Source organism: Saccopteryx leptura, chromosome 8 (assembly GCF_036850995.1).
Source record: "Saccopteryx leptura isolate mSacLep1 chromosome 8, mSacLep1_pri_phased_curated, whole genome shotgun sequence".
Taxonomy (NCBI): Eukaryota; Metazoa; Chordata; class Mammalia; order Chiroptera; family Emballonuridae; genus Saccopteryx; species Saccopteryx leptura.
Window position 1 is genome coordinate 65,545,971 of NC_089510.1, and position 71,722 is coordinate 65,617,692.

At 44.2% G+C, this 71,722-nt stretch overlaps 1 protein-coding gene across 6 annotated transcripts; it reads left to right on the forward strand.

Annotated features, from left to right (window-relative positions):
* The first annotated feature begins 27,379 nt into the window (after positions 1-27,379).
* Positions 27,380-50,149, forward strand: BCL6 (BCL6 transcription repressor). Of its 6 annotated transcripts, none has more exons than XM_066346816.1 (10): positions 27,380-27,441; positions 38,131-38,169; positions 38,964-39,135; positions 40,717-40,938; positions 42,614-43,585; positions 43,970-44,157; positions 45,572-45,739; positions 46,802-46,932; positions 47,030-47,167; positions 49,911-50,149. In XM_066346816.1, the coding sequence occupies exons 3-10, from the start codon at positions 38,975-38,977 to the stop codon at positions 50,052-50,054; spliced, it is 2,124 nt and encodes a 707-aa protein (XP_066202913.1). In that variant the 5' UTR covers positions 27,380-27,441; positions 38,131-38,169; positions 38,964-38,974; the 3' UTR covers positions 50,055-50,149. The 6 variants fall into 6 exon arrangements, with proteins under 6 accessions (XP_066202913.1, XP_066202916.1, XP_066202919.1 ...); XM_066346819.1 differs by lacking the exon at positions 27,380-27,441 and adding an exon at positions 27,498-29,004; XM_066346822.1 differs by lacking the exon at positions 27,380-27,441 and adding an exon at positions 27,498-28,974.
* The last annotated feature ends 21,573 nt before the right edge of the window (positions 50,150-71,722 follow it).

The window sequence follows — 71,722 nt, forward strand, 5'->3', positions numbered from 1 at the left end:
CTACCTGTCTACTTTTTTTTTGGATCCTCTGAGAATCCCTGGATGTGGCTTGGTTTGTGCCCAGTTTTGTAACCATGGCTCAAAGGATTGTTTTAAAGTTTTATCCACTTCCTTTTCTGGCATGCTGCCTGCTCCAACTAAGAAGTTAAAATTTTGCACTTCCTTAAAATGTAGTATTTCCCAACTGAACCCGCATCAGTCAACCGAATAGTGTAAGTACACATGCACTGCTCAAGGCTCGACTCTGGCTAAGGATCGCTGGCCTTGTCCAACACCAGGGTTGTTGTTCCTGACCCATCTGAGACTTGACCACTTGAAAGGAGCTGGATAGAAAGATCTAAAATGCATCAGAGAGAACACCGTATCAAACTGCCTTAGTCGTACAAGAGACAGCATCCATTTGCAGCATCTGCATCTGTTTGGATCTGGTAAGGTGTCGGAGTCTTGGTTTGAACTGTGGGGTGTGGAGAGTGACTCGGGAGTTAAAGAATGGCATGCCAAAGAAACTACTAAAGAGAACTCTTGTCCTAACTCTTTTCTTGGGTTCTTTAAAAGGCCCTATGCTCACCCTTCCCACCTCGGTTTTATGATCCCATTACTCACTTTGGAATTAATTGTTTTGATTTGATAATGGCATTTAAGGAGTACTGCTGTCCCATGCTGGTAGGTGTGACTGCTCGATCTGTGAATCAGGAAGGGGCTGGTAACTTTACAAGACTCACCTGGTTTCAGGTGGAACACAAGGCCGAGACAGAGGCCCATCCCTAGAAGGATTGTACCTGAAAGGCCAGGTCCATGCTTGTTGATGTAGAGTAAGGTGTCAAGGCTTGTCTCGCACTAGTGTCTCTTTTAGGAACCACAAATGGGCGGTAATACCACTACTTGGAGAGCAGGGCTCATGTCCCTGCTTCTGTCTGCTACTGCCTAAGGTTGTGGCGACCATCTCTGAGGAAAACTATTTGGCTCTAAACTAAAATGTCTCATTAACCATTCTCTGTCTGAAGATTCCAACTGTATCTTTCTTTTTCTGCTTTTCCTTCCCCTCTGTCTTTCTTGATTGTTTTGGTTATAGTGCACGTTCAAGCAGGGGATTTAAGGGTTTGAATGTGTTGGTGCAAAAAGGGAAGTGATACTAGCCATTGGGTGAACGGTGACATCAAAGAGAAGCCCATGTTCTGTTCCCTACAGTGTGACTGGGATTTTTTACTCCAAGAAGATAATTAACAACAGAGCTTTCCAGGAAAAGATTGACTTTTTCTCCCCCCCCCCCCCCAATCTTCTTTCCTAATCCATTCCAGAATATGAGCATTTGATACCTGGAGACAAATTTCATTTTGTGGAGAGGATTCAAATGCTTTTATACCCACAGCTGGGTTTATAAACTCAAGTATAAATATTATCCCAGTTTTTTCATGGAGTAAACCAGGGCAAGGAAGTGAAATGTTTTTCGCAGGGTCATATATGAGATAGAGATAGAAGCATCAGAACACAGCCCCATTTCTGACTTTAGGCTTAGTCCATGTTTTCCAATACCTTACTGCCTTCTTCCCATACAATAATCTGTGAAGATTATCTTTCAACTTCGAGTTGGGTTCCTGGAGTTACTCAGGGGACTAAGAAAAATGGAGCTTTACATGGTAATGCTCTCATCCTTCTTTCTCTGTGCAGTGTCTGAATATCAAAAGAAAAATAAGTTGTTTAAAAAATAATTTTAAAATATAATTGGTTTGAAAATTCAGTGGTTCATGATTACTTAAGTAGTGCCAGCCCTCCCCCCCCAAAAAATCCTGATATTAAAATTCCACTCTTTTTGGTCTTTCTTGGTTCATTACTTGTCTTAGCTGAGTGGCCAGCTATGTGCAAGGTTACTGGTAGGAAGGTTTTCTGGGAGCAGTGACCAGTTATGAGGTAGTTACTGTGATCGGGGACAGGGAGGAAATACACGTGCACATCAAACCGGTCGCGCTGCCCAGGGGCTTCGTCTGGCTGAGTCCTGTTTGCTCACCACCTGGATCACAGGGCTAGTGCAAAGAGACATGGTGATGGTTGATCAGAAGCGGGGTCTGCTACTGTGGGAAATTCAGGGTCTTGAACAAAAGCTGCTCAATTTAGTGTGCCTACTTGTGGGAAACGTTTTCCAGTTCTGATTAAACAAGGGTAAGATTAAAGGACCCATCCTCCCCCTCTCCTCTTCTCTCAATCATTACCAGCTTCCTAGGAGGGACCTTGGAGAGATAAGGTCTGGTGGCGAATGCACTCAGCCAGGAGGGCAAAATCCCTGCTTCTCTCTAGTCTGTGGTCTTAGACAAGTCATTTGACTTTGTGGGTTTTGATGTCCCCATTTATCAAATGGGGAGCTGGACTGCATGGCTTTTGAGACTTCTGGGCCTGACATTCTTTGATTCTATATAGAATATTGGACCCCAGTGTGAATGTGCTTAACCAAGAATGCCAAATGATTCGTAGGTTGTTTTTTGTTTTTTTTTGTCTTTGGTTTGCCTCTCTCTCCCCAAGGTTGCCAGGATGACAGTGGACAGGAACAGCCCATCTTTCCCCATGGGATTAGAGGTCTCCTAGCATACCCCCCACCCTGCCCACCCCAGTCCTTCCCTCTGCTGCGACCTGAGGCTCTGGCAAAGAAAATGCATTGACATAATAGGAAACCCCTTATGCAAAAGGCTCTCACTTCAAAGGGAAGAAAAGGGAGACAGTGGGAGTGTGAGACCCAGTTTTCAGGAAGGGCCTGGACTCCACCGTGGGCACCCTAGCACCCAAGTTGAGTGCCAGCTCTGCAGCACCATCAGACGGGGTATTTCTTTCTTTAAGTTCTCATGTGGATAAGATAGTATCTTCTACTCATGACTCTCAGAATCCAGAGCATTAAGTTTCCTAACTTAAATCACGTGATTATTTCACTATGCTATTCTAACCTCTTCTACCTTGTCTCTTCCCCATAATTAGCTTTATAATTATAAGTATTTCCAATACATTATGTTAAGTCAGTGGTTCTCAAAGAAGATTTCCAGGTGTGCCCTTTGGTATTCCAGAGAAATATGTGCCTGTTGGGGACCAAAAAACCAACAGAGATTTTGGAGTTTAGATTTTTGGGGGACAGAGGTGTGGGGAATTGGCTGTAAGCTGACAGTCTGCCCAACCCCCCACCTCACTTGCCTGATTAGGTTGCAAAAGGCTGTTAAGCTGTGGTGCTGGATTGTTTACACTACCCCCCATGTTCCCCAGAAAGACTGGAGGCAAGTTTCTTCTATCCTTTGTTTGGTGTAAAGTTACAATGATATGTATAGTGGAGGTTTTGGATTGATGATTAAACATAAGGAATTGTCTCTTGAAGCCTTTTGAATTTCTATAAAAGAAGAATATGTGGCAATATCTAAAAAAGCTTTGAACATTTACTACAATTTTCAACATCCTATTTATGTAAATTAAGATTTTCTACCCTCAACATAATTAAGAGTAAAAAGAGAGGAATTCCTCGATGTATTAATAAGGTTGAGAGTTTGCCTTTCAAATAGATGCCCAAACATTGAAGAAATGGCTAGGACATATCAGGCTCATGTTTCTCATAAACACAAGAATGAAAAAACACATTCATGCCAAGACTTGCTGAATTTACTAAATCTTACTAAGAATGTATCTATATACATAAAAAGATAAAGTTTTTGTCATTTTTTATTCTTTAACCCCTCTTTTTTATGAATTCTAAAAAGCATAACTAAAAAAATGTAACATAAAAAGGTTTTTTAATGTCAAAATAAATTTAATTTTTTTGTATTTATTTTTTTTAATTACCATAAAAGCATGCTTGGACTTTATATTTTAATTCTTTAATATTTGACTTAATTATTATAACATATTTCTCAGAAATTTGTATATAGTGCACCTACAATTATTTTTAGGATTTTAAATGCGCCCCAGCTTCAATAAGTTTGAGAACTACTGTCTTAAGTTGTTTTGTTTTATCTTTTAGAGAAAAAGGGTGTTAGGTAAGCTAAGAAATAAATGAACAATAAATACGAACAATGAAATAATTTCTAATTCAAATACCTTTTTAGTGAACAAAATTAAAAGCCAGTAAATGAAAGTAAAAATAAAATCTGTTGTTATCCCATCATTCAGAAGTATCCACTGTGAACATTTTGATGAGTTTATTTCCACTGTATTTTTTATATGTATACATGCATATTTACTGTTAGTCATTTTTTTTCATTGGTACTTCAAAGGGTTTTTTTAGGACTCATCTCTACACGTCTTTGGTCTTTTCTCAATTTTGTGTATATAATTCCTGTTATTCCATATAACTTATGGTGGTTTTCTTCCTAGTTGAATCCTGATTGATACAGAAAGCATGTTGTTGGAATTCCTAAAAACATGCCAGGTCTGGATTTTGGTATTGGGTTCCTCACCTGGTCATATTCCAGAAAAGACTTTTGAAGCATTGGACAGTATGTTCCAAAATAGCTTCCGGGTTTTTGAAAAGTCAGCCATTGACTACTACATTTTAACATGTATTGAACATTTGCTATACATGTCAAACATTGTGCTAAGTAAAATTACATGTATTTTACTACTTAATCCTAACTCCCTGGGGGTAATAAAGTACATCTTTGTTTCCACAATATAGATGAGCAAAACTTGGGCTTAAGGAAGTTACACAGCCCAATGTTGCACAGCTAATAAGTGGTAGAGCAATAAATCAAACCCAGGCAGTTTGGTTGCAGAGCACACATTCTGGACTTATAGTTGTTACCTGCTAACATACCAAGCAGGAGAGGCCTCATGTGTTGGCAGGAAGGCAGGATGCTTGGGCAGTCGCTGGTACTGCAGGAATAAATGACCCTGTGAGATGAGTCCTGCTGAAGAAGACAGCAGGTGTGCTGAAATGAGCACTGGACTGGGAGTCAGATAGATGTGGGCTCCAGTTCTCCTGCTCTGGTGTGCCAGCATTGACCCTGGATAGTCGCTTTCCTGTCTGAGCATTATGTTCTCACCTATAAAAGGGGAATTGTAGTATCATCCTTAGAGGTTGTGGTTAGGATTAAGAATGTTAACGTGTAAATGTACCTGACACGTTTCAAGGCAGACAGTCAATGCTAATAGAGGTTAGTTGAATCTGAACCTGATCAGAAAGTTTCAAATTGAAACCTGGTTTTAATTCTTGGGTCGAACACTTGGTATATGATTTTGAACAAAGATACTGTGACCTTTTTAAGCCCAAGTTTCTCACCTTTCTAGGAGGTGGTGGATTAGATATCTTTATAGTCCTTTGCCAGATTCTGAGCCTCCCATATGTCTTAAGAGGAAAGAATATGGCAGGTGATAATTTCTCCTCTCAAATCAGTCTGAAATGAGGTCAAAATTCCCAGAATCTAGTGTGTTTTCCCTGGTCCCTCTGTCCTATGCAGGTTCTTGACTAGACACACTGACTGGAATCTTCTGAAACATTTGAGGTGTGATGAAAATCACAAATATATCCTGGAAGGAAAGGGTGAGGCCTTTGGCTGATACGACATTGTTGCTTTTATTAGCTCTTCTCAGAAAGGAGGGGCCATAGCTTCATAGGTTTCCCAATGATGAAGGAAAATAAGTCCTAAACTAGCTCCAAAGGATCTAGTTGGGAATCCACAAAGCCAGATGACTCCTTCCGTCCCTTACACTTGCTCATGGTGTCATTCAGCTGTAAGTCAACCAGCTGAGTTTTCACTGAAGGGTTCCTACCTGCTAAGCCCTGTGGGCGGTGGAGAAGTGACTTGATTCTCACTCTAAAGATGCCTCTAGTCTGCCTCCATCAATAAATCATAAACCCAGAGCTGAGGGGGGTAAAGTTTTGTTAAGATTTTGCAGAAAGGATAATCAAGGTTTTCTCCTATGTCCTCAGCCACTCTTCATTCGTTGGCTGGGGCTTCCTCCTCTCCAAACCTCTGACTGGGAGAAGCCCAAGACTCAACTAGAGGACAATTTGTCCTTCCATGCTCACTTCCCTGGGGATGTGATGCAGTTTCACAGTTCTAATAAAGTGTTAACAACACAGTTCTAATAAAGTGACAACTCCTAAATTTCTAACTTCAGCTTAGATTTCTCTCTGCAGAGCCAGACACAGAAATCTAGCTGCCTGGTCAGCCATCGCCTTTTGATTGTCCATTGGCTTCTCTAGCTGAATACATCTATGTTAGAGTTCCCAATATGCCTTCAACTTCTTCAAATTGGCTCCACCTGCAGCCTTTTCCTTTTGGCAAATAATAATTCCAATTGTTATAGTTGCTTAGGCCTAAGAACTTGAAACCATGTTTGATTCCTGCTTCTCCACAAACCTCATCTAAACTACCAGGACCTGGCTTAAAACCATATACAGAATTCAAACACTTCTTCCCATTTCTGAGTCCGAGCTATCATCATCTCTCTCCAGAACTATTATAATAGCTTCCTATACAGTCTCTTTGCTCCCACTTTGAACCCACCTCAACAGAAAAGTCAGAGGGATTCTGTGAAAATAAATTTTAGAACCTGTCCAAACTCTCAGTGGCTTTCTCTTATCAGGGGAATAAAGAGTTCTCCCATTGACCAATGTATGGTACACAATACCCTCCCCTTTCCTCTCTGTTCTCTCCCACTGCTCTGCCCTCCCCCACTCTGTGCTAACTACACCAGCCTCCTCACTGTTCCTCAAACACATCAGGTGCACTCTGTCTCAGGCTTTGATGCTTAGAGTTCCCTCTGCCTGGTTGTCTGATCCAGGAAATCCAAATGTTTCTCTTCTTTACCTCCTCTCAGTCTATGGCATGACCTGCTCAGGGTTGCCTTCCCCGGCGCCCTATCTCACATTTCTTCCCTCCCTCTCACATATGCCCTGTCCCTCTTCCCTGCTTTTCCCCTTTTTTATCATTTATTATCATAAAAACTACTGTACACATTTATTTTCCCGAGTATTGTCTGCTTCTCTCTGCTAGAAGAAAACTCCAAAGGACAGTAAAGCACAATGCCTGGCATTCAGTCAATGTTAGTTGAAGGTCTGGGCGACCAGGTGGAGGGTGGGGTGGTCCAGGAGCCTGTTGGGGCTATACTGTGACCCAGAGGATCTGAGAGACAAGAGGCAGAGAAAGGAGTGCTCAGGAGATGGGGCCACCGGGCCAAGGCTGAGCGGGGCCCACTGGGGATTGGGGGGGCCTGAATAACTGACTCGTTCTCTACTAGCCTTTGCCTTCCTGTTTTATTGCTACCAGAATACGTATTGTCTGCTTTTTTTTTTTTTTTTTTTTTTTTCATTTTTCTGAAGCTGGAAATGGGGAGGCAGTCAGACAGACTCCCGCATGCGCCCGACTGGGATCCACCCAGCATGCCCACCAGGGGACGATGCTGTGCCCCTCTGGGGCGTCGCTCTTTTGCATCCAAAGCCATTCTTGTGCCTGAGGCAGAGGCCACAGAGCCATCCTCAGTGCCCGGGTCATCTTTGCTCCAATGGAGCCTTGGCTGCGGGAGGGGAAGAGAGAGACAGAGAGGAAGGAGAGGGGGAGGGGTGGAGAAGCAGATGGGCGCTTCTCTTGTGTGCCCTGGCCGGGAATCGAACCCGGGACTCCTGCACGCCCGGCCGACGCTCTACCGCTGAGCCAACCGGCCAGGGCTTGTCTGTCTTTTAGTAGGTAGCAAAACTCCCATGGCTGCTTGGATAATAGAAAGCTCATGAGTGGAATTCAGAGTAAAAGGCCTGAAACCAGCAGTGTGCCCCTGGACTAGCCACTTAACCTCTCTAACCCCCTGCTTGCTCATCTGTCAAAGAAGGAAAACAACACTGGCTTGTGTTCTCATGGGCTGTGCTGAAGATCAAATGAGTAACGGAAGGGAGAGTGCCTCACACTCTGAAAGCTGGACAATTGTGGTGGGGATTAGTGAAGTGCATGAGAGTGTTGCTGAAATAATTACTTAGACTCTCATACAGGTTATGTACTCAGTAGCAAGGAAGGGGAAAGAGAGTGTTCCAAATTGATGACTAATTCAGAAATCCTTTAGCTGGGCTTGTGAATATGGGAAGGACACAGGAGGAGGGGTTGGAAGTTGTACTTTCCTGAGGACGTGGCTAGTGTCCAAATAAGGTGCTGTGTATTCCCCACGCGCCAGGTTCTGGGGAGGACTGCTTCTCCTTTCATCTTTGCACACATCTGACAATTGGTTATTATGATCTCTTTCTTTAGAGATAAGAAAATGGAGGCTCAGAGACATTAAGTAACTTGCCCAGAATCACACAGGTATTTGGTGTCAGTCAGAAGAAACCAGCTTTGTTTTAAGAGGCTGAGCCCTTTCCGTAGGCTGCCTTTTCCGTGACTTATGCAACTAATTCAGCAGCTAAGTGTTACCTCAGTCACCTGAATTTGAGCAAGTGAATAATACACGAGTGTAACATCAGGGCCCAGATAACAGACTCTGAACTGTTCAATGTAATTCTAAAAGTGAAAAGGAAGGTTCATGTGCCACCTGTGAGTCCAAACCCTTCTCTTGGCCACTGACTTATGCTCTGAATGGTTTCTCCTGGCCGTACACAATAAACTTTAAAAGAAACCAGGATTTTGAGCTAAATGTTTTGTAAGAGCATAAGAATAATATAACTGGAAGCAATGCCCACTGGTCCTTTTAAGCTTCAAAAAAAAATTTTTTTTTAAGCAGTGATATAAAAAATGATATGCATTTTTCGATGGTTAGCAATCCCAGTCTAGATCTTAACAGGTGACATTTGTGTATCAACTCACCTGTTGTCTGCCACACAGTGGAGCTTAATCAGTGTTCACCAAATGTATACAGGTTTCTTAATGTGCATGTACAACATACAGGGTAATAGGTCCAGTGTTTGGTAATAATACATGTCAATTCATTTGGATAAAGGGTGGATGTATAGCTGGACGGATACTAGGCCCATAGTTCAGAGAAATGCCCCTCCCCCAAAAGGCTCCAACAGGAGGCTGACAGAAGACATGCTTTAAAAATTTATGCACAAGAAAGTTTATTGAGCACCTGCTAGGTGCTGGAAGAAAGAAATGGGAGGTATTATCTCTTTGCATTGGCCTCACATAACCATATGAAACATTTATAGAAAGTTTTAGTCAGTGAATTTTGTAGGTAAGAACCACTCAGATTTGGAGACAAAGGGGGACCACTTTCTCTTTGGTGCGAAGTATCAATTGCACAGTGGTAGGAGGAGAGGTCTGGGTGCACTGGGCCATTGTACACTGCACAGAGGAGGGTCACACAGATTCATAGATACAATTTTAAAAGATAAAAATTAAAACAGGCCCTGGCCGGTTGGCTCAATGGTAGAGCGTCGGCCTGGAGTGCAGAAGTCCTGGGTTCGGTTCCGGCCAGGGCACACAGGAGAAGTGCCCATCTGCTTCTCCACCCCTCCCCCTCTCCTTCCTCTCTGTCTCTCTCTTCCCCTCCCGCAGCCGAGGCTCCATTGGAGCAAAGATGGCCCGGGCGCTGGGGATGGCTCCTTGGCCTCTGCCCCAGGCGCTAGAGTGGCTCTGGTGGCGACAGAGCAACGCCCCAGATGGGCAGAGCATCGCCCCCTGGTGGGCGTGCCGGGTGGATCCCGGTCGGGCACATGCGGGTGTCTGTGTGACTGTCTCCCAGTTTCCAGCTTCAGAAAAGTACAAAAAAAAATAATAAAATAAAATAAAATAATTAAAACACCCTCGCCTAGCTACTACTGCCATGAAAAGTCTGAAAACAGAGTTCTTGCAAGGAAGCAGAAAACTTGATGAGACAGTGTTAGGTCAAGAGCATGGGCTTTGGGTTGACCTCAGCCAGGGTTTGACTCGCCCCATCTGTTTCTTAGTTCTTTGGTCTCAAGGAGACTGTTTCCATTCAGAACCTCTGGCTCTTGATGTAGGAAGTGAAGAGACCTACCGTCTCTTGTCGATAAATAGGACAAAGAGGGTCAAGAGGGTGAAATAGATGGTGAAAGGAAGAGATTAGATTTGAGTGCTGGGCACACAATAGAGTGTACAGATGTTATATTACGAAGTTGTATACCTGAAATTTATATAATGTTATTAACCAGTGCCCACTGGTCTTTTTGAGCATCAGAAAAAAATTTTTTAAAAGCAGTGGTATAAGAAATGACATTACTTTTTGGATGATTAGCAATCATTGTGACTGAATACGCACAATAAATATAACAAAAAATAAAATAAAAATAAGATTAGGTCCTAAGGGCCTCAGCCTGCAGCAGACTCACAGGAGTTCTGTCTCTCATTACTCCTCAAACTCCCAAATGCTCCCTCTGACCCCCTCTGCACTGGCCCCTGAGAAACGGACAGACTGCCCTCTCTTCTCACCTACCACATTCGGGGCTTGGTCCAGCCAGTCATTATGGTTTTGTAACATGACTTTAGCTGTCTAGACCCATTTCTTATCAGATGGCTGGGACAGTTGGAGAGTATATCCAATAGTCTACCTTCTATACTTTATATTATATAAATGAGCCATTTACTGTGCCTTACACCATTTAATCCTCAAAAGAATACCTGGGAGGTAACAGATGCTTTCCCCTGAGCAAATCAAGACAAGAGGCAGAGATAAGTCATCCTAGACCTCTGGTTGGCATTCAACTTGCAGGGGAGACTCCTTTAAAGGGCTTGGCTATAGCATTAAAAACAAACAAACAAACAAAACAAAACAAACAAACAAAAACAAGATCTTTCATTATACCCTTGGCCTTGAAAAGCAAGTGGAAAACCCCCACTTTCACTCCATCCATTCTCCCACCTCTTGCAGTAAAGGCTTTAGTCATCTTCTCTCTCTTTTTTGTAGTCTCACGACTGTTGCCATTCCAGGCTGAAGTCATGACTCTCCTAAGAGCCTTAATCAAATCTGAAAGGCAGCACAGCTGAATAGCCTTTCGTACAGGATTCCGGGACTGAACAGGCACAAACAAGGCTGATGCTCAAAAGAAGCTGCTGCCTCTGCTGCCTGAGGCCATGGTGCTGGCTATGAATTTTTATTGGCTTTAGCCTGATTGTCTTTCTTTGGCTTTTGACATACTAGTCACCGGATCCATGCCAGAGCCAGTGTCTTTCTTTAGCTACTGGTTTATTCCCCCTAGAGAGCCTAGCACTATGCCCTACACAGCAGGCAGTCGTTGAGCTGGAGGTGGTACCGCCAACTAGTGCAGTCCCAGATTGCATCAAATATTTCAGCAATTGCACCAGATTGCTGGGCACCCTTAAAGGTTAGGTCAGCCCTACTCCCAGCCTTTCGCTCTTAGACTCACAGAGCCCAGTTTCAGCAAACTCCTAATAATGCAATTAAATTTTTGGAAACTGAAGCCAGGTTTCATATTTAAATGTTGACATCGACCACACAGGAAAGGTTGGCCAAATGCAGGAATGACTGGAGAATTTTGGCAAAGAGATTAATTGGGATTTTCCATTCTCAGAGATGCTGTATGAGCTAATTCACAGGTAATACTCCATCTTCAGAGGTTCTCAGGGGCCAAAGAGTGGGCAAAGCATGAAACTGAAAACCAACATACCTCATAGGGAATCACTAGTGTTCTCAAAAAAAAGTTAAGTAGTGGCAGAGTTGAACTGTTTCTTCTTTTGAAAAGCAACACCACCTACCTCTCTGGGTATTGTAGGGTTGCAGTTAGAACATATATGAAAAGGCTTTGTTCAGAGTACATAGCAGTGAATGTATGTAGTTGCCAATACAACATGGAAAAGGCACTGTCTGAAATTAAACAACCAGGTTGTGAACTTCATTTCGCAGCTAAGTATCCCCGCTGATGCTTTCCCACTCTGGGTTCTAATTCCCTAGTCTTTCTAATTGGGATAATAATCATGGCATACATCACAGGGTCACCATGAGAAGTATATTAAAGAATGGCTGAGAAAGTTCTTTGGAAACTAGAATATTTTCTAGACCAAATAAAGACTTATTAGTTCTATTCTTATGTATATAACTTTTTGTCATTGTTTTAGCTCTTGTCTCTGTCTGAAATGCCTTTCTTCCCCAAACCCCACCTAAACCTTCCCATTGTAGTTTTTACCCTTCATTCATTGTGCAGTAGAGCATCATGGCTGTGCACAAAGATGTAAATCATTAGGGTTCAAATCCCAACTGCTTCTCTGTTAGTTGTTTCACCTTAGCTAAGTTACTTAACCTTTCTGTACTTCAGCTTCCTGTCTGTAAGATGAGGATAACAACATTACCCATTTTTTAAAATTATTTTTATTTATTTATTCATTTTAGAGAAGAGAAACACAGAGAAAGAGATAGAGAAGTGGGGGGGGGGGAGCAGGAAGCATCAACTCCCATACGTGCCTTGACCAGGCAAGCCCAGGGTTTCGAATCGACGACCTCAGCATTCCAGGTCGATGCCTGATCCACTGTGCCACCACAGGTCAGGCCATTATCCATTTTACAAGGTCATTGTCAGGGTTAAATAAGTTCACAGTGTATAGTACTTAGAACAGTACTTACTAGGTACCATATATATATGAGCTCTTATTATTTCAAGGCTATGCTATTATTTTGATGTTTGTTTCAAGGATATGTTCACTATTTTATATTACATCATTATTATGTTCAAAGTCCACCCCTCCAAGAAACTTTAGGAGATCTCTGAGTTTGCAGCAATCACTTTTCCATATGCAGCAATGTTGTTCGTAGACCAGTGATAGCCCTGGTCTTTGCTTTTGTATTTGTTGGTCTCCCCTGCACTGGCCTGAGAGGCCTGAGTCACAGAGGCTTCCTCTTTTACCTCTGTACACATGGTAGATGCATATTAAATATGCATTAAACTTGATAGAAAGTATGCAAATGTATTACACATCAATAAACCTAAATGTACTAGACAATAACTAATAACCACCTTTCCATGATAACTGTATATTAAAGACTGCACACAGTTGCAACTTTTAGCACCATACCTGACACATAGTGTGTACTCAGTAAATGCATTTACTTGAAAGGATAGAAAGATAACCAAAGGTACATAAAGTTCAATAAGAGTTTTTAGTGTATTGGGTCCCTCTCATTCAAAAAACTTCTATTAGACGGGTAATTTCCTTATTTTAGGTGCCATGGCTGAATTAAGATAATAAAAAAAAGAAAAGCAACTCCTGATCTGAGGTACTCACATTCAAGAGGAGAGACATTCCAGTTACTTAAAGCTATGAAGGGTCATAGGTGCCAAGCTGTGTAGGATGGAGCAGTACAGGAATGAGCTTTCAGTAGCTCAGTCTCCACTTTAAGACTTGGACCTCCTCGATATCAAATTGCCCAGGTAAATTTATTTGGGAGGACTATACCTTCTTTTTCAATAAGTATAAAACCAGGGGAGAAGGTTCCAAGTTGACTAAAGGAAGAGAGGTGCAAGATCATTATGAGGGTGTGGTGGTTTACATACAGCAGGTGAGAATATAAAAGAAGGGATGTGACACTCTGAGTCACGTCTATAGAATTATATCTTATACAGAAGACTTCTCAGCTTCAAAACATGGTAAAACAAAAACAAGCAAACAAACAAACAAAAACGGTGGTACAGAAAAGAGGTTGATCTCTACTACTACCAATGGCTTTAGCTCCCAATTTTGCCATCTATTGAGAAATTAGTTTGGACTGTAGTATTTCTAAGGACCATTGTACCTTTGCTATTTTTTAATTCTATCTGTTAACACCTGATCTGATAATGAAAACCAATCCTTTCTCCTAGCTTTCAATACTACCTGTAGTTTGAGGAATTTCAAATTTATGTCTCCAAACCAGAGATCTCCTGCGAGTTAAGGTCTCGAATATCCAACTATGTACATCTATCTCAGAGATGTCTCAAACACACCAAGTTCAAAATTGAGTTCTTGATTGCCAGCAATTGTCCCCTTGCAAGCTTTCCCCCACAGTATTTCTAACTCAGTAAATGGAAACACAGCCACCCAGATGCCCAAACTAGAAACGTGGGATTTATTCTTTATACCCATCTCTCTCTTTCACCACTCCCTCCTGCTCAATCCAATCTTTCTCTCCATTTTGTCAATTCCACCTTCAAATATGTCTCAAATGTTTCCATACCTCACACCTCCACGGCCACCTCCTTCGTCCAAGCGACTTCCATCTCCACCTACAACAGCCTCCTCAAAAATCTACTCTTGACCCTTTCTAATTCATGTTCCAGACAATAGCTAGGGTGCTTTTCTTAAAATATAAACCAGATCGTGTCATCACCTTAACTAGAGACCCTAAATGGGTTCTCCATGCACTCAGAATAAACTCTAAATTTCTGATCATGGTCTACAAAGGTCTAAATTCCTTCAGGATCTATAAAATTCCTGATTCTCCCCCAATTTCATTTTCTACTATTCTCTCTGCTTGTGCCACAATGGCTTCTTTCAGGTCTGTGGACATGTCATGGTTTCACCCCTTTAAGGCAGTTTGAGCTCTGTTCCCTCTACCTGGCATACTTTCCCCCTCACTTTTGCCCTTGTTAACCCATCCTTCTTTTTCAGATCTTAGCTTAAAATTTAATAGAGAGGCCCGTATACTAGCTAAGTTATGTCCTATCTCCACTGTATAGCACCTTAGTCACTGCCTGTATCTGTTATCATAGTTTATAATAAATACTCATCTGTGGACTTATTGTATACTACTTGTCTCCTCAACTAGACAATACATTCCTCTAGGAACAAATCCCTAATTATTCTATGTATATGGCAAATCTAGTCAGAGCTTAGTACATAGTAGCTGTTCAATTCATAACTTTTTTAGCTACACATTGGTAAGAACCTAACATATCAACATATGGTTATTCCATGCTAAAAAAACCCCCACTAAATGAGGGATAAAATAAGGAAATACAGTGGAATATGTTGTTTCTCTAACCTTTCCAATTCCTAACCCCTAGAATCTTATAACACTCTTCCATTTTTTTACTGAATCTTCAGGTTTCGAAGTTGAGAAAGAAATGGTCTTAGTATAATGTTCCTTTGCTTTGCTCTCCCAGACACACTGAGCTTTGTGCAAGAATGTAGCTTCCACAGGTGTGGTTGTATGAGAGGCGATGGGAATAGGTGGGCTGGGAAGGAAGAAAAGGCAACCAGATGCAGGAGGTGGCTGCCCTTGTGCAGCTGGGACATCATCCCAGCTAACTCACATGGTAGAGTTTTTTTGTTTTTGTTTTTTTACTGCCATATATCTCCAGGATTATTTTCTTCCCACCTCTAGGATTACAGAAATAAATGAGCTGATGATCACGGGCTTGGTGTTGGCAAAGCTGGCAAGTATGGGCAGCTGGGCTCCCAGCTCTAGGAGTCCTCTCTTGCTGCCACCACCCGCTGTCTCTGAGCCCTTTGGAGACTGTTGCCCACCTATTTCTGCCGAGTCTACTTACTGGGTATTTTGTTTCACTTAGGTACCCATTGTTGCAGATTGCAGGAAATAGGATATATATGGCTTTGGGGTAGGTTTTCTGGGGTTTTGTTGTTGTTTTAATCTCTAACAGAAGTCTCTTGCTTTATCTGCTTAATTATTGCCCGGTTCTCTTACCAAAATATAGCCCTTACTCCTTCTCTCCACGGTCCATGCTCATATTTTCTTTCTTGCTCACAATGCCTTCCCATATGGATCTCGACATTTGGGGATCCACTCAACATTTGTGGTGGAAACAGGAGGGATAGATTCAGGAATTCTCTTAGCACGATGGAGTTGGCCCAGGGCTCCCTGTCATTTAGACCTTTGGTAGAAAGTTGTCTTATCTCCTTTTTTTAGTAACTCACCCATTACTCGATTGCTTAAAAAAATAATAGAAATCTACCTTGTTGATCCTAGAAAACAGCCCTGATAATTTGGGACATTGTTTATACCTTTTGCTAAGATCCAAGTTAGCTCAACACAAATGATTGTATTTGTTTGAGTGCAGGGGAAGGGTGTGGAGGAGCTAAGGTAGAAAGAGAAGAAAGAGGAAGAGATATCAAAAAAAGGATCTAACACTGGATTTCAGTTCCCACTACTGGGAAATGGTTCATTTCCAATTCTGCATTTCAAGAACAAAAAGACTTTCTGATGATCTTTTTTATTTTCTTTGGATCAGTATGAATCCTTAGCAGTCATATATGTCCTCCTATACTTAAAGGGTTAAGATATTTTGGGAAGTGAAATAACCATATTTAAGGATGGTTACAAAGTCAAGACAGGGCAATTAACTGCATTGTTCCCCAGATATAATCTTAGTCACAGAATCTGTGTCTTTTCTGGAACAACCTGATGGCATAACTGGGATAGTTGGCTCCTTAGTTTGTCCATTCATTCAACGTTTAACGACCACTTTGAACTAGGCAATATAATTTTCAAAGTATTTTTCCCTCCATTATACTTGACTTTTATGAGAATCCTGTGAAATTGTCCCTTAACAGAAATTACATTTTGGAGAACAAGAAACTGAGAACCACAGAAGTTAGTCAGTTGTGGAACTTGAACTGGAACCCAGATCATCAGATTTTACAACAAATTCTCTTTCAGTTCTACCTCCTTTAATCAACATTTTCTAAGTGAGTGCCATGTGTTGGATAGAAATCTAAGAAAAGAAACATCAAGTACTCTTGTCCCTGAGGAGCTCTAGCCTATCAAAGAAAGGCAGCTGTCAAGGCCTGTAGAGTGAAGGCCAATGCTGGGAACCTCTCGTAGAAAATAGTGGTAGGAGCTGAGAGTGGAAAGAATTTTGGGGGCCTTTAGTGTTTGATTTATTGATTCACCACCAACAAGTCTTCTCAATCTACCTTCTCAAACTATGGCTTTATTAATGTCATTATTAATCATTTTCTGTTCCATTTTCTTTTGAGCATTTGGTGGGCATTTTAGTGTCAGGGCCTCCAAAGGGTAAGGTTGGGCCTAGTAACTTGATGTTAGACATTAGAAGTTGCTGGACAATTGTAGATCCCTGAAATTTTGTCTGGTAGTTTTATACACTGGCTTATATTGATACTTTTGGATCACTTAAAAGAAGTTTCTGCACTTTTCTGGGCCCTTTGTTTCCTCAATAGACAAAGGGTTGGGGTCTCATATTTATTTTTGCTTCCTTAACATCTAATACAGTGTCTACACCACAAAAACAAACAGACAAACAAACAAAACAAATCTGCCAGTGAACCATGCATTATTTGAATGAGTGAGTGAATAGAGTGAACTGGGCATGAAGAATCAGTCAGTGGCGTAAGGGAAGAGGGGCTTATCAGAATCATGGTCCTTACCCTCAACCCCTTGATTTTGATGTCTACACTCATGCCCTTTTTCAAGAAACAGTGATTCAAATAATAGCATACTGCCCAAAGTTCCCAATAGCCTCATGGGTCTCTGAAGAAAAAACATTGATGTTGTTTATTTTTACATTGTTTTTCCTTAGCATTCATTAGTCAAATATGTTATAAGAATTAAAAAAAAAAATCTCCTGTGGGCCCAGAAGAATCCCAAAGACCGTCTGTCTACCAGGAGAACTCCTGGTGGTTTCACAGAAACAGCAAAGTAACCAGGAAACCCTGTGACATTTACAAATGCTGTGAAACACCAACCAACAAGATAAGCATATTAAGACCAAAGGGGCGGAAACAGATCAAAGATTTACAGGATCTGTTTAATCTCATTTCGGTCAATATGCTCAGAGAGGGTGGTGTTTTGCTGGAGTGGAGACAAGTATCTCCCAGAGGAGAGGTCTTCTCCAAGAGCGAGTGGGTAGCTCTCACTTTTGCTATATGCCCTACAGATGTGGGCGGCTTCAACTTTAGGTCAAACATTCAAAACTCTAAATTAGGGGACTAATTATTTGCATTTAAAAGACTTCACCTAGGGCTTTTCAACTTATTGAGGGTGATCTTGTGAGATAGATATCAAACTACCGATAATATATAAACTTTACACAATTTAGAAGATAAAGGAAAAAAGAATAAAGGAGAAAAATATCACCCATAATCTTACTACCCTAAAATAGCCATAGTAAATATGTTTTGTTAATTGTACTCTTGTATATGTATATCCAGTCTAATTTTTATGAAGGGTATGGTTAAACAGTTATGAATACACGATATACATATATTTATATTGTATACTCATATAACATATATATACTACTTTTTACTTTACATGATACCATATGTGTTTTCCAATTCCAATTTTTAAAAATTAGTTGTAGTGTAATTTACTTAACCACTCTCTGTCCAATGCCCTTACTCCCAACCCAACCATGATGGGATATGGAGGTTGTTCAAAACTTTTGTTGTTAGCTATAATGCTTGAATGCACATAGTCATTCAAAGATATTTTCCCCTGTGTGTTGAACTGTGACTTGAAGATAGATTCCTAGAAGTAAAATTACTGGGTCAAAGGGCATGACTATGTTTATAGTTCTGAGATATGTGACCATATAAGTCACTGAAAAAGTCAAGCTAACATATATGGTATATGATAAGACTTAGTCTCACTGCATTTCACCAAGAATTATTTATATGTCAGCCTCCATAGTAAATATTCAATATAAAGAGCTTTGTTGATCTAAAGCTCTTATAACAACTTGGCAGAGAAGCTGAGAGAAGTGGGAAAAGGTGAAGAGAAAGAAGGAAAAGACACTTAAAACTCAAGTGCAGCATTGGAACTAGACACCATTGATAAATGACAATTGGTTAGAAATTAATGAGACACTTCTAAGATAATGTATAGTGTGTCAGTGTAATAGCAGTCCTCAGTTTACCAAAGTGAATACTGCAGCAAAATAAATGACTCAGGGTGGACTGCTTGATGGGAATCAACTCTAACCACTAGTTTTCCAGGTGGTCTTTGCAAACCATTTCCCTCTCTTGACCTTCCCAGTTTTGGCTATGGGGTTATATCCAGATAATGAAGACAAAGTCATAGTGTTTTGGGGTTCAGTCAGATATCCTGTAAACACCCAGGGTTAAAACTCTGCTATTCAGCAGTTGTATTGGAATGGTGCAATGACACAGCAGATGTTTCAGGAAGCTCCTGAGACTCGCTCAGCCTCAGTGATGCATCTCAGGTTCTATGTCTCCCACACGGACTGATGGGAAGATCTTTCAGGGCCTTGTTTCTACAGAGGGTTTTCCTCATTTCCCTGATTCTATTTAGGGGACATGGTTGGATGGGAAGCAAGTCTCTCAGATTTTGACAGGCCTAGCTCAATTTTTGGAAATTTCTGGAATTGAAAAAGAAAATGAAGCTATGTTCCCATCCCCCAACTCCCCCCCCAAATATATATGAAAACAACGAGACGACAATACAGATAACTGTGTACCCAGTCTCCCCTATTGTTAATATTTTATAATATTATGATACATTTGTGTCAATTAACAAAACAGTATTTCCACAGTAGTAACTGAAGTCCATCATTGATTCAGATTTGCTTAGGTTTACCTTATGCTCGTGTCCTCGCCATATTCCCGTCTGGGTTACTACATTACATTACGTTGTCATATCTCCTCAGGCTACTTTTGGCTCGGGCAGCTTTTCAGACTTCCCTTGTTTTTGATGACCTTTATACCTCTGAGGAGTCCTGGTCATGTATTTTGTAGGATGCCCCTTTATTATCTGATGTTTTCCTCACAAATAGACTGGAGTATGGGAAGATGACCACATAGGTAAACAGCCATTTTTGTTACCTCATATCGAAGGCAGCTATAATCAACATGGTTTATCGCTGTCGACGTTGACCTCGATGACCCGGTTGATATAGTCTGATTGTCAGGTTTGTCTACGTAAAATCCCGCCTTCCCTCCCCACACTCTGCTCTTTGGAAGAAAGTCACTGTGCGCTAAACTCACACTTAAAAGACTAGGGAGTTATTTACATAAATTATTTGGACTTCTTCAAAGGATATTTGTATCTTTATCCCCATTTATTAGTATATTCAGTAATTTATTTACATCGATATGGATTCATGGCTATTTACTTTATACTTTGGATTGTAACCCAATGTTACTCCACTTATTATCATTATTTTTTTTGCTGCTCATAATTTTCTGGCTTTGGCCATCGGGAGTTCTTCATGTGGCTCCAGGTTTCCTTGAAATATCCTTCATCAATATAGTTTGTTTTCGTTTGTTTGTTTTTAGCAATTCCTTACTCTATGGTGCTACAAGATGTTCCATTCTAATTTTGTGGATTTCCTGCTCCAGTTCTGGAACTAGAACCAGACATTTGTTCAAAAAGCCTTGCTTCCCATTCCTGGAGAATGGGATCAGAAATCACGACCTGCACAGGTGTGCTCATTGCTGCTACAGCATCATTGCTTTTAGGTCAAATAATATTTTAAATTCAAAATTCTTAACACCAACATGCACACAACTACAACTGCACCGTTCATAAAAACAATTGTAGATTTATTAACTGTCGGCCCTGGCTGGTTGGCTCAGTGGTAGAGTGTCGGCCCAGCTTGTGGATGTCCCAGGTTTGATTCCCAGTCAGGGCACACAGGAGAAGCACCTATCTGCTTCTTCACCCTTTCCCCTCTTGCTTCTCTCTCTTTCTCTCTCTCTCTCTCTCTCTCTCTCTCTCTCTCTTCCTTTCCCTTAACCATGGCTCTGTTGCAGCAGGTTGGCCCTGGGAGCTGAGGGTGGCTCCATGGCCTCTGCCTCAGGAGCTAAGAACTCAGTTGCTGAGCAACAGAGCAACACCCCAGATAGGCAGAGCATCACCCCCTGGTGGGCTTGCCCGGTGGATCCCTGTCTGGGCGCATGTGGGAGTCTATCTCTGCCTCCCCTACTCTCACTGAATTAAAAAAAAAAATATTTATTAACTAACTGTCTTAAATCACAGTAATTTAGGAGACTATGGGACTCCTCTACTGGGTCCTACATTGGGACCCACATGAAAACGTGTGTGATGGTCTTCTCCTTCCCATCCGGCCTGTGTACTGCTAAGACTGATGGAGAACCTCAGGCAAGATCATGTCAAAAGTCCAAATGTGAGGCCCTCTGTGAATGTAGAGACACAGAAAATGGCTGTTTTGCAGGCTGCCCACCTCATATCCTCTTCCTGTGATAAGCCAGGGAAAAACCATAGTCTGGATTTAAACTAGGGCAACCGGGTTCTAGATCTGGCTTTGTCAGTAATTCAGTGTGTGTGGCAAATGCGTTTTGTCTGGGCCTCAATTTCCAATTATACGAAATCAGTAGTGTTGGATTGGATAATTGCTATGGACCCTCCCAGTCCTAGCATATTATAATTCTCAATAGTTTTCCCCTGAGAGAATGTTACCGGCTCCACTTCTTCTTGTCCATGGGCAGGAGTATCCCAGAAGGCCTAAGCCAGTGGGGGGATAGAGGTGGTAGGGAGGTCACTGCTGAGTTCTGTTCAAAGCCTTATTTTTTCTAGATAATCAGGTCTGACAAATTTAGACCTTTCTTTTTAAAGAATGAAGATAAAAAATTACAGAAAATATTGATTTTTTGGGAAGTATCTCTTTCATTGCCTTCAAAGTTTGTTCTGGTAGAGCAAGTTTTTTTTTTTTTTTGTAAGGGCAAACTCTTCATCTGTTATTTCCTCTGACTTCAAATAATTTCCTTTAATGAAGTGATGGATGGATTTCTTACCAGAAATCTCTCTAGTTGTTTTTTTTCTTTCTTTTCTTCTCTTTTTTCTGTGTGTGTGTGTGCATGCATGTGTGTGTGCATGCATGTGTGTGTGAATGTTAGGACATATTTTTCACATCTACATGCGGCTCAGTGGCTTAAAGACTGCCCAGTTTACAAGTGTCATCTCCTTTCTGTCATTGACTGGGACAGTTTCCAAAAACAAACAGAATTAAAAAAAAAAAAGAATTCTAGTGTAGAAAAGACACTTGGGAATTGTCACATCTGATTCTGAGTGCTGGGGATCAAAGGTACAAGGTCTTAGAAACTGCCTCCTCCAACTTCTAACATTTAAAATCTTCAATTGGCTTTTGGACCCACTCAGCATAATCCCAGACTTTGGTCCATAATTGGTTAAAAATTGATAGAAGTGAGGATTCTGGGACTGCCTTCTTTACTTAGAGGTTTAAATTTTAACCCCTCCCCTCCCCAGATACACAAATACAACAGCTCCTTTCCATCTTCCTCTCCCCAACTTAAAGTTATGTAAATACGCATTTTGATACAAAGCTATAGAATTTTGAACAAATAAACATTCTGCATATCATCTGGATTATTCCTTCACATAGTTGACGAAACTGAGTCCTGACAAGTGTTTTTGTTCCAGGTCCTATAAGGACTTCCAGGCAGTACTGTAATTAGAAACCAATGTTTTTTGGCAACTTTGTGTTGTTTTTTTTCCTACCTCACACTATGCCCCTATGGAGTTACACGCTTGTGTGTGTGCCTCTATATGTACATATGCTACATATACTCCAACATGTAAGAAACATGCACCAAACATCTGTAGTCTGACCTCAGGGAACAGTTTAATGACTCAAATTTCAGGCAGCTGAAAGGTTTCTGCGGGTGGAGGCTGAAATAAACAAGAAAAGCCACTGTGGAGATGTGAATGGAAAAGTACCAAGCACTCCCTCCCTCCGCACATTCTTCCGCTCTCCAGCTCTCCCTGCCATGAAGCCGGCTTCAGATAGGCTTCAGCATGGTCAGGTGTACAGGGAGAGGGTGGTGTGGAGAAGAAAGAAAAAAAAAATACGCAGGCACAACACGCAAATCAAGTTTTTCCACTTCTAGTCTTAGGTAGTAAAGACAGCTAGGTCCAGCAGCAGGACAGAGGGTGGGCCTGCCCTGGTGAACCCGTCCCCCTAAGTTAACAAACCCTCAAGGGCTGCCCTGCCTTCATCCCCCTCACAGTCCAGCTGCTGCTTTCCCTCATGGTAAGGTTTCATAGGAAGTGAAAACCCTGCTATTCAAAAACGGTGATCGAATGCAATAAACAAATGATCAGACGCCCCCTCCCCAATTCCTTCTCTATTTTAAACTCCCAATATTTATTTCCATTTTATGTAAGTGGGAAAAATCAGTGTTTTGGGGGAAAACTCTGAACAAGGCTGAAAAGACAAGAAAAAATTTTATAATAATACAGGCTGAAGGCAGGCAGCACGTAGATCAAAATTAAATGTTGACACTTTTTCAGAAGGTAGTGGTTGAAAATTATATTTTAATGTCTTAAAACTTTCTTTTCAGTTTCTTTAAAACATATCAAGAAAACTTCTTTCTTTCTTGCTTACAATAGCTCTAAATGAACGATATGAAATAAAATGAATATGTAAAGTTTTACATGTCAGGTTGATAACATCTCCCATACTCATCGGAAAGAGTGTCGCTTACAGCAGCACAGGTGACAAAGCATAATCAAACCCAAATGACCATCAAAACTCAATACACATAAAAATTAAAAAAAAACAACTCAACACACATCTTGACATGGAGTTTGTTCTGAGAACTAGTTTACAATCTACACAGAGCTCAAAGCAGCCCGGCTTTTCTGTTTTGCCAGAAAACAGGATCCCCTCCTCTAAACCCAGGTAGTCAGACCACCCTGACTCTCTAAAATGACACAGGACCATCAAACCACGAAAACTCATTTTCAGCTGTGTTCTTGCAGTCATGTATGTCTCTATGTGAGGGTCAGTCTGTCCTCCTGACAGAAGGAAATCTGGGGGAGTTGTGTGATTGATTGGCAAGGTTCTTGTCAGTTTGAAAATCTTTAATTCTGTGACGTGATAGTTTACCGATCTACCAAGGTAGGTGAAGTCGCTGGCAGGGGAAACCAATTTCTGGTCTGGAGTTCCCTTAGAAGGTGGACCAGACAGTGTTTATTCCAATAATACGTTTCTTTTCTGCTATGATTGAATTGTGAGGACGTTTTCGTGATTGGAACTGGATGCAAAATCTGTTCCTTTCTTTAAATAGATGTAATATTAGGACCAGGGTATTTTATTTTGTAAGAAAGCTTATATTTATACCCAGTAGCTGCAATTAGGAACCTATTACTATGCCCAATCCACTGAGCCTAAGACTGGCCTGGCCCCCTATTCTGAGTACTAATAGCCAGTAGAGCCATTAAATTATAGGACTGGGTGATACACAGTCTACCCATGTCTATAAGAATCACACATTAGACCCCAGACATGGAATCACTCTTTAGAGCTTCTTCAGGATGATTTAAATGAATATGAATACATTTAAGTTGATCCTTTCTTTAATCCTGTAATGTAGGACTGCTGGCGTGAGGGAGACTCACATAGCGATGCCAACTGGCTCCTAATAAGGAGAGATCAAAATGAGAGAAGGAAGAAAACACTGGGAGAAATTCAATTGGTATAAAATTTGATCAAGTTATTTTCATAGGAATTGAAAAGATATTGAGAGGTGGGTGCACAGTTTTCTCTACCACTCATTCAAGTAGTGAGAAAGGGACCTACCTAAAAGTAAGTCTATACCTTTGGAATATTTTCAATATTTTTTTTTCTTGTATGGGGTCTCCTGTTGATCAATTTCTTTCTATGTAAACAGTTTGATTTGAAAAAAAAAAAGAAGAAGAAGAAATGTGAGATTCTGGAACTTGGTCCCAGAAATAATGTGCTCAGAAGGTTTGAGGTCCCCAGTGGTGTTAACTATCTATAAATCAAGTCTGGTAGGTTTTCCCTCCAAGCACTCCCTGCAGACAATTAAAGAGGACTGAGGTACTAGAAGGGTGAATTCCTTCCCAGCCCCCACGCCAGTTAGTTCTACTGCCTGAAGGAACAGATTTCCCTTTGCTCTGCAGCGCCCCCATGGGGCTACAATTGGAATGGCAAAGAGAACACAGAAGTAACAAGCAGTGTGTGTTTAAGGTGGAGTTGGGGGAGGGACCAATGAGGCAGGATGGCTACTTTGACAAGAAAAGTGTCTAAAAATCATAAAATTTCATTGCACCATCAATAATAGGGCAGAGCCATACACTTTACATTCCAAACCTTATAGATACACCCAAGAAACCGGAAAGTTCTTATTGCTCATAAATTGTTTTTAAAAACCTCATACAAACACACAATGAAAATCACTTCAGTAAAATCAGGGTGTCATTTTGAATCAAGTGGGAATCATTTAAAACTCTTTGAAAATGAGGGGAAGGACACAATATAAGAGCAGATAAGACGCTGGCAGAATGAATCCGCAGTTGACAATATCATGTGTCTTTGAGGGTAAAATGTTCATTTCAACAACAGTGACAGGATTAGGCCTATGTATATTTTTCAAAAATCCTTCACAAGACAGGCTTTTCTGCAGAGGCTGCAGTAATCCATCTGTAAATAAGTATTTAAAAATTCAGATTTCTCAGGGACAGACATGCATACTTTCTAAGCTCCAGTCCTTGTGGAAAATAAGCAAGCCCTTTGGACCTCTCCTGGTTCTAAAACACCCAACACAGCCTTTTTAAAGGGGGGCTGCATCAACCCCAGGATTGTCAGCAATGGATATGAAATTCTTCTGGACTTCTTTTGGGAGAGAGATCCCAAATATCTTAGGAAACAGCCAGCAATCTTTCACAGCCCTGTTCATTTCTCCATTATAAACCCAAATTTGGGGGATGGAGGGGTAGATTATTTGGGGAGATATCTTTATTGGAAATTAACATGTGTAGAAATTTTGTGGAACCTTTAAGAACTCATCTGTAATTTAATGAGTCGCCTGAAGGACTCTCATAGCCAAGGCTCAGAACAGCCTGACCTTTGAAATCTGCTTCTGGTCCAAACATTTTGGGTTAATTCTTGAGGAATCTGAAATATTATTTTCCCCTCACCCCCCCCCCTTTTTTTTTAAAGAGAGAGACATAAAAGAAACAAGAGTCTCCCTCATTCAGGGATGAGTAGGAGGGGAAAAAACCCCAACCAACATTTAAATAGAGAAACTGGCAGTTCTGAATAAACAAACCAAGGCCCACAGTGAAATAATTCTGTACTGCATTTGCCTTTAAAAAAGAAAGGAAGGAAGGAAGAAAGAAAGATTTCCCCTTTTTCCTCCTCCTCCTCCCAACTCAGCTCTAAGGCTGAAGACTGCGCTGTGTGCAGCGCGTTGTGGTTGTAGCACAGTCTGTTCTAAATACAGGCAGTATCTGGGATTCTGGCACGGCAGACCTTTTGAATTCCCTCCGTCTAATGTCTTAAAACACCGACAGAAGAGATTTTTGACAACGACCTTGAAATGAGACAGGAGTAGGGTTGGGGGTTTTGGGGAGAGGGGGATCAAGACGTTAGCAAAAAGCAAAATACAAACTGCATTTGGCTTACAGAATTTTGTAGAACACACGCATACACATACCCAAATACACACGTTTCTTGCAGCAAAAAATTTTCTAAGAGTCTACAATAACAGAAAGAGTAAACCCACCACTTGCTGTCCTGGAAAGAAACAAACCAAACCAAAACAATTCCTGTGGAAATGTTTCTTAAGTGCAGGAGAGCCTCCTCTCAGTAAAAGTCCAAGGGGAAAAATAAAATTGCACCAAAAAAAAAAAAGAAGAAAAAAAAGTGGGGGTTGGGATGGTTACATACGACCAAAAATTTCAGCTTCTTTCAATAATAGCATCAGTACTAAAATAGCACATCTTCTTTAAAAAGCTTGAGAGATTAGGGAAAAAGACACACACAACAAAATCCAACCGATGCGGGATCCTACGATTTACGTAACACCACAAACTTGGAAAAGGCAAAAATCAGGAGCAAAAACCCGAACACCATCAAAATAGAACGACCAAAAATCCCAAGCCATCACATCAATAAGGAAAAAAAAACTGTCCAAAATAAAAATAAAGCAAATGAACCCACCGAAAACTGCTTGGCAAATATTTTTCTCGTAGTGCCTAATATTCTAGCTGGAAAGAGCTGTGGTGTTTGTTTGTTTGTTCTTTTACTCGCCTCTAAACCTACTATATATAACACTTTTTCCAACGGTTCGAATCTCTCGCTCCCTTTTGTGCAATTTACTTCGAAGAGCTCAGTTTATGGGTAAGAGAGGAATTAGCCCCAGACCCGGGGAAAGCAAAGCGCACTCCCCCTCTTATGTCACCGAATAGCAAATTAGTTCTCAGAATTCCAGAGGCCGAGCTTTGCTATAGCGAAGACGCCGACGTCACAGAGGGGGAGCCCACGTGACGGTGGCGGAGCAGGCCGTACCATCGTTGGGAGTCCGGGGAGGGAGGGCCATTGTCTACCCCCTCTATTCTGGAACCAGAACCTCCAAATCCGAGACGCCCAACCTATTAGAGCCCCTAAATTTGCTGGATTGTGAAAAAATATTATGTATTTGAGGGCTTTTTACGGGCCAGGAGATGCAAAAGTCCCTGAGAGTTGACACTGAGTCCTCCCCTGCCATGTTGCAGTGGTGAAGTCCGAAGCTCAAATTCCGAGAATTGAGCTCTGTTGATTCTTAGAACTGGGGTTCTTAGAAGTGGTGATGCAAGAAGTTTCTAGGAAAGGCCGGACACCAGGTGATTATTGCTGTTGCTGCCGCCGCTGCTGCTGCTGCCGCCGCCGCCGCTGTTGCCGCTGGTGCCGCTGCCGCCGCCGCTGCTCATGATCATTATTTTACCTTTTAATTCTTTTTTTTCCGCTCTTGCCAAATGCTTTGGCTCCAAGTTTCCTATGTGTATCTATTGATATAAATGTATATATTTATTTATTCTAGCTGTCAGGTGTTAAAATAAATGCCGAAGATTAGTCCCACGTCTCTCCCACCCTAGGATATAGATTTTTTTATGTATTTATTATTTTATTCTTGTTGTCTTTAAGTGAGTCGGCCGGTTGGGGAGGCTTTTGCCACCCTCCCTTGTGTTGTTTTGGTTTTCGGAAAGGAGGTGGAGGAAAGGAAGGAGGGGAGTTAAGGGGCGGCCGGAGTAGAGAGGACGAGACAGTGTTTGGGGGGTGATCCGAGCCGGTCTAGGGGCTGTCTGGCCCTAAACCGCGGAGAGGACGCGCGCTCGCGCTCTCGCTCTTTCTGCTGCCTGCTTGCGTACGGCTTGTGATCTCGCTGGATTCGTGCGGCTGTGTTTTTTTTTTTTCCACTCTTTTCTAGCTTGCAAACTGCCTTCTTTGCTAACTATGCTCCAGCCTCCGCTTCCCTTCCTCCCTCCACCTTTCCCTCTCCTCTTCTTCCATCCCCTCTCGCGTCCTTCTTGTAACTCCGGGGAGGCCAGGAGGGAGGCTTCCTGCTCGCTCGCCCCGCTGGCTCCCTTCCACCGCCCTCGGTCCTCTAGATGCACTGCCTCCGAGCTGAGATTTGGGAAGAAAAATGCAAGCGAACTCCTCATTGTTTTTTCTTTTTTTTCTTTTTACGGGTTTTTAATTTGTTTTTTATCCTCCTAAACCCCAGATGAAGTATAGTTTTTACTCTTTCCTTTCAGAACTGTGATCTTCCTAATCAGATGCGAATGTTTTGGTGTCCCCTTCTTCTGTGTTTTAGGGGAGGTTTAGCTTGCCTGGGGGCGGGGATGTTGAATACTTTGAAAATTATTCTTTCTTGGTTGCAGTTGAGGGAGTTGGGAACCCCCGCGTGCTCTCTCTCCCCATCCTAAGGAGAGAAGCAGATGGCGGGACAAGGATTATTTTTGGGGGGAAAGGGGTACGCACTTGCACCTGCGGTGCTGTTCAGCGTGTGGGGACTCCGGGAGCCTTCATAGGACAGCCCAGCCAAGCAGAAAGGTGGCGGGATTTCTTGGCGGTCGCGGTGTTTGTATTTTGGGCACTGCGTGACTCGGTGTTAGCTCCCAATGGCTGTTCCCCCTCGTTCCTAAATTTTATTTCTCCATGGTGCAAGCTCTGTAAAATGACAACTACGGGCCGGAGAGGAGCCGACGTCAGGCTTCAAATTCCCGAGGTCTTTGCATTGGGCAAGGGAAAAAACAAAACAGCTCCAGCCCGCGTTCCTTACGTGTAAGAACCGGGAGGAGAGAAGGGCACTTTGTGGTCCTGGCCAGGCGACCCAGCGCGGGAGGAGGGGACGCGGGCGCGAAAGGGAGATCTTTGTGAGTGATTTTGCAAAAACGGATTGCGAGGTTGGTTGGATTTGCAACCTGTGGCTCTCCTCGAGGGAGTAGGAATGGGAGAAGGCGGCAGCGGCGGCGGCGGCGGCGGCGGCCCGGGGCGGGAGCGGGTAGGGAGTTGGAGACTCGGAAGTCGACTGACTGATCCTGGGGGCAGTTGGAGCAGGGGGCGGGGGGGGGGGCACCCGCTGCCGGCTGTAGTGTGGTAAATGTCTTGAAGACTGTGGATTGCGTTGCCTGTATGATGGTGTTCTTGGAACTCTAGCGAAAAATGGAATAGTTTTGCAACCATGAGTTTTAAAGCTTCCCCATGGAAAACAAGAACACAACAGATTTTAAAAGAGTGAAAAAGACCCCTTTTATCTTGAATCCCTCCTCACAATAGTTTAGACTTGGTGGTGGGGTCCTGACAACTGAGCAGGGAGAATGACCCTAAACAAGGTACTGAAAGTCCAGAGCTATTACTGGATCCCTGACCATCTCAGAGAACTGGTCATTTCTACCCCCCCCCCCAATTGATTTACTCTTTTATGGAGTCCTCCCACCCCCAGTCAGTTTATAGTTTTTAGTAGAAAAATTTTGTAATTTTTTTGAATAAAGTGGATGTCAGTAGATGCTTTTTTTTTTTTTTTTTTTTACTGTCCGGAAAAAAAAAAAAAAGTGGGGCAGGAGAGAAGGAACCAGGGAAAGGGCTGTTTAGAAATACAGTTTGTGGCTCTGAGCGATGCCACCGGCTTCCTCTACAGAGACAGCCGGTTTCCCTTTTTCTTTGCAAGGTGTGTGTGTGGTTTTAATAAATAACTTAAAAAAAATAAGGGGGGAGGGTGGCGATAAGACTCATCAGGAGACAGGTATCTGTTTTGCTCACTATTTACTACCAAGAGCCTTTGGCACTGGAACAGAACCTCGTAAATCTGCAGCCCAAGTTGAAGTTCATCTGGCCCCAGTCCACACGCTATTCCTGGAGGTAGCAAACATGAGCTCAAAGGAATGAGGTGAAATCACATTCTCGCTTTAAAATATATACTTTTTTTTTTAAAGGAGAAAAGATATTTGTCTCCGGGGGAGGAGGAAGTGGATAAAGAGAACCAGGAGAAGGGCATTCCCTTGCTAAAATGACTGTAGTTAGTCTTCAAGCCAACATAGAAACCTGTAGATAGGGAAATGGTACCCCCTCCCCATTTATAAATAGAAGTTTTCAATATCTTACTATTTGAAAGACTTTCTAATACAGCAGGCCCAATCACTGGCTGACTTTAAGGATCTGTTGATAATGACAATAAGGCTAGACGCTGTTTGTTAAAATTAGGCAACTTGAAGGAGAAGGCAGCCAGTGGAAGCTAGAATTCTCCAATTGGCCTTTTCCTCTGTGCTCAGTTTCGAAGGGGTTTTTTTTACCCCATGCTTTCTTGAAAAAATCATCCAATTCATTCTGGGTTTGGTGGACAGGGGTAGAACTCTAAATTCTTAAGTTGTTTGCTGAGCCTTGAAAAGTTCTAGTTGTTGGTTGAGTAAGTGGTAGCCATGACTAGATGTCAAAATCCTTCCTTCCCTCTCTCCCCTGCGGGGTAGCCATACTCACAACCCCGCATTGTTGTGTAAAACTTAAGATTCAGTGGAGGTGGTGCAGCAGCGCCACCCCTTGGGGAATGGAACTCTCGAGGTGCACAAGGCAAATATTTGAAAAATATTGTGAAATGATCTCATGAGGAATTTTTTCCTTTAGGAAGGGGAGATAAAACTAACTTTTTTCAAAGAAGAGGACTTCGCAGTTGATCTCTCAAATAAGAAGGGAAAAAGTTACTTCTCAGCTAGGATGGTGTCATATAATAGGCAAAGTAGTTTGAATAAGAGTGTGTCTCTGTGTGTACAATCCAAGAAGGGGGAGGGTTGTCTAGTTGGCTTTAAGGAAGCGAGCTCTCCAGGAGGAAGTAGCCCCCCTTCCCGCTGGACTTGTCTTCTCAGGGCACCTGACATCTGCTGCCTGTCTGACATCGAGAGAAGGAATGTTTTAGTGTAAATACCCATAGTGACTGGAAGCCCTGTCGTTTTGCTGGCGGTGATGGTGGTGTATGTGGGGGATGGATTCGGGACTGAAGTTAGGGGATTGCACGGGGCTGTATTTGTCTGGTCTGTGGGTGGGTTTGGAGACCCCTGGGAGTTAAAGTAGTGTGACGCGTGCCAGTTTTCTGCACTGCGCAACAAGTGGGAACGCCGCCGCAGTGATCCCAGTGAAGGTGCCGCGTTGTGGCAAAGCTGCCGATTTCTCTTCGCCCCACTGGAAGCCAAAACAGGCATCTCCCAACCCTCTCTGTCTCTCGGTAGGAGATCAGGGACCTCATCAAAAGACCGAATTCGTTCCCTCTTCCTCCGTTCCTGGCTTTGCGGAACGCTGTGAACGCGGGTTGGCCCCTGCCGTGGCCTCCAGGGACCCCCTTTTTTTTTTGCGGGGATCTGGAGTTTATTCTGGACTTTCTTTGCCTGTCGACCAGTGTTTGGCGGGGAGCTGGGCTAAATGCTGTCGATTGCCATTCTGCTTTCTGAAGACTAGCGCACCCTTCCTTTCCCTTTTCAATACATTCACCCTTTCCTGCTGGAAAAATCAACTACAGGATCTCAGCTCCAGATAATATGTTGTGGTTGCTAGAGTCGTGAGCACCGCGAAGAACGGAATTACATCTAGTAAATAAAATGTTTTCCAGCTTTGTCTAAGAAGGCAACCCCTCCCCCTAAGAGGCAAAAAAAATAAAAATTTAAAAAATAAAATAAAAAGAGAGCGCGAAAAAGAAAGGGTAGCCGGGCGTGGAATGCTGTGGCTGCGCGGTGATTTTCGGACAGGCTGAGTCTGCCACCTAGTGATAGGTCTTGGCTGAGATTCCCACCTTGGGCGGTGGGTGACAGCGTCACCTCAGGTCTCCCAGTATCCCAGCCAGGTGCCAGGACTGACTGCTGGGAGGATACTCTTCCAAAGCTTCTGTAAGGCGGATGAAAAGTAGAAAGCTCCCGGATGCTTGCCCAGTCCAGCGTTGCTTAGTGATGGCCATTTGCCTCCAAGAAGAGAACCACAAAATAACCCATTTTAATTATACTACCTTCCTATTGCTGTGGCCTCTCTGGGTGGGGTGGGGTGGGGTGGGGTGGGGTAGTGGAAGGATGACATGGGGGCTCCAGGACATACAACTGTTCACAATTGAGGAAACAGGCCTGCTGAGGGGACCTGTTAATAGTGAGATAGTGACCTAGCCTGGGCCAGATTTTAAGCTTCTGAAAATCCAAGTCAGTGACTGAAAGTCAAAGGCAAGTTTATCTCTGCCCTTTAAGGTATCTAAGAGAGGGAACAGCTTTGATTCAGAGAGCTTTGATTCCAACCTCTTAGGTCACTGTCTTTGGAAACGGTTCTCTAGCTGTCTTGGAGGAATTGATTTACAAAGTTTGGCCTAAGATTTTCAGTAACTTACATGAAAACCCTACAGTTGTACTGATCGAGTGGGGGTGGGAGTCTCAGATCTTTGTGTGTGGGGGGTGATGTATATGTTAGATACTGGTTAAGGCATAGTCCCTAGACATGCCGAGGTGCACCTTGATGCACCCGAGTCTTATATTTGGATTCTGAAATCCCTTTCTATCCCCTTATTTCAAAACTTTGCTAAGTGGCTTGGAAAGAAATCAGTTGTGGGTTGGTCATATGGACCGCCAGAGTGTATCCTCGTAAAATGTATGCCACAGTACCTTCACAGATAAAAACTTAAAGTGGCAAACGTGCGTCCGTGTCCTGGCGGCCCCTAGCGACCGCCGGCACCCGCGCCCGCAGGAGACGCTGTCCTCTCCAACCTTCCTGGTCCGCAGGAATCGAGTTTATCCTCTCCCACTATGGGAGCTGTGAGAGGCCACGTCGGAGAAACGCACCTCTGTTAAGGTTGGAAACAAATCTGGGGACGTGTTTGAAGAGCGGTCAAGTTTGACTCATCCCTTTCCAAGGACAGTTAGTGCCTTCCATCTTCATTAACGTGAATAAAGACCTTGGCTGACTTCTGTCCAGATCGGATTTTTAAAGGCATTGTTTGCTTGGGAAGATCATGCCGCTCCCTTCCCCCGTCAGCCTTTTTGCAAAGGCCGAGCGGGTCCAGCCAGAATGGCTGAGATATCTTTGCTCGGGGTCGTGGCTTGCTGGCATTGTCTGCCGGCACTTTCTGGAAGGCTGTCGCAAGCTGAGAGCATGGGGAGCGTCCCTTCTGCAGCTCCTCTTCAGATCTTGCTGATAAAACACATCCCTCTATTTTTATTGCATTTCCTAGAAGCTTGCAGACTTGCAAGAGCGCTGTTGTCAGGAAACATGGTAGAAATGAAAGGCAGGACATAATGTCCGTGAACATCTCGGTCACCCAAAACTACTGCCGAGGCTACCGCGTTATCAAGTTCGCTTTCATCTACTGTCGACTCCCCGCCTCCTGCCCCCCAGGAAGGGCGCGAAGAGTGTCCCTCACAGAACAAAAACAACTCCGCAGTTTGACCCCACCTCCTACCGCAGGACCACTGTGGCTGGACCCAAGTAGTTCCTTAGCTGAGATGCTGCGGAGAAAGGGAGAGCTCCTCCGGCAGGAACCCTGATGCGGGTTTCACTGCGGCAGCTCCAGGCTTATTAAAATTCCTCGTCCCTGCCCCTAAACATTGCTTTGTATTTCCACATTCTCCTTTGGATTTCTCAACGAGTTATTGGAGTTATTAGATTACCAATAATCCAACGGCCGGCCGGGATTGGGCGGGGGATGAGGGGGGCGGGGTGGAGGACAGAGTTCTCCAAATCCCGAGACTGTCGAAACTAGGTCAATGGGAAGGAAGGAGGGGCGGGGCAACAAGGGGGTTGTTGGTTTCAAGACTTGATGGGACGGCTCCCTCTAGTGTTAAGTAGCGGTAAAACATGATTAGGTTTGAGCTCCCGAAACCACGGGACTCCTAATTTCCAATAAGTGCATTTACTTAATTTTAATTTCCCTTCCTGGATTCTCACTACGTCCTATATTAAATTTCAGCCTTCGCTTTCACCATTATTCCACTGAGTGAAAGGGTGAGAAAGCCTCAAAGTAGAATTTTATGAGGCTGGAGAGGCCGGGTCTTTATGAACGGACCATGGCACTGCCTGATGGCATGGCTGATGGGGTTGCGCCGGGCAGTGTGTAGCCAACGCCAGTTTTAAAGCCCAGCTGTGGCCTTAAAGGCTGCGTCTTTTCCATCCCAAGTTCCCAAGCTCCGGCCCCCCAAAAGCGACTCTTGGATGCTGCTACTGAGATAATTAGGAGAGGGCCTCAGGGGTTATAATTCTGAGGAAGGCCATGGGAAGGCGATGCAACCTTGGAGCGCGCACGTGCGCTCGGTGGGGTCAGCATCTGGGTCTCTGCTGAATCCTAACCATGTCTCCACCGGATTTCGGGGAAATCTAATTCGGAAATACCGAAACCTGGCCAGTTACATCCTGGCGGCTCCTATTCTGAAGACTTTGGGCGGAAACCCAGCAGAGCTGGGTTCCCCTACTTGCCAACGTAGGCGGAAAGGGCTTTCGGTTTAGTTTTTGTCCAATTCGGCTGGGGCGCGCTAGATGGAGACCCTAAGCCCTAGGGAGTCCATCTTTTAGACCTTGGCGTATCGTCTACTCACCCTCTTAAAAAGGGACTTAGGGACCAAGCGAAAAGAGAAAAAAAAAAATAAATGACGCCCCAGGCAAATAAACGCCAGAATTGGGCAACTTGAAGTTATGAAATGAGCCTCGGACTGTACCCGAAATTCTGGGTTCTAGACCGGTTCTGCTACTAACTTGTCTGACTCTCCCCATTTATAAAATTGCTGTGGGGGACGGGTTGGACTAGGCGAGCTGTAAGAGTCCGTGGATCTGGCGCGGCCGAGGGATTTAGGGGAAAGTGTGCGGTATTCTCCATAAGCCTCCCCGGGCGGCCCCGCCCCCCTTCCCCGGGGTGAATCCCCCGCGGCCCGCGGCGCAGGCAGCGATCCTGGCGGCCGTCGGGGACCTGCAGCTTCCTGGAAAGTTACTTCTCGTTGGAGCCGGCGATAGGCAGAGAATGTTCTGTGAAATCCGCTGAGCTTAGATTGACTACGTTCCGGGAATGAGAGGGCTGTGCCATTCCCCTCACTGCCCCCTGCCTTGACGGCGTAACAGGAAAAGAAAAAGGCACACACAATGTTAGTTACCGAGGTGCACGAAAAGTTTTATCTGAATGCAACCAAATTAAGGGCTGCTACGGTAGTACCACGGGGCCTCAGCCGAGGCTGCGGGGGCTTGGAGGTGGATGGGCAGCGGTGGTGGCACAACGCCCCCCGGTGGGCAGTCCATGGCGGACAGGTACGGTATAGTGGAGGTGGGCGAATCTGGGCGGTTTGTTTCCGCGTGCAGGGCTCGGGTTTGTTCCCTTGCGTGAGCGAGAGAATGGGGCTGCCTAGTGTCCCCAGAGGGGAGGAGAGAGGAAAGGATGGCGTCTTTGTATTGGTTCGCTCTTGGAATCCCGCTTCTGCCCTCCTCTCATCTCCTCTCTTGTTTTTTTGTCATTTCTGCTGTCTTAACTCTTTCTTTCTTTCTTTCTTTCTTTCTTTCTTTCTTTCTTTCTTTCTTTCTTTCTTTCTTTCTTTCTTTCTTTCTTTCTTTCTTTCTTTCTTCCTTCCTTCCTTCTTTCCTTCCTTCCTTCCTTCCTTCCTTCCTTCCTTCCTTTCTTTCTTTCTTTCTTTCTTTCTTTCTTTCTTTCTTTCTTTCTTTCTTTCTTTCTTTCTTTTTTGGGAGAAGATCTCTTTTTTCTTTTCCATACCCATTAAAGGATCTGCCTTCCTGAAGGTGTCTAAGTTTAAAGAACCAAAGGAGAGAAAGTATGCAGGGGAGGGAGGTTGGAGAAGACAACCTTTAACTCTCGCTTGGTAGTTTACTGTGGCAGGGGCGGGGTTGGGACCAGGGGGCGTCCAGGTCTGGGCCCAGGCCTTTCCTTGCAGCTGTCAGTTTCTCTCGGGGAGCTCCGCTTCCGGGTTGTTTTTGTGGGATGAGTCTTGTGTGTGGCATTGGTGAGTTGTCTGAAGCTAGCAGACAGGTTTGTCCAGAGCTTACTGGTGATTAGTTTTGAGATGTTAGGCAAGGCTTATCCCCTGGAGCCTCAGTGTCCTCCCCAGTAAATCAGGGCTGTTATAAGGATCAGATACAGTAATGGACTGGGAAGAACTGAGTAGTCTGTAAAAAAACAAACCAAATACTAGTGGTACCTCCACACCTGCAGCATCTAGAGGGAAGCCAGTCTCTCACACCCACCATAACCCACACATTCACTACTTGAGGGGCCTCCTGAGGCATAGCTGTGTAGGAAGGAATGGACTTAATAAGGACATGGGCTTAAGTATATGTGCATTTGTTTTTGGCCAACCTAGGCAGAGGTTTTGGGTGAAAAGGGCCCAGCCCAAAGTAGGGCTGATAGTAGACCCAGGGGAATAGTTTTGTTTGTTTCAATACAAATTTGGAGCGAATCATTGCCAAGTGTCGAGGTGAAATCGCAAATCTGGGCTTCCTGTGGTTCCAAAAGTGTATGACTGAAAATCTGCGGGCGAGCCAGTGGTTTGGGCTGCTGAAGGACAGTTGTAGGTATTTGAGAGGTGTTTAGGGATCTCTTCCATGAGGGAAAAGGAGCGCGTTTATAAATAAACTGCACATGTGCCTTTAGCATTCTTTTTCAAAGCAGACAATCATTGAACTTTGGTTAGGACCAATTTAGGTGTATCTCTCTTTGCCCATTTTGAGTGAGTATGACAAGAGGAAATAGGTTCTTTCGTCTTTTTTTCTGTCCTCTCCCTCCCCCCATTTTCTTCCCCCTATCTCCCACTCACTCACATGCATACCTAACCTTGAAGCCGATGAGATTGAGTGACTGGCACTTGGGACCACAGAGAAATGTCAGAGTTTTTGGTTACAGACTCAAGGAAACCTCTCATTTTAGAGTGCTCATTTGGTAAGACTCAGCAGCCTGGAATGGGGGCAAAGTGTTTGTGTGGGGGAAGGAACTTAAAAACGAGATTCACCCACATCAGGGTGCCGTCTTGCATGTTCTGCGGCACGTAGGCCGACTTGGAAAGGGGTCAGGAATTTGAGCCAGAAGACCTAGGGCCGGCTGCTCACCGTCTATGCGGCCTAACATGACCTCCCTGGCCTCAGGCCCCGGCACCCGGAAGAGAGCTCTCAGGCCTAGGCTTAAATAAAGGGGGGTAGGGGTGGGCTAGGGAAGGGGGATCAGATACTATTTTGTTCTGCAGCCCAGGTACAATCGTAAAGGAAAGTCTTCCACGTGTGCTTTAAATTATTTTGTTTTAGAGAAGCCAGTTTGGAGAAGGTACCTATTTCATGAAGGCTCCCTGGCCAGTCTCATCTAAATAAAATCTTTCACCAGCAGGGGGAAGCACAGACTTGGAAAATTGTGGCATTGTATCTGGTCTTAGACCCAGGAGGGAAAGGAGAGGATACTTTTAAACGGAAGGCAAAGATTCTTGAGAAAAGCATAGATATGCCATCTCAGGTTGTATTCTGCAGATTCTGTATTCAGTCTTAAGTGTGTCAGACAGTCCGAAAGTACTGCCCGGCTGTTTGTCCTGGGCAAGCCACTTGAATCCGAGTCTCAGTTTTGTCACCAGTGAAGTTGGGAGAAAGATATTGACCTTGTTGGCCTTGTGGAATCATTCTAAGACTTGAAAGGTAATACTTTAGCCACTTTTGAAAAGCGTTCAAATGTTTTAGGCCCCTTAAGGATCATCCTCATTAATGCTGAATTTTTTCTTTCTTTAAATTTTTTTCTTTCCCATAAATTCAGTGGCTTTGGGGTGGTATACATTTTTTTTTTTTTACATTGAGAAAGGATGCATATGTGTATACGTGTATGTAATTAATGTATATAATGTATCCCCAGTACTCAGGATATAAACACGGCTCTGGGTGCCAGTTGTTTTCGTAAGAGTAGATCTGGAAAAAATGCTTGCTAGCTTATGGTGAAACCGCACCAGCTGGCAGGCTGCAGCCATCAAAGTAAAACTAAACACGTGTGTCCTAAAATAAGACTTTAGTGGACAATCTTACGTTCATTAAATTAATTTTTTTTCTCTTCCCTGTAGGTTTTAAGCAAAAATTTGGACTGTGAATCAAAGCATTGGGTAAGTAAATGGAATTATATGCTTTAAAATTTTGGGAAAAAACTGTTTCTTTTGAATTTGGCAATGCATATGTTTCTGTGAACTTGACCACTTTTCATTAGATGAGGTAAAGGAGAGCTGATTCCCTTTCCATCGCTTCCATCCCTTGTTCTCTACCCCTGCATTAGACGATCTTAACACTTGTGGCGACATCATTCATTCCTGTACTTCTTAGCACAAATTAACTTAGCCACCTGCTACATACCAGCAATGTACTTGAGCTACATTGAGATCATTCTAAAGCCTAAGAGTGGAGAAATGAAATACTGATGAGAATAGCTATAATTTTTTTAGAACCTAGACTTTGGATCAGGAACATATCTCTTAATTTTTACAACTGCTGTCATTTTGGGAAACCAAAGCCCAGAAACATTGAGCAGTTTGCTCCAAGTCACACAGCTAAAAACAAGTCAAAGATATCATGCTCACCTTTAGAGCTTGGTTTCTCACCCCCGTCACCCTCTCACTGCCTCTCACTGCTGGCAGAGTATTTGGTATATGTGGGCAAAACACTTAAGAACATTCTTTCCCTTCCCCTTTTCCATAAAGGGCTTTTTCAGTTCCAACTTGTTAGATAAAAATTATTCTCCCTGTTTTATAGGTGTGAACAGTAGTGCCCAGAGATGGGCCATGTATTGGTTAAAGACCAAACACAAGGGGCCTCGGTTTGCATTCCGTATGTTGGCAGGCTGGAGAAACTGGTAAGCACGAAACAGGTTCTGGAGAACTAACAGGATTTTGACCCTTCTTGGCAGGTGAAGACAAAATGGCCTCGCCAGCTGACAGCTGTATCCAGTTCACCCGCCATGCCAGCGACGTTCTTCTCAACCTTAATCGCCTCCGGAGCCGTGACATCTTGACTGATGTTGTCATAGTGGTGAGCCGTGAGCAGTTTAGAGCCCATAAGACAGTCCTCATGGCCTGCAGGTGAGGGTCTGGAAGGGAAAGGGAGCTGGCTACAGGGGGAGCGCTGGCGCTGGCAGCGAGCGAGCGAGGCAGAGTCTGCGGGGTGAGGCAGAGTCTGCGGGCCTCCTGCTGTGTTTGGGATCACGGCTCCTTTGTGTCCGGGTGTCCAGCATAGGGCCCGGCACAGTCGGTTCCCAGAAAGAGAACGCATGCGCACACCTTTAGAGAAGAGAGAGTTTCTGTTCCCCTGGAACAGAGGGAGAAGAAATCAGATACTGTTTCAAGAGAGGATGTGTTTGGGGCAAACGTGGAGAATAACTTCTGTTCACGCGTGAAAACATGAAAAGTGAAAGATGCTAAAAATATGAAATCTTTTGCTGTTTTATTCCATAACTGTATTTTACACGTGGCTGTATTTCCATGGATAAGTCAGTGAGAGTGAGCCAGCTCTGTCTTCATATTTGTCAAGGACTTCAAGTATTGAGAGAAATTTTATATTATATCAGCTCCCTGGATCTTCATAGTGGCCTGTGTTATGGGTGGCATGATTGCCTCCATTTTGTAGATGATGAAACAAGGACACTCGTAGGTGAACTGATGTAGAGGCGGGGATCTTGATGCTAGTAGAGAACTTATTCTACAGCCATAATATAATAAGCACCTGTTTTTGTTGTTTGTTTGGTTGGGTTTTTTTTAGTGGTGGAGAGAATAGGTTTATAGAGATAAAAGTGTAATGGTTAATGGTAACCGAGTGCTTACTAGGTGCCAGGCATCATTCTGTCCCTTTTACACGTTCATTCTTGCCACAACCCTGTGAGGCAGACACTGTTGTCCCTGCTTTGCAGATGAGAAACCCAAGGCTTCGAGAAGGAAAGTCTCTTACCCAAGGTTGCATTGCTTCTTACTGTTTGGAGTGAGGTTCACTTCTGGTAACAAACCCAGAAAAAGTAGAATTGAGATGGCAGCCCAGAATCCTGCCTTCTAACTCAGGGCTCTTTCCTCTGCCAGACAATGTGGTACCCGGAGGCATGGCTTCAAGGTGGACTTGCATCTTCTAGGAATATATTGATGTTGTGATAGTCGATAGGCTTTTAGAAAAAATTCAGTAGAATGTAGATGTAGGCATCATTTTATTTATTTGACATCATTGCCCAACTTGGTTTAAAAAAAAATACAATAAGGGTTTGAAAATGAGAATAAAGTGATGGAAAAAGGGAAAGGCTTATCCCAAAGATACAGACTAAAATATTTACTACAAATGAGGGTTACATTTAACTCTAGGCATCTCTGCAGTTAACATCAAAGGGCAAGTAGTTTCTGGGACTTTGAGAGAATCACTTAACCCTCTCTGATCTTAGTTCCTCCCTTTGGAAAGGGGGAGAATGAGAGTGTCTACCTGGTAAGGTTGTGAGGAATACAGGATAATGTTTGAAAAGTGCTGACTGACTCACGGATATTTAGGAAGCACTCCATAAATGGCACCATTATTAATGGCCATGGAAGTTTTGGAGCCAGGGTCCGGAGAGGGGCTGCATGCGGGGCTGACTGCAATTGCCGGCTGAGTCTGTGTCTGCTACAGTGAGACGTTTGTTTGCTTTACAGCGGCCTGTTCTACAGCATCTTCACAGACCAGTTGAAATGCAACCTTAGTGTGATCAATCTAGATCCTGAGATCAACCCTGAGGGATTCTGCATCCTCTTGGATTTCATGTACACATCTCGGCTCAATCTGAGGGAAGGCAACATTATGGCCGTGATGGCCACAGCTATGTACCTGCAGATGGAGCATGTCGTGGACACTTGCCGGAAGTTTATCAAGGCCAGGTGAGCTGCCACTGGATGGAAGCCTTGAAAATGAAAGAGATCAGAAACCCTTGATAATGCATGCATACAGAAAAAATAATTCTCTATAATGTACCACAACCTACATTTCATTTTTTTTGCACACTTCTGTCCTCATGAAGGCTTGTGCTCCAGGCTGACTGAACTCCTTACTGCTCTCCAGATACGTCTTTTTTACCCTTACCTCCCAGTTTTCTCCCATTCATTTCATATGCCCTTTGCACACACCCATCCTGCAGGGCCATGCTCGGAAGCTAGCTTCTCTGTAGATGTTTTTATGATGATCACTCAGCTCTTTCTTCAGTTCTTCCTCTGTGTCCTAAAGCCTTTTTTGGCCGGTCCTTTAGATTGTCTATTTTAACTAAGTCCCTCTCCATGGGCTAGGAAGACACACCAATTACTTAAAGGTGAAGAGTCTGAGAGCCAATGAAGTGAGGAGCTTGGTGTGGAACCATGTGATTTACTGCTCCGGGATGATTGCAACCATTCTCAAACAGAAGGGATTCTAGCCTCTGGTTCAGGCATCCCCAAACTATGGCGGCCCATGGGCCGCATGTGGCCCCCTGAGGCCATTTATCCGGCCCCCCGGCGCACTCCCGGAAGGGGCACCTCTTTCTTTGGTGGTCAGTGAGAGGAGCACTGTATGTGGCGGCCCTCCAACAGTCTGAGGGACAGTGAACTGGCCCCTGTGTAAAAAGTTTGGGGACCTCTGGTTGAACCCCTCCAGGAACCAGGGGTGCAGTGTTCCCAGAGCCATGTAGTCGACCTTGGACAGTCAGAAAGCTTCTCTTTCTGGCGAGTTGAAATGGCTCCCTTAAACTTTATTCATCAGTTCTAGCTCTGTTAACTGTGATCATGTTTGAGCTGGCCTGTTTTTTGCCTACATAATGTCTCTTCAAGTGTATCAACTAGAGCTCTTTGTCTCCTGTGGGTGAGAATGGTGGCAAGATCATCACTGCCATCATTTGTGAGTACTTTCTCTAGGTCAGGCCCTGTGCTTGGAGTGGTTAAGTAACTTGCTCTAGGTCACATAGCTGCTAAGTGGCTCAGCTGGGATTGGAAATCAGGTCTGGCTGCTTCAGAGTCAGGGCTTCCCGCGGAAGCAATGCCACCTGCTGTCTGAAGAGCACTTCCCTGCGACTCCACTCCAGTGCTTTCCTCGCAGGATACAAGCCTGTCTATGGCCCTGTGTATATGTGGTGCCAGAATTGTATAAATTCTCCCCTCCCTGAGCCTGTCTCCACGTGAATAAAGTGGAGACAGTAATACTCGCCTTCCCTTCCTTGCAAGATTTTGCAGAGGTGAGATGAGATAAGGTCTCTGAAAGCTTTCAGTTCTGTAATAATCCAGAGAATTCCAGATTCACATCCCTAGCTACATATGTGGCTTAAACATACAAGATCAGGTGTAAACAGTCACCAGTGGTGTGGGTGACACTCTTCTCTTCTCTGGGCCTCATTTCCCCAACTGTGGGCTAGATTGCTAGACTCCAAGCAGTGACTTGCGATTGCAACTATTTCCCTGCTCCAGAGCCACGTCCCCTATGTCTAACTAACCCAAGCACAACTGTGCTTACAGAGATGAGTGTCATTTGGAAGGTCGTCTGTTTAATAGTTCCAATCTGAAGACCCGTGTCCCCTTTTCTTTTCTCCTGCAGCGAAGCAGAGATGGTTCCTGCCATCAAGCCTCCCCGTGAAGAATTCCTGAACAGCCGGATGCTGATGCCCCAGGACATCATGGCCTACCGGGGCCGTGAGGTGGTGGAGAACAGCCTGCCCCTGAGGAACCCGCCTGCGTGTGAGAGCAGAGCCTTTGCCCCCAGCCTGTACAACGGCCTGTCCACACCGCCAGCCTCCTACCCCATGTACAGCCACCTCCCCGTCAGCAGCTTCCTGTTCTCCGATGAGGAGCTGCGCGATGTCCGGATGCCCGTGGCCAACCCCTTCCCCAAGGAGCGGGCTCTCCCCTGCGACAGTGCCAGGCCAGTCCCTGGGGAGTATAGCCGGCTGGCCATGGAGATAGCACCCAGTGTGTGCCACAGCAACATTTACTCGCCCAAGGAGGCAGCCCCAGAGGAGGCACGGAGTGACATGCACTACAGTGTGGCCGAGGGCCCCAAGCCAGCCGCCCCCTCCGCCCGGAACGCCCCATACTTCCCCTGTGACAAGGCTGGCAAGGAGGAAGAGAGACCCTCCTCAGAGGATGAAATTGCCCTGCACTTTGAGCCCCCCAACGCACCCCTCAACCGGAAGGGTCTGGTTAGTCCACAGAGCCCCCAGAAGTCTGACTGCCAGCCCAACTCGCCCACGGAGTCCTGTAGCAGCAAGAACGCCTGCATCCTGCAGGCCTCCGGCTCCCCTCCAGCCAAGAGTCCCACTGACCCCAAAGCCTGCAACTGGAAGAAATACAAGTTTATTGTGCTCAACAGCCTCAACCAGAATGCCAAACCAGAGGGGCCCGAGCAGACCGAGCTGGGCCACCTTTCTCCTCAAGCCTACACTGCCCCGCCGCCCTGCCAGCCGCCCATGGAGCCTGAGACCCTTGACCTCCAGTCCCCAACTAAGCTCAGCGCCAATGGGGAGGACTCCACCATCCCCCAGGCCAGCCGGCTCAACAACATCGTCAACAGGTGATTTCAGGCGCAGTCCAGGCTTAGCGTCAGGGGCTACTGGGCAGGGTTTCAGGGTCACTTCTTCTGATGGATGCAGGGGCTGTGTCCTTTCCTTGCTTGAAATGCTGAGCATATTAGAGGTGTAGGATAAGTGCCTAATGATTGAATTAGCCTAAGTAAGGAAGGCTTTTAAGCATCCTAGCAAGCAAGAGGATTCCTTCTATGGTAGAAGAGCAGTCCTTGTGGTCTTGGTGCGGTGGGGGATGCTCATTCTTGCTTTGGACCGAGGAAGACTCCAGGCTGCAGATGCAGGACTGAGGGGAAGAAACCTAGTCCAGCAGCGGGGACCAGCGGAGGGCTCCACTCTGCTCCAGCGGCTGAGGCTCTTTTCTCCACCTGCAGGTCCTTGACGGGCTCCCCCCGCAGCAGCGGCAGCGAGAGCCACTCTCCGCTCTACCTGCACCCCCCCAAGTGTACGTCCTGCGGCTCTCAGTCCCCACAGCATGCGGAGATGTGCCTCCACACCGCTGGCCCCACCTTCCCAGAGGAGATGGGAGAGACCCAGTCTGAGTATTCGGATTCCAGCTGTGGTGAGTTCCTTCCCCTCCCTCCCTGGCCAGGGAGAGGGCCGGCCCCTGCCCCTACCTCTATGGGGTTTTCCTTCCATTTTATTTATTCTGTTGTCACTGATTGGGACAAATTCTGGATTGGAAGTCCATTGGCACCAGTTGATCGCCCCACTCTTGACCTCTTAGGGAACTGGGCTGACCAAAGCAGGGGATAGGGTTGTTAGAATTAATATGGGGTAATAGAGAATGCCTAAACAGATTTTATAGCATCATTTCAGAAAAGGTAGCTTGTGGGGCTGGCTGTAACTTCCAAAGCTTTCTTAGCCCCTCTGGACCCAAACTTCTAGTGTGGGATCTACGTGCATGTTATTGCACCTGCTAGGTTGTCCATCCCATAAGGGGAAGCATCTGGCTTGATTTACCCTATGGCTCCCATAGGTCCTAGTGAGTCTCTAGAGCAGAGTGGGCACTCAATACATGTCAGCTGAATTAGATTAGTTGACCTAAATTATTCAACTGATGTTTCTGGATAGTTTGTGTTTGACATCCCCAGTGTTTACCAGATGAGAAAGTCTGTGTCTTCCTGCAGCTCTGGCTGCAGTAATATTTCCCACTAATACCGAATCAGCAGTGAGCCACCATGATGTGCCATTTTCAAATTGTTAAAACAAAAGAAAAAACAGATTAGTTGCACTGAGAGGTTTGGCACAGGGTTGCGGAACTGTAGCTGGAGAGCGAGGACTGCCCCCCGCCCCGCCCCCCCAGCCCTTTGCTTTTGTTCTGCACTCCAAGACCTTCTCTCTGGGCCTCTGTTTCTATTTTCGCCATCATCTTTGGTTCCCCAATCTCACAGAAGTTTTGGGGAGACATGCAATGCAGATCGGCACAAGGGTGACCATATTTGTCAATCATCCTTCCAGTGACTTCACAGTATCATTGAATTTTATTTGTATCTTGCATTCCTATGATGCTTTGTGTTATATAATGCACTTCTATGAAGCAGGTAGGACAGAGGTTTATCATCCTGATTTTAGAGATTGAGACACCCAGAGAGGCACAGGGACATGAAGGGCCTTGCCAAGAGCATCTGTGGATGAATGCAGATAGAACCATGAACTGACTAGAAAAGTCAGCTCCCAGCACTCACCAGAGCAGGGAGAGCCCCGTGGAGCTTTCTTTAGGCTGGCGGAGGTCTGTGGGTACCTGCTGGTTGGACCTTCCTTCCGGACCTTAATCCTTAAATCTGTCTCCTTTCTCCTCCATAACTGAGACTCTAAAACCTACAGAACGTAAACTTCCCACAGGTCCTTCGCTCTGGGCTCTGCTCTCTATTGGTTGGGCAGGGGCCCTGAGGGTAGCTACAGAGGGGAGGGGTCCTGGAGCCCTACCTCCCTTCCTTGTGCTGACACTGGTGTCCCCTCCCGCCCTCTGACAGAGAACGGGGCCTTCTTCTGCAATGAGTGTGACTGCCGCTTCTCTGAGGAGGCCTCGCTCAAGAGGCACACGCTGCAGACCCACAGTGACAAACCCTACAAGTGTGACCGCTGCCAGGCCTCCTTCCGCTACAAGGGCAACCTCGCCAGCCACAAGACCGTCCACACGGGTATGGCCCCGCCCACTGCGCTGAGCCCGCCAGGGGGACTGGGGTCAGGAGAGGGAGAGGACTCCGGAGAAAGCGGTCTGGGAGCGCGGTCCCCTGTGGGGTGAGGCAGCCAGCAGGCCCCGTCCTGGCCGGAATGAGGGCCCTAGCCCTGTCCCGTCTTTGCTTAGTGACTCGTCCACTTCCTGTGTCCTTTGTCTTTCCTCTGAATCGCTCTGTCCTGCTTCTCTACTCTGCTGGAGTCAGAAGTGTTAATCCCACGGTCAAGGGGGAGAAACTAAGGCTGAGAGATTCAGTTTTTGTAAAGCCAGGAAAAAACAAAACAAAACTAAAGGCCTCTTGATTTCCTCCCAGGGCTTATTCCTTATCAACTCACATTCCAGGTAGCTTCTAATAACCTGATTGTTGTCCAAAGTTGACTCTCTTGGTATTTTAAATGGCTCCTTTATCCCAGAAACTTTCCATGAAGGAAGGCACAGCCCTTCTCTCGGTTTCCTCTGTCTGAGCATCCACTCCACAGGCCCCACCTCTCTTGCAAATGGAATCCAGCTGTAGTTGCCGCAAGCGGAAAAGCATGTTTGTTCTAAGAGAGAAACTGGAGCAGCCTGATGGTATCTCCCTGCTGAGTGGGTTGGCTATTGAATCAGTCTTATCCAAGCAAAGAGCTAGGAGAGCCTTCCCAGGTCATCTAAATTTGCCCCTTGGGATCCAGACAGGGAAACTGAGGCCCAGAGAAGGAGAGTGGCTTTTCCAGGTCCCGCTGTTAGATAATCCTAAGACAAAGCTGGTTCCAAGGCCTCCTGGGACCTCATTCTCTCCCTGTCCTATACCCACCATTGCTCCTACTCCTCCACGCTTCTTGATTGTGACCAGGGTGCTGGAGTGTGTGTATCAGGGAGTGGGCAGGCCAGAAGGCAGGCTTCTGAACCCTCTCTTTGACATCTTCCAAGGGATAGAAAGTTGAGTGGCCCTGGAAAGGGCAGCTTACTTTGAAATCCAGGGGCCAGGGACTATGGCGACCTTCACTGAGTATAGCTATCCTTTTTCTCTTTCTCTCGGTAATAGGTGAGAAACCGTATCGTTGTAACATCTGTGGGGCCCAGTTCAACCGGCCGGCGAACCTGAAAACACACACTCGAATTCACTCTGGAGAGAAGCCCTACAAATGCGAGACCTGCGGGGCCCGATTCGTGCAGGTGAGCAGGGGGTGTGGGGAACAGACCCCTCCAGCTCTGCGTGTAGCTGCTGAGGGACACCCCAACACAGCCCCTAATGCTTTGCTTTCCCACTCAGGTGGCCCACCTCCGTGCCCACGTGCTCATCCACACTGGCGAGAAGCCCTATCCGTGTGAAATCTGTGGCACCCGCTTCCGGCACCTTCAGACTCTGAAGAGCCACCTGCGAATCCACACGGGAGAGAAACCTTACCATGTAAGGAAGCCTTTGTGGCTGCCGGCTGGCCTGGGAGGGACAGGGAGCTGGAGGCATGGGCCAGCAGAACTGTTTGCTCCCATCTCAAGCACAGAGTGGGATCTTCTGCTGATCATAAGACCTAGATTTGGGCCTGGTTTTCCAAGATACCCTGCTTGACATTGGCCTGGGCCTCAGTTTGCTCATCCTTAAAGTGGGGGTACTGGGCTAGGTGATCCGGGTCTTAGGAAAGAGGTCTGGACTGTGTATACATAGATAGTGGAGTTTTTTGTTCATTCCGCAAACGCTTATTGAGTGCTTACAGCACTCCTCTGTGCTGGGCTTAATGTCCACTCTAATGGAGCTAAGCAGTTTAAGGAGGAGCAGCCATAGGAGTAGGAGGAGAACCGGAAGAATGTGGTGACATAAAATAAAACAGACAAAAGGCCATTTCAAGTAGGAGCAGATGGCCCGCCCCAAGGATGCCGCGAGCTGCCCATCAGAATCACATTCCAGAGCAGGGACTCGGCACACCGGGGCTTGTGGGCTCATTTTTTAACATTCCGTGATTCAACAATGGTTTTTATATATTTAAATGTCTAAAAAAATTTGATAAAATGTAAATTTCTAAGTCTGTGACGTTTTATTGGAACACAGCCATGTTCCCTGTGTACGTATTGTCGGTGGCTGCTTTTACACTACAACGGCAAGAGCGGAGTCATGTCGGGGCACATAAACGTTCCCACAAAGCCTACAATAATTACCGTCTGGCTCTACAGAAAGAGTGTGCGGATCTCTGCTGTAGAGGGGAAGCTATTGGCCAGGCAGCTGAGATAGCTGGGTTCTGATTCTGACTGTGGGCAAACCCCAACCCCCTCACTGGGCCGCAGTTTTCTTTCTTTCTGATGACGAGGATGCTGTAGATGAGCAGTGTTCAAACTGTGCTTAGTCACTGAGGTACCTTTCCAGTTTCCACTGAATTTGAACAGAGAGGCCCTGGCTTACGAGTGTGGAAAACCACTGGCCTGGACGATGCTGACGCTGATGAGCTGATGGCATCACTCTACGTAGTGATGAGCACAAGAACAAACCAATGAAGGGTTAACCCCTATCACAAACGTTAACAGAAAATGTGGTTATTTTCATTGGTTTGTTTATCAGGCCTTGAGTGGATATCTTCTTACTCGCTGTTTGCTCTTGGGCACGTTAGTTATCCGCTCAGTACCTTAATTTCCTCACCTGTAAAAGGAGCCCGTAATAGGACCCATCCCATAGAGCTGTATTTTGTAAATGAATTCACTCAAGTGTACAGAATGGTGCTTGGCGTACAGTGAGAGGACACTAAATATTTGCTATTATAATCATCCGCTGGAAGTTTAGATGCACGGATATCCGAGTTAAGAGTGACCTGCAGAGTGTATGATTCAGTCCCTCATAAAGAGAAACCAAGGCCCAGAGAGAGAAATGACACCCTCGTGACAGACGGCAGAGGGTGGTGGGTCTAAGCCCCATTTCTCCCGAGACTAAGGCATTTTTTAGTCACTCCCCTATTTGTTCTTGTTTGGATTTCTCTGAACTTATTTCCATTTTTACTTTAAATACATATTCTCTGTATGAACATATCTTATTGTACTTTTATTTGAGAATAGTTTTAAAGTTAGAGAAAAGTTGCCAAGGGGTATAGAGTTCCCATGTGCACCCAGTTTCCCCTGCTCTTAGCATCTACATTAGATGATATATTTGTCACAACTAATGAACCCATAATGATGTTAGAATAAACCAAAGTCCATACTTTATTTGGATTTTCTTACTTTTTACCAAAATTGTCCTTTTCCTATTCCAGGATGGCACCCAGATTACCCCATTTAGTCATTCAGTTTACTTTTAAGTAACTTGTCCACTAAAATTGTTACCATTCATCCATTGAATCAAAGAAAGAAACAGCACTACTTGGTGAGGCCTTGTTAGCTCACCTGAAGTGTGCACACTAAGAAGGAATATCCAGTAATTGCATTTTTAAGGACTATCTTAGACTCGATAATTTTCACAAATTCAGACTTTTATAGACTGTTTGTCCAAATGTGTTTACATTTAATGTATAATTGCCTAACAAGGGTCCCCAAACTTTTTACACAGGGGGCCAGTTCACTGTCCCTCAGACCGTTGGAGGGCTGCCACATACAGTGCTCCTCTCACTGACCACCAATGAAAGAGGTGCCCCTTCCAGAAGTGTGGTGGGGGCCAGATAAATGGCCTCAGGGGGCCGCATGCGGCCCGCGGGCCGTAGTTTGGGGATGCCTGGAAGAGGTGTATTCTGCTAGATACTAGGACGATGATAAAGTTTAGTAAGAAGTGGTCACTGCTGTCAAATCATCCCTCACCTGATAAGGCAAAGCTAAAAATCTTACAGAGGTTTCAAAGGAAAGAGAGATTCTCTTCATACTAGAGAGATTATTAAATTTAGGGAAGTTTGCATCTGAACTGCATTTTTGGATGAGACATGAATTTACGGAATTAAGTCAGGAGATATAGCTTAAGCAGGAGAAAAGTATGAACAACATTTTGGAAGGAGCAGAGAAATATTTGCATAAAGCTTATTAGTCCCTTAGCTGGACCCTGGATTCAGATGGGTTCTTAACCTGGCCATGGAGAAGGAAGATCTGCCCTGTCATTCTCAGGGAGAAGCTCTTTCTCTGGGTCTCTGAACAATGACAGGTTTCTTGAGTCGGTGACAGCTAACAGTTTACCTCTGGTTTTCCTTCAGTGCGAGAAGTGTAACCTGCATTTCCGTCACAAAAGCCAGCTGCGTCTTCACTTGCGCCAGAAGCATGGCGCCATCACCAACACCAAGGTGCAATACCGCGTGTCTGCCACTGACCTGCCCCCGGAGCTCCCCAAAGCCTGCTGAAGCATGGAGTGTTGATGCTTTCCACTCGAGCCCCCTTCTCAGAATCTACCCGAAGGATACTGTAACAATGTTCATCCCATGATGTAGTGCCTCTTTCATCCACTAGTGCAAAACCATAGCTGGGGGTGGGGGGTGGGGGGTGGGGCGTGGGGACCGGGAGCCAAGGCAGCTCCCCTTCCCTCACTGCCGTCAAACATTAAGAAAATAATATTGCTTCTTCTCCTATGTGTAAAGCGAACCATGTCAGCAAAAAGCAAAATCATTTTGTATATCCAAGTGGGGGAGTATGCAAAAGTTCTGACTTGACTTAGTCTGCAAAAATGAGGAATGTATATGTTTTGTGGGAACAGATGTTTCTTTTGTATGTAAATGTGTTTTCTTTTAAAAGAAGAGATTTCGGTATGTTATCAAACAGAGGGCTTTAATTTTTTTAACCAAAGGTGAAGGAATATATGGCAAAGTTGTAAATATATAAATATATATATATAAAATAAATATATATAAACCTAAAAAAGATATATTAAAAATATAAAGTTGCGTTAAAGGCTCGATTTTGTATCTGCAGGCAGACACGGATCTGAGAATCTTTATTGAGAAAGAGCACTTAAGAGAATATTTTAAGTATTGCATCTGTATAAGTAAGAAAATATTTTGTCTAAAATGCCTCAGTGTATTTGTATTTTTTTGCAAGTGAAGGTTTACAATTTACAAAGTGTGTATTAAAAAAAAAAGAACAAAAAAAGCTGCAGAAGGAAAATGTGTAGTTTTTGTTCTAGTTTCTGGTTTGTATATACTTATACAACGTGTCCTACGGTGCCTTTTACATGGAAGTTTTCAACGATGGACGAGCACGCCATCCCTTTCTGAAGTGTAGGCAGACACAGGGACTTGAAGTTGTCACTAACTAAGCTCTCTTTGGGAATGTTTGTCTCATCCATCACATTCTGCATCATGCTTGTGTTATAACTACTCCGGAGACAGGGTTTGGCTGTGTCTAAACTGCATTACCACGTTGTAAAATATAGCTGTACAAATACAAGAATAAAATGTTGAAAAGTCAAGTCTTTCCTTGTGTTGGAATCGGGACTTGAATGGGTCTGTTCTCCTCTGCTCTGAACCTAGTGGGAAGTGCTTAGCGAGGGTAGCAGCTGCTGGCTGGGGAAGTCTTGGAAAGGCTGAGGTTGGGGCTTGCTCCTGGGCGCTGGGCAGGGACCCACCTTGGCTGCCAGCACCAGAGCCGACTGCAGACTCCAGCCCTGGTCAGGAGGAGATTCGGTGGGGGGTTCTGGGTAGACCGCTCACCTCTGGCTGGTTCCCTTCTCTTTGTTTGTTTGATTCACTCAGAGCTCTAGGCGAAGCTTTAAATTACTATAGTTCTCGCCTTTCTGACACAAGGGTATATGAGTCTTTTCCTCCTCCGGGCTTTGGAGAATTTGCCCGTTCTGGGATGTGAGAGAGTCCATTTTGCTTCCTGGCTTCATAAACAATTTCTCTCTGCATGGGTCCAGGGGATGGTTTGAAGGCCTCTGGCCCCAGTCAGAGATTTCTCAGCCTTGGTGTATTTTTGGTATCTGCTGAGTGGTTGACAAACATCTATAGACTTGGAAGCTTTATAAATGGATACTAGCCAAGCAAACCTCCATTCCTGCAGAAGTACTCTTGCCCAAAGAACTCTGAGGTGGAGGTCAGCCACCTCCTCCTGTCTGATTGGGCACAATCGTTATCCTCTGGGTCCTCTTCCCAACCTACCCATGAAGGGGTTGGATTCTCTAGATCGCTTATGATTCCATGATTCAGACATAAATTTCACCTAGCTTACTTTGGCACCCAGTGTTCTTTAACCTCAAAAAACCCCAGGGATCAAGTTTGATTGATGAGACCTAAGAATGGTGAGGACAAGTGTGGTCCTGGCCCCTGGCCCAGAGGAGAAAGGCGGCACAGCGCCCCCTTCCTGTTCCTACCTGGCAGTGGGGCGGGGACATGGAGCAGAGCCTTCCCTGGGCCCTTGGGCCCTGGTCGGAAGGCGGTGTCCCTTGGCAGTGCCTCTGCAGCAGGCTCTGAGCACGTGCTGGGAAGCTTACGGGAGCTGACCACCCAAAGCCCCAGAGAGAGCCTCAGAAAGTCACACCACCCTCTGCCAGCCGCATGGCCTTCCAGCTCAGGTTTCCTTTGAAACTGACTTTAAAGGACTTGCCAGCTCGAGGCCTCAGCTCACCCTGCTCTTTGAAAAAGGAGAAAATGATCCCTCGGCTCCCATAGAAACTTGGCAAAAGGACTTCAAAAACAGACAGCTTCAGGAATGATAATTCACAGGCCGGCCCCAGGGCCCTCTTGGCTCCCTGAGGGACTCTGAGTTTGTTTATATATCATTACTGTTTAATAAAGAGACTAGGGGTGAGGCAGACAGTGTGGGTGGCTTCAAGTTCAAACAAAAGGGAAGATCAAAGAATGAGTAACTGTAGCCAATTGACGATCAATAACAAGTAAAAAGCAAACAATCTCTAAACAGATAAGCTGGGGCAAAGGGAATAGAGAATTTTTATTACAAAAGCGTGACGTGAATGCAACTTTTCACAAATGCATAACTTTCAAAACAGGGGCGCCTGAGGTTTTTCTCTACATTGTGGGATTTTTAAGGGGAAAGTTTCTCAGGACCAGGGTGGTAGTTGAAGGGTAAAACCCAGAGTCATGGGGTGGTTAGAATTAAGCAGAGTTGCTTAGAAGCTGGAAGTGATGCGGGATGATAAGGATCACTTAATTCAAATCTGTCATCCACCCATGACAGGACCGAGCGGGAGCCAGGCAGGAACTGGCCGACTGTCACAGGCGCGCTGGGGCACACTGGGACAGAGAGCGGAGCCAGGCTTCTGCTCCTTACCCCAGCCCGAGAGAAGGAGGAACAGAGACAAATGTTCCCGTTTTAGAAATAAGGACACCGAGACAGGGACTTGTCTGAGGTTACTGCAGCCAAGTACGGCCAACTAGTCTGAGTTCGCACAACTGGTGTGAAACTGGGAAAACTTCAATCATCTTCTTTTCTTGAGGAACATGAGCTGGGATCTGGGTTCCCATTTCTCTCTCTGTCACTCAAAGTAATAACTGTATTAAGCACGGATAAGAACGTCTTACCTTTGTGAGGTGCTTATGATTTTCAAAGCACTTTTGTGTCAATGATCACATTCAATTCTCATAGCTACCCCCCCCCATTAGCAGAGGTGACAGGGAGTGGAAACCACACACCCCCCTCAGAAACTCCAGGCTCCAGGCAGCGCCCCAGGAGTCACAGTTGAACTGGGGGCCCATAAAGACACATCACGCTGCACCCACCCACAGAAACTGTTCCATAAGAGCCTGCTTTGCACTCAGCCCTGCTGGAGTCAGACTGGCAGCCAGAGTCCGTATCACGGGACCCACCTCCCTGACCACTGGTTTGTCTAAGGATGCACACTGGACCCAAAGCCAACCAACCACGGCCCGGCCTGTGGCCAACTATGTGTGACATGTCAAGTGCTGCCTAAATAGGGGGTGCTAGGTTGGCCCCCGAAGATGACGTGTGCTGGTAATTTGTAGTGAAACATGGAAACAACCAGCCAGCCCAGTGTTTCTCAAACTTCGGTCATTTGTGGTCCACCTGCGTGACTTGGCTGTAGCGTCATACGTGAGTGGTTATGTACTACAGTGGTCCCTCATCTGTGGCGGAGGTTAGGTTCCAGAACCCCCTGAGATAGGCGAAAATCTGCCAAGTAGCAACCTTATATTTATTTTATTATTTATATATAATTTTAAAGCTTTATAAACCCTCCCACACTCTTATAAACCTTTCCCACACTGTTATTAACCTTTCCCACACTTATTTTGTCACAAAATGATTAAAATAATAAGTATACAAAAATACCTATATATCACAAAATCCCGTGATATAGTGAAAAATCCACAAAACAAAATTAGATATATACAATTTAAAAATCTATGATACAATGAGACCGTGAAAAGTGTACCGTGATATGGCGAAGGACGACTGTATTTTTTTTTCAATCAATTCACCTTTTAGGTATATTTTCCCCAGGTATAAACTAAAGTAAATAGCATCAAAAATTTAAACATTCATTCATGTGCCTTCTAGAAAGTATTTCGTGTTCTACCAGCAGCGTTTCTGGAAAACACTAAGAGAATGAGCAGAGGAACATGAAGCCGAGAGAAGCTGACCCCTGCAGAGCAGCTGGGTCACTGGAATGGTGCTGGAATGCGAGCCCAGGCTTGTCATTGATTGGGGGTTTCTGGTCTTAGATTTCTAGAAGATTCCATCCCTCTTATAACCATTTTATAATAACGTCCCTGCCTCTATTCCTACACCACCCACCATAGTTGGCCTGGCCTAGGTGAGTCTCTGTTTCCTGGAACCGAAGAGCACAGGTCACATAGCTGTCCAGGCCTCTGGGGTGTCGTCATTGGGGAGACCTTTATATGCTCTTAAATTGAATCTAGGCTTCTTAATAGTAGAGGCTGCAGCATGCTGGGATCCCTCCAAAGTAAGACACAAAAAGTGGTCTACCTCAAATACTGTAAGCACTTGCAAAGACAATGCTCTTCCAAGCCCAGAGCCATTGCAGGAGGCTTCTAAGAGGCTTCAGTCCTGTGTGGGCGTGAGCGATATAGTGTCCAGAGCCACACACTTTCAGTGGAAGAGAAGAAAGCCTCAGTGCTTACTAAGGAAGTGGTCCTTCTGGGAAGACGGTTACTGAAACAGAGGGCCTTGAGTCTAGGGAGGGGACGTAGGGATCTGGGAGCCCCTGAACCACTGTATTACCCCCTAAGCCCTGGGGTTAGTCTCTTATTAGAGGAGTCTGACTCATTCAATAGCAATTACTGGCTTCTCAGCACATCTAAGAGATGAGTTCCCTGGGTCTCTCCTTGCCTTCTTCACACCAAGCAGGCAAGTTGGTCAAATAACAAGCATGCTTAGAGTCAGAATCACAGCTCATTGTGACTGGAGGGGCCTTACTGATTACAATTCTCTTCTATGAATGAGGAAGCCAGGCTAGACAGGAAAGGGGACATGCTCAAAAGGTCATACCAAAAAACAGTTTTTTTTTTTAAGAGTTCTCCTGACTCTCAGTTTGGCTTGTGACTTCATCCTGGCCTTCAAGGAGTAAGCAGTCAAGTTGGGAAAACCAAACATGGAAAAATATGGAAGTAAAATCACAAAGAAACACAAGAGCTGTACTGTAGCTAATAAGTGACATTCCTGAGGATTCAGGGGCTTTGAGAGGGGTGTGCTCAGAATGGCAGTTGTTCTTCTGGGGTGGGGCAGTGCAGGGCAGGAGCCTTCTCCAGGCTTTCAAGCAACTCCCTGTCCTTCTGTGGAACTGCAGCGCCCCCTTCTGTCAGGACAGAGCTATAGTCCTTGAAGTCGCCAGTAGGAGCCATCTCTGGAGGTGATTTGGTTTGCTAGGGCCACGGGGACGGACGAGGCGCCACAAACGGAGTGACTCAGACAACAGAAATGTATAGTCTCATAGTTCTGGAGGCCAGAAGTCAGATCAAGGTGTGCACAATATGGTTCCTTCCAAGGGCTGCGAGGAAGACTCTTATTCCCGTCTTCTCATCTGGCTTCCGGAGGTTTGCTGGCACCCCTTGGCATGCCTTCATCCCCAACCCGAGAAGCATCGCCTCGATCTCTGCTATCATCTGCACATGGTGTTGTTTCTGTGCATGTGCTTCTGTGTCTGACTTTCCCCTTTGTATATGGATAGCAATCAAACTGGCGTAGGCCAGGGCCTGCCCGAATGACCTCATCTCAACCAATCATTCCTGCAACCACCCCATTTCCCAATCAGGTCACATTGTCGGGTGGAAGGGTTAGGACTCCAACATATAAATGTGTTTTTTAAAATTTTTATTTTGGGGAAACACAATTCACCCCATGACAGGGATTGTTTGTGAGAAGGGAACTGGTGGCATGCTCTCAAGAGTGGCCCCGTTCTCACCTCCTCTTTGCACTTTGTCCCTGCTACCAAACAGAAGGGAACGGAGGTTGTGAGGCAGAACTCGGCTGCATAGAATCAAGGATTTCTGACCGGGTGCCTAAGGATGGAATGAGTTTTTAGCTCATCACTGGACGACTAAGCAGAAGATTCACAATAAGTTGGCAGTCACGTTGACTTGGGGCAGGGTTTGAGGGGTAGGCTAGAAGACTCTAAGGTCCCTTTCAAGCTTGCTATTCTCTAAGATACTAACCCATTTACAAATTGATTTTGACCATAGGAAGAGGTCAGGAGCACAGGTTTGGTATGAATCTCAAGAGAGAAAGGTATGACCATGGATTTCTGGGGCTATTTTGTTTAGGGTTACAGCTCCTGTACCCCTGAACTGAGCTGAATTTCAGGGGTGGCCTGTGTCTATCTTTTTCTCAGCACACCCTGGTTTGAGGTTTCACACATATATTTTCTGATAGTGAAACAACAACTCATCTCCTACCATTTATATCTGATGCTCCCTAACTTTAAGTCACAGGGAGAAATGTATCATTTTGCAAACATATGATTTTGCATACACCACACCCACTGCTCAGCATGTCCTCTTCCTCCGACTCGCCCCCACTATCCCTATTCAGGAACTCCTCCAAAATCAGACATCCATGAATTTCATCATTCTGGAAAACCATATGTACAGGTTTGCAGTGAGGGAGTGAGTGTGTGATTTAGGCTCCAGTTAGTTTTTTATAGCTCCTTGGACACCTAAATTTTAGGAGGTCGGTCTACTAGTGCAGTCTAGGAAACAGCCACAAGGTGGCAGGGTAGGCCAAGCGGTGGTGGCTAAGGCGCCACTATCTCTGGTTAGAGTGAAGTAAGGAGGTGTAAATGGGTCAGTGCTACTTTTCTCTAGTTGGCCTCCTCCTATGCCTTTGTGTCTGTTCCCTTCCTATAACCCTCTTCATCTCAGCAAAGCCATCCAACGGAATTGGCTGGTGGCCTTATAGGATGTGATTTGAGGTTCTCTGGCCCCAAAACCTCTCCTTTGGAGACCTACTGGGGTGAGTAAATTTCCACTCTGAAAGTCATTTCTTTGAGTTTCAGGTTTGCAGTTCTCCTTGAAAATAAGGTGGTCATATCTCAATTCTCAGGCAAAAGAGGCCAATCCCTAACAGAACACTAGAGGGTTACAGATCACCAGTGGCTTTCATTTCTAAGAGCTCACTTAAACTTAACCACAATTTTGCCAGTTAAGGAAGTAAAAATTTCACTTGATGGACGAAGAAACTGAGATTCAGAAAGGAGAGCCTAAAAACACATGCCTAGTAAGTGGCAGGAATGGAAACGGAGCATTTTACCTTCTGATACCTTTGCAGTCAGGAGCTTAACTAGCATGTATGACCTTTGTGTGTTGGCGGATGAATGAACAAAACAAAAAGACGCCCCATCTTCATGTCCCCTGATGCACAGCTTTTTTTTTTTTTTTTTTTTTTTTTTTTTACAGAGACATAGAGTGAGTCAGAGAGAGGGATAGACGGGGACAGGCAGACAGGAACGGAGAGAGATGAGAAGTATCAATCATTAGTTTTTCATTGTGCTTTGCAACACCTTAGCTGTTCATTGATTGCTTTTTCATATGTGCCTTGACCGTGGGCCTTCAGCAGACCGAGTAACCCCTTGCTGGAGCCAGCGACCTTGGGCTCAAGCTGGTGGGATTTTTGCTCAAACCAGATGAGCACGCTCTCAAGCTGGCAACCTCGGGGTCTCGAACCTGGGTCCTCTGCATCTCAGTCTGACACTCTATCCACTGCGCCACCGCCTGGTCAGGCGATGCACAGCTTTTTAACGGTACAACACAGTTTATGAAAAGAGTTTCAGATTTCAGAACTGGAACTCTCTTTGAGTCAAAGTCTCAAATTCTGAATGCAGAGAGGGAGCCAACAGGGCATGTCATGCAGCTCACCATCTAGGTCACAGTGGTGCCCTGAGCTCTAAAACCCTGGCACCAGGTGTGGACTGGCTGTACCTGGACACCTCTCCACTCCCTTTCAATGCCTGCAGAATGCCCCCTAAACCTTCATTTCCTCTTCATTCTCAGTGACCTTCAGTAGTTGTGGGGAAATGGCATCATCCAATCCCTGCTGGTAAGGGCCCCACCACAGTGAGATCCAGGACAAGCAGCTCTCTTCTTTATTTTTTTAAACTAATTTTTAATTTATTGTGTTTACATGGATTCAAGTGTGTCACTGAATATAACTCCCTCACCCCCCCACCCCTATGTCCCTTTTTATACCCCTTTGCCCCCCTCCCCCGTCTCCCTCCCCCCTTCCCTCTGGGATTTGCTGTCCTGTTATCTGTATCTCAGTGTTATGTATGGATAGTTTCACTAATCCCTTTACCTTCTCTGATCCCATCCCCTCATCCCCCTTCTCTCTGACAGCTGTCCCTCTGGTCTCTGTGACCATGCCTCTGCCTCTATTCTGTTCCTCAGTTCACTTTGTTCATTAGATTCTGCATATATGTGAGACCATATGATATTTTTCTTTCCCTGCCTGGCGTATTTCACTTAGCATAACAATCTCCAGGTCCATCCATGCTGTCACAAAAGGTAAGATTTTCTGCTTTTTCACAGTCACGTAGTATTCCATTATGTATATGTACCACTGCTTTTTAATCCACTCGTCCACTGATGGACACTTGGGCTGTTTCCAGACTTTGGCTATTGTAAACAATGCTGCAATAAACATGGGGGTGCATATCTTCTTTTGAATCAGTGATTTGGCAGCTCTGTTCTTGATTCAAGGTCACTGATCTCGGTCAGGAAGCTTCTCCCTGGCCCTCAGTTTCTTACTATAAATGCAAAGACTGCACACAATGGTCTCCAAAGCCCCCCTGGAAACCATGAGACTGTCTTTTTCAGCCTAAGTAACTGGGAGATAGCAGTGACTGTTCCCGCTGAGGGACGTCCTGGGAATAGAAGTCACTCATCAATATCACTGAGTTCCACTTGCTGGATGTGATTTCTCAGTTACTATTCCAGAGTTTCCTGTATCCGGTTTACCAAACGTTCCAGACTCAGGATTTAGGGCTTCCTTATACATGCCTCTGTATATTATCACAATTCAAAAGGGGCAGGCTCCAGCCTGTTAGCTCAGTCGGTTAGAGAACCATCTCTGAAATGCCAAGGTTGCAGGTTTGATCCCTGGTCAGTACACATATGGGAAGCAACCAATAAATGCACAACTCAGTGGAACTATAAATGAATGCTTCCCTCCACTTCCTTGTTCTGTCTCTTTAAAATTAATCAATAAAAAATTGTTTTTAAAGGTATATACAAAATGACACTAGTTAGCAAAAACTAACCTTCTTGACAATGCACAAGGGACTCAAAGATCCTCTATATTTAACAATTTGTAACTTTGTTAAGGTATAATCTTTTTTATTAAAAAATGACATTTAGGGCTGTTTATTTAATTTTAAAATTAATATATGTTAAATGCAGAAAAACTTGAGAAATAGCTATGGCAAAAATAATATTAAATACTCTAAATGTTCCAAGATCCTTTTAAAGAAATTTTTGATTTTTAAATAATTATAGGTTCACAGGAAGTTACAAAAAATAATACAGAGAGGTCCCATGTATTTTTCTCTGTTTCCCCCAGTAGTAATAACACAATACCAAAGCCAGGAAGTCAATGCATTCACAAATCTTATTCAGATTTTACCAGTTTTGTATGCATTAATTTGTGTGTGTGTAGATTCATAGAGCCACCACCACAACCAAGATACACAACTTGCCCCTCACCGCCACGCTCCCTCAAGCTACCCCTTCCTAGTCACCCTCTCCCCGTCCCTTCATTGCTAACCCCTGGCAGCCGCTAATTTGTTTTTCATCTGTCTAATTTAGAAATCTGTAACTAGCACAGATGGATTCAAATTCAGATCTGGCTCTAGAGTCTGAGGCTTTAATTATGATAGTATACTATCTCTCTAAATAGATTCAATATAAATGTTTAAAAACTAAATACAGAAAAGAGTAATAAGAAAGAACAACCGTAGCCTCAGAAAATGATCGGAACCATACAGACCACGTTGCTCAAGACAATGCAATTAAGTTAATAAAAAGGGAACTGGAAAAATTCCATGTGTCTATAATTTTAAGAAACCTTTACCTCTGAACCACTTGTGGGTGAGCGAAGAGCGCAGGGTTTTATTCTAGCTAGAGAACTGAGGGCTGACGGATAGGGTGTCCTGTAGTGAAGGTGAGACTGCTTCCAGGCTGTAAACAAAGGCGATACTATGCTGTCCCAGACTGAGGCCCAGGGGGTGGAGACGGCGCTTTGGTCCTCTCGGTTGTCTCAGAGCCTGTCCAGACACTCCGTACTAACAGGAGGTCAATACCTGCTTACCAATGGATTAAAAAAAACAGACCCCACTGTGGACACTGCCTCCGTTCCCTCGCACGTGGTGAGAGAAGCCGCGGGACGCTGAAGACAAAAGTGAAGCGAAACACTTTGGGGATGAGGTGTGAAGACACAGTCTGGGCATGGCTGTCTGTGCTGGGTCAGTGAGAGCACTTTCCCTTTCACGGTGCGCTCAGGGCCAAAGTCTCAGCGGTGAACAGGGCTGTAGGGGTCAGCACTTTTGAAATCTGCAAACAGAGAATCGATGCTCAGGAAAGAAAAGTGATCGATCTGAGCGATCGCAAGTTTGAGACAAGAACCTAAGTCTCCTGGCTCTCCCTAGAGAGCTTTATGCCCACCGAGTAGAGCTGGACAGACCCAGGGAATATTTGTTAGATTTCTAGGAACCCCCCAAGTCAAAACCCCAAAAATATTTGCAAAAGCTCTGACTTCTACTGGAATCACAGTAAATGTGAGCTGCCAAAGCATGGTCTCACATCACAAATTGACCATTTTTTCCGGTTTGTACCGAAGTTGCCTCCTTTTGGTAGCGATTTTCACAGAGGCAATATTATAATGAAGTTACGAGACGATGCCTGTGCAGTCACAGGCCCCAGGGCATGTTGCTGCGGAGCTGCTGCCGCTGACCCCAGGAGGAGGCGCTCAGGAGCTAACACAGACGCACAAACAGGGCTGTGTCTCATAAATCATCTTGTACTAAACTGAAAAAATACTGATGGCATATAACATTACTTATACAATGATAGAGGCCAAAAACCATAATAATTCATTTCTAATCAAGTGCATTTTATAATTTTGATTTTATAATGGTAAAAATAAATTCTAAATTTTTACCATTGGCCAAAAAAAAAAAAAGTCAGAGAAAAGTAGGGTGCAAAGAAATAGGAATTTTCATTTATTTGTTAGTATACTTTTGTTTGAAATTTTACAACGAGTTTGGTGGATAAATACATGTAGTCAGTGGGCCAGACTGTTTGGGTACAAATTCTGGAACTGTCACCTACTATGTCACCGCCAGAAAATTACTTTGCCATTCTATGCCTCCGTTTCTTTATTGGTAAATTAAGGATAATAATTATAGTATCAGCCTCATAAAGTTCTTGTATGCAAGTACTTAGAAACACTCATGATGCAAAGTAAGCACTCTATCACTATTAATTTTTATTATAATATAGATTTATTAGAAGTTTCTTCCCAACAATTTTTTTTTTGTCTTCCCAACAAGTTTTTAAAATGAGGAAATAATCTGTTATCTCCTTGCCTAGTTCCTGGTGCTGCAAGAACTGGGTTGCAGCTTCCAGTATTCTTGCATCATTAGAAAGTCTCTCGGAAGAACGATCTGGACTCCCATGAGTTTGGTGTCGTACTCTGACCAGTTTCCATCAATAGGTCCCCTTGGACATTGAAGCCATTCTGGACTAAATCTAGGGTTTCCTCACCCTCTTAGACTTGGCTTACTTGCCTTGCAGGGAGAGACATGATTAAGTATCTGTTATGCCTCTTGTAGCTGCATGTCTACTGCATCATCACAGAACTTACTCTCCTATAAAAATTATTTTCAAATTCCTTCCTTCTTTCCTGACTAGCATTAATCCACACTAAGACCTTCCTGTCCTCCTATATCATCTTTTAAAAACCAGTTAGGGCCCTGGCCGGTTGGCTCAGCGGTAGAGCATCGGCCTGGCGTGCGGGGGACCCGGGTTCGATTCCCGGCCAGGGCACATAGGAGAAGCGCCCATTTGCTTCTCCACCCCCCCCTCCTTCCTCTCTGTCTCTCTCTTCCCCTCCCACAGCCAAGGCTCCATTGGAGCAAAGATGGCCCGGGCGCTGGGGATGGCTCCTTGGCCTCTGCCCCAGGTGCTAGAGTGGCTCTGGTCTTGACAGAGCGATGCCCCGGAGGGGCAGAGCATCGCCTCCTGGTGGGCAGAGCGTCACCCCTGGTGGGCGTGCCGGGTGGATCCCGGTCGGGCGCATGCGGGAGTCTGTCTGACTGTCTCTCCCCATTTCCAGCTTTAGAAAAATACAAATAAAATAAAATAAAATAAAAACCAGTTAGGAGATTTAAGGCACTTTGGTGGAGAGAGCCTGTGGATGTCTGTGTTCATTTGACAAATGCTGATGAACTAATGTAGACTTAAAGCCATCAGAGGATCTATTTCATGAACCTCCATTGGGGAAAAGGGCCCATAAGAGCTTAATATTGACAGTTTAAACTCATTAAAAATCATTTAATATTCAAATTTTGAGTAGTGATTGCTTTCCAATATACATATTGTAAACTATATTTCTCCATTTCTCACAATACTTAATGCGGTAGGTTTCAAGTGGCAGTGCTCGACAGTGGCATTGTTTCGGATGATAGAGCAAAAATTCTTCCCATTCCTCCTGCAGAAGGGTCAGGATTTACAAGAAGCTAGAAGTAATCACCCAAAGCTAGAGTATCTTGGGAACAGCATTGCTAACTAAGCAGGAGCCAAGTCAAGGGGACAGGCAGAGAGAGCACCCCCTTACACAGCCCATTAGTGATATGCAAATCGAATCTGGTCATTGAAGCAGAAAGCAATTCGGTGATTCCACATTTTTTCTAAAATAAAAATCTTAAACTCTTTGCATGACATTTAAAAATCCTTCGTCATCCAGATCCCACACATCTCTCAGGCCTCAGCTGGTATCACTGTTCTCTGATAGAGATGTAACTGAAGGATATAGGCCCAAACTACGGCCGGCAGGCCTCATGCGGCCCCCTGAGGCCATTTATCCGGCCCCCGCCGCACTTCTGGAAGGGGCACCTCTTTCATTGGTGGTCAGTGAGAGGAGCACTGTATGTGGTGGCCCTCCAACGGTCTGTGGGACAGTGAACTGGCCCTCTGTGTAAAAAGTTTGGGGACCCCTGGGGGAGTTTCAAGAATGATTCGAGGTGATTTCATCCTCCAAGTCTTTGCTGATGGTTTCCCCTGCTTAGAATACATTTGCTTTCTTTTTTGTTGAGCTGTCAACTGCTCATTCTTCAAGGGTTTATTCATGCATCATCCCTTCTGGAAGCCTTTTTAAAATATGTGTAGTACACATATTTATCCAAGTCCATTGCGTGCTCAGAGGGAAAACGTGGTAGTGTTGCAAATGAGGAAAGATAAAAGTGAAAACTGTGATAGTAAGACAGGATTATCGATAAAGGATGTAGCCAGTTTGAGGCTGAGTTGAAAAAAACTGTTTGAAGAACATATGTCTTGTGTTCTTCTCAGTCTGTAATATTGAAGTCCATGGTAGTTTGCCTCAAACTTAAAACCAAGAGTTCTGGGTGCCACATCTGAAAGATTCTCAATAACAATACTACAAGTTTTCTGTCCATTATTTGCAAGGAAAACCAGCCGAGGTTTATCCAGCAAGGATGCCCATACATAAGGGAACATACAAGTGTATGTTGAGTCACTACGGACAAGGACTGTAAGAGACTCTTGGACATCACTATGGTGATTAGGCTGCTTGCATTTTTTAAGCATCTTCCTTTACCCTCCAGTAACTGAATGTTGTTACCAAAGATACAGACAACAGTGTGGTTATAACCAGAGGCCAAAGGTGGGGGGAAGGGGACAGAAAGAGACTTTGCTTGGGACGATGGGCACACAGGGCAGTGTACCAATGACATTTCATTAAGTTGTTCACTTGAAACCTGTGTGGTTTTGTTAACCAATGTCACCCTAATATAGTCAATAGGTAAATAAAATTAAATTAAAATTAAAAACAAAATTAATTACTGAAAGCTACTGCTTTTTATTATAAATAACAGTTCTGAAAACTTTCTAATACAATACATTAAAGAATTTAACTACATCTGTATATGAACTTGACATATCGGCTTGGATTTCTCAAACTTTAACATCTTATAAACTGTTCTTTTGATCTCCCCAAGAACCTGCTTCTCTTCTTTCTGTTTCAGCAATGGTCCCTCAGGTGCTCAGGGGTCATACACTGGGGTCACCATTGACCATTCTCTCTCTCTCTCTCTCTCTCTCATAGTTCACATTTAAGCTTCTGGTACATCTGTTTAAAATATGTGTAGAATTTGGTTGTATCACCAGAGTCTGACCATGTCACACTATCACCCGGCCAAAGCATGAGATTCTCTTATATTGATACAGCATCTTAATACACCCCGCCCTATCCTAGCTTGTTTCCTGCCTTCTGTTAGTAGCATAGCATTGGGCGATTCTATTAAAGCTGAAGTTACATCGTGCCGCTTTGCTGTTGTACACCTTTTCGCTGACATATGGCCCAGCAGGCCTGTGAGACCCGCCTGCCACCTTTAGCACAGTCTTCATTTCCTCCCACTCACCTAAGTGGCTTGCTCAGCTCTAGCCACACTGGCCTTCTCACTGTCCCTTACACGCAAGGTGCTCTTCCACTAGGAACCGTGGGAGGCCAAAAAATGGTCACATCTTAGTCCCTGGAACCTGTGAATGTTACCTCCTACAGCAACTAGGTATTTGCGGATGTGATGGCAGGGATTTTGTCTTTTTTGTCTGTATTATCCTCAGCACATAGGGAAGAACCTACACACACATCAAGGACTCCATAAATATTTCTTGAGTGTTAAATGAATAAATAAAACTAAAATAGACTATATATCATATAAGTGATTAAAACACCAGAGCAGAAATCACTTATTATTCATAACTTGAGAAAAAGTGATTAGAGTATACATAATGAGTGGGACAAACCAAAGAAAAAAGTAATGATAAATCTAATTATAAGTTATATAGTGTTTTTACAATCAGTGTTAACAATAGTATTGTCATTTTGAACATTTTATTGACGGACAAAACAAACAATTATTTATATTAGTTTAATTAATTCATAACATCAGTTTATAAAAAGAAAGGGCTGAAATTATTGTTGGGGTAAAAATAATTTTGCAATAAAGCAATGTTAAAACATCATTTAAAATATCACTATGAACTTATGATTTTTTTTTTTTTAGATTTTGTTTATTGATTTTTAGAGAAAGGAGGGAGAGAGGTGGGGGAGAGGAGTGAGAAGCAGCTCATATGTAGTTGCTTCCTGCATGTGCCTTGACCAGGCAAGCTTGGGGTTTCGAACTAGCGACCGCAGCATTCCAGGTTGACGCTTTACTCACTGCACCACCACAGGTCAGGTGAACTTACGATTTTTAAAAAAATGTATCCTTCAAGTACATCTATTGAAGTTGTTTTAGAAGTAGTATCACCCTTAGCATGAAACTGGTCCATAGCCCCGGCATACAGATGCATCTTAAAATGGTGGCTGACATGTCTGATATCCTTGAGTGAAGTGAGAATTTTATTTAAAAATTAGATTTTCTTCTTGAGGGTAGTTTGGGTAAATTCATCGTTTCCCTTCTTTCTGATAATTAGCATTGTGTTAAGACGATTGTGCCAGGAAGAACAACCTTCTAGCTCTAAGACTGTAAGCCTAATTCCAAGAGGCTATGAGTGTGAGAGCTCCCTTCACTTCCACCCGTGAAGACATCTTACATGGTTTTTTGTCATTGGAATTTACATTTAAAGTGAATTGTAACGGATATCCACAATAAGGTCTATTTTGGCCTAATGGTGCTTTACCCTCCTGTCATATCATTAATGCTTTTATAAATATGTAATATTTCAAGCAGCACTTCAAAATTTGTAATGATCAGAAAACTTGGTCCTTATTATCCTATCCTCCAAATACTGACAATAGACAGAGTAGAATCCTCTCCCACAACCTCAAGGGCGATGTCCTCTGCACCAGTCTTGGTGGCCAGTTAAAAGCAGCAGTGCTGAAGTGCATGGTTTTATTTTGTTAATTATTATTTTTTAAAATATGTCTTTCTGCCCAACTACACAAGGGAATTTAGTAAAAACTATTTTGTTAGAACTTGAGGGCTGGATCCCTAAGGGTTGAGATTAAAATTCACAACTTACATAAACTGACCCTAGTTTCCCATAGTCTGCTAAGGGCTTGTATTCAATACTTTTAAAGGTATGAGGGCAGGATCCCTGAAATGCAGGTTTTCCTGAAGCCTCTCAGAATATGGTCCATAGGACACTAAAGTCACAGAGCAGGTCATGAAGGAGTAGGAATGGAATTCAGGGTTTCTGATTCTACGGCACCATAGAGCCCATGCAACTCCATTGTTCCAGGAGAGTGTCATCATTAGATGGGTGCTGTAGTGGATTTTATTATTGTTCAAAATATTTGGTACCTCTTCACAAAGTGCCTTGTCCACCTTTGGCAAGATCTATTTTCCTGCTTCATTGCAAGGTTGCTGTGGGACTTGCTTTGGCTAATGGGTTGTGAGAAAGAGTGACTGATGACATTTCAGAGTGGAAGCTTGAAGAGCTGGCTTAAGCTTCCCCAAACTTTTTTTTTTTTTTTTTTTTTTTTGGTCTGCCATGATACCTAGGACAGTTCCAGATGGGAGTCATGGGTATTTGGTGTGTGTACTGAGCCTCGGCTCATCAGAAACTGGCAGGTTTTCTAGGTATAGTTGAGGCGCTCTGGTGGAAGCCCTCAACCTCTTGGGCAGAAGTTAGCGTAGGCTGCATCTTCTATGAAACTGACGGGCTGTCTGCTGCGCTAAGAGGGCGGCTAGGCTACATCTTCTAAAAGCATCTCCAGACCTTCTGAGCTTGATTGTCTCTTCTCAGCAAAGAATTTCATATTCTTTTTTCTTGAGCCACTAAATCAATTACTCATCCCCATGCTCTTATTATTTTTGTTTCCTTTCAGGGATTACTCCTTGCTCCTGTCCCACTCTTTTACTTATATACTTCTCATAAATGGAGTGACATTTCTTCACCTATTCTGTACCTAGAATAGCAACGCTCTTAAAAAGAAGTGACAGTATTGTCTGAGAAGCTCTTTATTTCTCCTTCAATTTTAAAGAGCTTCTCAGACAACTGAGTGGGAAAACATATTTGCCTGTACATCTGATAAAGGCTCGATACCCAAAATTTACAAGAAATTTATAAAACTCAACATCAAAAAACAAATAATCCAATTGAGAAATAAGCAAAAGACCTCAATAGACACTTCTTCAAAAAGGACATAGAGGTGGCCAATAGATGTATGAAAAGATGCTCAATCTCACTAAGTAACAGAGGAATGCAAATTAAAAATGTAGCGAGATATTGTCTGACACCTGTCAAAATAGCTACCATCAATCAATCCACAAAAACAACAAATGTTGGAGAAGATGTGGAGAAAAGGGAACCTTTGTGCACTGTTGATGGGAATGCAGATTGGTGCAGCCACTATGGAAAGCAGTATGTAGAAACCTCAAAAAATAAAAATGGAACTGCCTTTTGACCTAGCAATTTCACTTCTGGGAATATATCCAAAGAAACTCAAAACACCAATTTGAAAGAATATATGCACCCCTATGTTTATTGCAGTGTTATTTACAATAGCCAAGAACTGGAAACAGCCCAAGTGCCCATCAGTAGATAAGTGGATAAAAAAGCTATGGTATACTTACGCAGTGAAATATTACTCAGCCATAAAAAGAAGAAACGCTTACTTTTTGCTACAACGTAGATGAACCTGGAGATTATTATACTAAATGAAATAAGCCAATCAGAGAAAGACAAGTACCATATGATTTCATTCATATGTGGAATCTAATGAACAAAATAAAGTAACACAAAAAACAGGAACAGACTCATAGATACCGAGAACAGACTGACAGCTGTCAGAGGGGATGGGGTTGGGGCCCGGGTGGAAAAGGTGAAGGGATTAAGCAAAGAAGAAAACTTACATACACAGCAATGTGGAGAATTCAGGAGAGATACAGGGTTGGGGGAGGTGGGGGAGGGTAGAGTAGAGGGGAAATAGATGATGTATTATAAAACTGTAATCTACATAATTTTGAAACCTATATAATTTTACTAACCGATGTCACCCCAACAAATTCTATAAAAACTTTTTTAAAAAGTGACAGTAGATGTGGCCACACTTCATATAGGCTTTGGGGTGCCTGAAGCAGGGGAGTAGAATCTGGGCCCTAGACTATCAACAAGAATAAATAGACTTCTAGTTGCCTCTTTGTCCTGGTTGAAGTCAACTGATAATGAGCAGCAGGTAATCTTCCCTGGGAGCTGTTTCACCACACATGCTGTTTGAGAGCAGTGAACTGTTCTGACCATGCATATACCTTCCAGATGCAGAGCTCTCCCCCCTCACTGCCCAACATGTGGAGCTAGAGCCATGCTGCCTGTGAACACTGCATCCTGGGAGAAGCGTGCCTAACTGCTCTTGAAAAAGGTTCCTTGGGAACTTGAGACTTGCCCGATAGCATGTGTCTGAATTGTGGAGAAATAGGGAAGACAGAACATAGCTTGCATTTCCCCTGGATTTTTTTCCTGAACAACTACTATATTTCCCCATGGATAAGACACGCCCTTTTTTGAAAAATCTGTCTCTAAAAACTGGGTATGTCTTATACAGTGGTTGTAAGTTATTTTACTTGCATTTCCCCACTCTTTCATGCTTGTTTTTGTGCTCATTGTTGAAGACAGTGATTCTTCATCAGACATAGATAAGGACAAGCTAATGGATGGGAGTTTTGACAGTGATGAGAAGTTGTATGAATTTTATGATGAATAAAACTTGAGTTCAATAACTTTATGTAATACATTTTTTTTTCTCAAATTTCGGGCCCCAAAATTAAGGTGCGTCTTATACATGGGAGCATCTTATACATGGGGAAATATAATAATTCAGTTTTACTAAACCTTCTCTTTCCTTTTCTCCTTCTTCTAATCCTTCTTCTTATTATTATTGTCATGATAAACTAGTTGGTTATAATTAAGTTATAACTGGATTATTAGGTAATTCACAATGTAAAATGAAAGTAATTAGGAGTAAATTGAAAAGGCAAAGACACTATAGCAAGCTAATAACTGAATTAATTCACTCATGGTTAAGACGAATGGCTGGCTAAATCTAGGTCCTCGCTTGGGTGGGGCCCTGAACAAACTTGCTTGGAGAGGCAGAGTGCTTTGCGGCAGTTGCCAAATGGTTGCGGTAGGCAATCTGGAGTCTGCAGTGGAGTCTCAGGAGACTACCTTGATCTTCTCCCCAGCTAGTTATATCTGGTTTGGCCACTTGTCACATCATACAGTTTCATTATCACACTTCCAACATAAGTCACATATGGGCTTGATAAGGTTGACAGATGGAGTTATCAGAAAAGGGACTAAACCCATTACACCTTGGTAATCGGGGCTTACATAGTGGGCTTTTAAGTAAAATATAGTTAATCACATTACTTCACACATGCAGTTAAAACATACGGAGTTATCTCAAAAGGTTACACCTAACTCACTCTTAGTTCTCTTTTTACATTTTATATTAATTTGATTTTATGTTTACTATAACAATTAGTATTAATTAAATGTTTGTTGGCCCCAAGATGCCTTTGGGAGAACATATTCCCATTGGTAACAATGGCTATTTGTTTTCAAGACTGAAGTGGGTTGAGGTGGTACTGTAGACTCCCCACTCACGACAATAGACTAAAATCCCCAGAGAAGGGCACATATAGTTTTCAAAATCCCCCAGGTGTTATATATTTACCCCCTCAACTCATCATTACTTTGATATTTTAGGCTCCACATTAACATTCTCTGTATTATTACCCACATTCTAGATTGGAGCGGGAACTAGTTCTTTTATCCCCCTCTCCTTTGCTAATTCTGATTGCAGAATATAGGTTCACAGTATTTTATTTTATAAGGGAATAAACATTTCTGTATTTTAAAAAGGGTTATGTAGATTAAAAACATGGCGGCAATGTATAAGAAAACTGTGTGTGTGATGTGGCCACAGCTGTACACGTTTGTACCCTCGTGAGCTCTTCAGTTGTGGCTTCCAGAACAATCCAGTGATACTTGCAGAGACTTGAGGTAGTAACTGTGTTCATTGATTATATCCACAGGCAAGTGTTTTTCTTTTCAGAAAACAGGGCTGTTATACAGAGAGGTGAATTATATTGGTCTCTGCTTAGAGGGCCCCCACTCTAAATTAAATCTTACACTAGGGCTAAGGGTCATTGCATCATCTGGGCAAAGACAAACAGATGGACTCTAATACTTTTCATCCTCTAGCGTTTGGGTTTTATTTTCCTTGTCATTTGTTCTGGGAACAGTAGAACAGTATTTCTCAGAGATTCACTCCTGACATGTGCCTCTAGGCTAGGCCATAAGCTCCTCAGTTAATTTTATTCCTTGGAACTCAAGGGGCCTCCATCTCACCAGGGCAGGTCGCTGACAGTTGAGGGGGCACACAGTGAGGTGTGAGCAGCCCAGTTCTGAGGCGTTGGCAAGTTGTTTCCCATTCCTGAACTTCAGTAGCCGTAATTTGATGTCAAGGGAGATTAAGAGGTGGAAAACTCAAGGAAGAAATCAGAAATTTGAAAATAAAGATCCTATCCAGAGCCCTCTGCCAAGCGCTCTAAGATATAGTTTTGTCCTTTCTGAAGTCTTCAACACCAAGCTATTGGAGAAAAATTCTTCCTTCTCAGAGAAAACCCAATCGTCTTGTCTCCAACTTGGACGTAGGTGCTGACTCTGGAACTCAGCACTGAAAAGTGCCCTTCCTGTGCCCAGCAAGCCTTCTCAGCTCTGCACAACCTTCACTCAGTGCGCCTCCGCATGTCCAGGGATCCATTTCCAAGTCACAGAGCCCTGTGACGGTTACAGATGGAGGAGGCCTTGGCTGCGATGTAGCACAGCATCCCCCGTGCAGCTGAGAGGACTGAAGTCCGTAGAGGGAAATGACCAGAGAGATCTGGAGGCCACACAGACAATGGGACAAACGTGGAGTGAACTACCAACGGGCCTGGTCTTCTCCTGCCGAAACTGCCTCCCTCCTTCTTGTGATTGTGCCTTCCTTTGGATTATGAAAATTTGGAGTCAAGTTCCCACCTAGTCCCTAAAGTCTTTATTTTATTTATTTATTTATATTTCATATTTTGACTCTCTTTTTTAATTTTTAATTTATTTTTTTCTTTAGAAATTAACTTTAATGGGGTGACAACATCAGCCCATAGGAACACACAGGTCTCAGGGGCACATCTCTTAAAGTCCTTACATTGGGCCTCAGGGAGCTGTGGGCGCCCTACTGCCTGCCTCTCTCAGCAGCAGTGCCAGCAGCACGACTCTGCGACGTAGAACAAATTTGTTCCTCCAGCCTCTGCCCTGGTGTGGCCTGGGACCAGGAATCAAATGAGTTTTAACAATTCTATGACTCTATG

Coding starts and splice junctions, on each gene's coding strand:
- BCL6 (XM_066346816.1), top strand. CDS start 38,975: ATGGCCTCGCCAGCTGACAGCTGTATCCAGTTCACCCGCCATGCCAGC. Junction 40,939..42,613: donor CGGAAGTTTATCAAGGCCAG/GTGAGCTGCCAC, acceptor TTTCTCCTGCAG/CGAAGCAGAGATGGTTCCTG. Junction 46,933..47,029: donor GCGGGGCCCGATTCGTGCAG/GTGAGCAGGGGG, acceptor TTTCCCACTCAG/GTGGCCCACCTCCGTGCCCA.